Source organism: Barbus barbus (genome assembly GCF_936440315.1).
Source record: "Barbus barbus genome assembly, chromosome: 16".
Lineage (NCBI taxonomy): Eukaryota > Metazoa > Chordata > Actinopteri > Cypriniformes > Cyprinidae > Barbus > Barbus barbus.
In genome coordinates this window covers 20,335,674-20,407,762 of record NC_136744.1, presented here as the reverse complement: position 1 = coordinate 20,407,762, position 72,089 = coordinate 20,335,674, and the positions used below count along the sequence as shown (strand labels likewise).

General features: G+C 36.8%; 2 protein-coding genes across 2 annotated transcripts; both read right to left on the bottom strand.

Moving 5' to 3' along the window:
* Positions 1-43,354: 43,354 nt before the first annotated feature.
* rdh14a (retinol dehydrogenase 14a) lies at positions 43,355-46,685 on the bottom strand. The gene is made up of 2 exons (XM_079437825.1): positions 46,313-46,685; positions 43,355-45,340 (listed from the first exon to the last, which is right to left on the bottom strand). The coding sequence occupies exons 1-2, from the start codon at positions 46,553-46,555 to the stop codon at positions 44,723-44,725; spliced, it is 861 nt and encodes a 286-aa protein (XP_079293951.1). The 5' UTR covers positions 46,556-46,685; the 3' UTR covers positions 43,355-44,722.
* Positions 46,686-47,113: 428 nt separating this feature from the next.
* LOC306882857 (cytosolic 5'-nucleotidase 1A-like) lies at positions 47,114-51,779 on the bottom strand. Its single transcript, XM_079437824.1, has 6 exons — positions 51,562-51,779; positions 51,144-51,311; positions 49,752-49,881; positions 49,355-49,477; positions 48,489-48,673; positions 47,114-48,353 (listed from the first exon to the last, which is right to left on the bottom strand). The coding sequence occupies exons 1-6, from the start codon at positions 51,682-51,684 to the stop codon at positions 47,976-47,978; spliced, it is 1,107 nt and encodes a 368-aa protein (XP_079293950.1). The 5' UTR covers positions 51,685-51,779; the 3' UTR covers positions 47,114-47,975.
* Positions 51,780-72,089: the final 20,310 nt, after the last annotated feature.

The window sequence follows — 72,089 nt, the reverse complement described above, 5'->3', positions numbered from 1 at the left end:
GGACTTTAGGTCTTACGCATGCATACATTACACACTCAAGCAAAGTGGATATACTGTACGTCTCTAACCAACCCGGACGTGAAGCTAAATGACCTCCTGCCTGACTGATGCTTTCTGGTGGTCCAGCAGCTTTATATAACCTTCAGGAGCAAATTAATGCTGACGGCACACAAAACAGCTGCTCTGCACTTGCTCTCTGCATGCTATCTGCATAAAGCAGCCCTGATAGAGATACGTGTGCTATTTGTTCATTAGATGTGAAGTATTCTGATCAATAATTCTGAATATTGGAGGCTGCTGAAGCTGGCGGATGTAGTCATAAATAGTTAGCAGATATTAATTAGACAGTCTACTAATATTCTAATGAGAGTTTGTTGACGTGTAGTTGCAAAGTTACTTATTGTAGAAAGAATGTTTAAAAGAGACCATCAAAATAAAGTGTTACAAATAATTATTTTCATTATTATTATTAGGTATATATATTTTTATAGAGTGCTCTGGAGAAGCACTATAGTCTATAAGGCAAGCATTATTATTATTATTATTATTATTATTATCATTAGTAGTAGTAGTAGTACAACCCAAATTCCGGAAATGTTGGGACGTTTTTTAAATTTGAATAAAATGAAAACTAAACGACTTTCAAATCACATCAGCCAATATTTTATTCACAATAGATCATAGATAACATAAATGTTTAAACAGAGAAATTTGACACTTGTATCCACTAAATGAGCTCATTTCAAATTTGTTGCCTGCTACAGGTCTCAAAATAGTTGGGATGGGGGCATGTTTACCATGGTGTAGCATCTCCTCTTCTTTTCAAAACAATTTGAAGACGTCTGGGCATCGAGGTTATGAGTTTCTGGAGTTTTGGTGTTGGAATTTGCATTATCTTACATTATACAATGTTACTTATACCAATATATACTGTACTACTAGTACCATTTTTTTAATTATTTTTTACTATTATTATTACTATTATTAGCAATAGTAGTGGTAACTGGATAATAATGTAACGTATTAATACTAGTTGCAGTACCAGTTGTAACTTTGTAACATTTGGCAAGAACATTTTATAATCATATTTAATTTGTCCATTTTCTTTGTGTATAATATTTTTAATTACAAAAAATTGCTTTGTGCTTTTAAAATTGAGGTTTGCTTTGAATGTGTTCAGGGAAGAGTAGTGTTGGGTTTACTGGATGGCTAGAGCGTGTATTGTAATCTGTTGTCTGTCATGTGTGATGTTCAGATAAAACAGAATCTCTCTCACGCACTCTTTCTTACGTGAGGGTGACTGATGTAATTAGTATTTGCTGTTCTGTTGTGTTTGTTCTGATGAGCACGGGTGAGATGGTCATCAGGAATTCAATTCTAAATCCTTAAGAGATACGAAAACACACTCAGAAATTAGCATTTTCTGTCTTACACACTAACACAGCACTCACTCAATGCCATTAGGATTCTGTCTCTGAAACACTCTCCGTCAAACTGTCAACCTCATTACCACACTGCATGTGCATTCGCTGCCTGACAAATATAGACTTACATGCGCATACCATCTAAAACATGACCGGACTTTAAGGGACTGGATTACCACTGGATACAATAGGAGTGAACCAACAACAGGAAGGGATCAGGCTCATCTGTGTAAATAGTTTCTTCTCAGGCTTCAGATTAAGGCCTCAGTAATAGAGTGAATGTGGGTGAAGATGAATTGGCAGGACTATTACACACACACACAGATTTCTTGTTTAAGCTATTGCCTAGAATTTAAGAGAAGTTTGTTTCAAAATATATGAATGCCTGAGTTGATCAAAATCGAGTGTTTTGATGGTTAGCCAGTGAGCGATGTCAAAGATGTGCCGTAAGGACAGAGTAACCGATTTCTGCTTTATCAGCTGAATTAAGGTCCTGCCAAATCATTCTGCAGCAAATCTAGTCAGTTTCCTATGAATCTTCCTCAAGGGGGTGCGGTTTTTCTTTTGGCTGCAATTTTTTTTTGTGCTTGTTTTAATCTATTTATTCAAATTACTGAAACTTGAGAAACAACTGGAAATTTGCCTCTCAAGAAAATTATTAAATAAAATGCTGTATCCTGTAATCACAAACAAAAGTGATTGCTTCATTCCCTCTAAACCAATTATACAGCTGAAAAGGGAAAAGGCCCATTGTCCATCTCTCTCTCTCCCCAAGTATACTGTATATTGATATAATGCCTTTGGCCAGGAGCCATGTGTCTCATCAGCGCTTTATACACACATTAGTGTCACTTCCTCTCACTGCTGTAAATCAGCGTCATAACTCTAGTGCTGATTCCATATAGATCTAAATACTGTTTTATATTTCAAATATTTGTTCGTTTTGCTTGTAGCAGGGACATCACATACAGCTCGAAAGTTTGTGAGTAAGATTTTTTTCATACTCACCATAGCTGCATTTAATTGATCAATAATATAAAACTGAAATATTTACATTTAAAATATAATTAATTATCCCACATTATGAATTGTAAAATGTTATTCCTGTGATGGCAAAGCTGAATTGTCAGCAGCCATTACTCCAGTCTTCAGTGTCACAAAATCCTTCAGAACTCATTCTAATTTAATTTCTTATAATCAGTTGAAAACAGTTGTGCTGCCTTATACTTCTATGGAAACGTTTTAAAAATATTTAATTTTAATTTTTTTTTTGTTTTGTTTTTGTAACAATTTTTTGTCTTTACTGTCACTTTTAATCAATTTAATATGTCCTTGCTGAATAAAAGTATTGATTTCTTTCAAAAAATCTTACTGATCCAAAACATGCCATATCAATAGTTCTTAACTATTAGATTTTAAGTTAAGAACTACTGATAGAGTTTCATTTTTGATTGAATAATAGATCTATCATATCTGATAGGTTGGTCACAAGTTGAAAATGTTCAGCAGAATTGATTTGATTATTTCATGTCTGTCATGCCTCCCAGTTCTGCACAGACTGGTGATTGGATAGTGAATTCACTTCATTGTGACACAGTTTCTGTTTAGATTGAAATGTAATACAAAGGGCGTCATCACTCAGAAAAAATAATTTGTGCTTAATATTTAGCATGCCAGCGTTTGCAAAGCGTCACACAGTATGCAGTATAGCTGAGTGCTATACGTTTCAAGATGCATTGCATTTCATTTGGCATGAATTTAGCACTGGATTGTATAAAAGCAAAACCTGCACATTGTTTGTCATTGACAAGATATTATTTTTTAATGCCGTTTATGAAAGCTTTGCTTTTTATTGTGATGTCCACACAGGTTTACAGTGATCATTTAATCGTCGCACAAATTCTGTTCCATGCTGGTCAGGTCGGGTCACAGAAGTGCAGAATCGCACAGACTGTAAAAGTTACTATGTTTAGTTAATGGTGTTAGTAGAAAATGGCTTGCTGAATAAACTGATCTCGGATCAGCAATCAGTGCTGAAATATGGTTATTTGCCCGTTGGGAAATGAGCCTGGTTCTGAGTCAGCGAGGCGGTAGAGAGACACTGCCCAGTGTAATGAGCAGCCCCTCGTGTAATGTACTCCCATGAAGTTTAATGAAGTTACTCAGTGTTTCAGCTGTACAGATGGGCTGCATTTTCTCAGTAAAAGCTTTAGATCGTGATTGGTCATTCGGATGCAGGCATTGCTGCAATGCAGTAGTAGTAACAGCAAACACACACACATACGCTCACTATTCCCTCAGAGTGATCACTTTTATGTTCATAGGTGTCTCTGAGCCTCTGGCTGCTTTGTAATGATGAAATAATCCATTCTGAAGCCACAGATAACTTTTAGATGTGGTTTAGTGGTTTCATAATAGATTATTGGATTTTTCCATAATGCATTGTCCTAAAAGTTGCTGTATTCAATTAAGAGCAATGTTATTGCATTTTAGCAAAGTAGAAATGTTGTAAGCTATCATAATGCAGCACTAAAGGAAGCTTCTAATGTCTTAAAACAATTGCAGTCCCTAATTTATAACCATTTCTTCTTCATTTGACCAAGAATGTCCAAGTCAGTTCTTAACCATGAAGCACCAGCCACATAACTGAACATCGGTGACCTTCTACTTGATATAGAGTGTTTAAATTAAGATTGTGAATTTTGAATTAGGACATTCATAAATTGGTCTCTGCTTTAATCTGACCAGTATTCTCCTATAATTGTGTTTGCTCTTGGTTGACTGTGTAATGAGCTGAGAACAAGAGTATGTGTAAAACTGATGTAAAAACCAGGACCTTGTATTTCACTACTGAACAATATTATAGCACTATACTCAGACAGGATTTGTTTTCTAAAATTACATTTTATGTTTTTTTTTGTTTTTTTTTAATTTGACTTAGTCATTAATAGAGAATCTGTGTGACCTAAGTGTGGACTTAAGGTGTGGTCTTGGTGGGATTTAAGTCAAAAAGTATATCTGCGACCTCCTCAGTGAAAACTAGTCCTGTCCCAATAGGCCTTATGGCTTATTTTTGGGAATGATGTTAGTTCTTAATTTTCAGTGTGTCCTCCTTTTGCTTTTAATGACAACAGCACTTAAGATGCATGAACTCCACAAATTCACGACTTCGTTGACTTGGCCATATGATCCAAAATCATCCATCTTGTGCTTCAGTAGAATCAAAAACATTGGAGGTCTGTACTGTATGACAATTATTTGATTACTGGCCTTAAATAATGTAGAATATTGAATTAATTTTATGTCATAATATTTCCTTGCTTTATTTTTTAATCCTAAATAATAATATAAATACATTTTAATAAAATGTATTTTCAGTTTTGAAAGTGAAAGTGACATGTGGCCAAGTATGGTTACCCATACTAGGATTTTGTGCTCTGCATTTAACCCATCATTAGTGCACACACACCCGGAGCAGTGGGCAGTCATTTATGCTGCAGTTCGGTGCCTTGCTCAAGGGCACCTCAGTCGCGGTATTGAAGGTGGAAAAGAGCACTGTATATTCACTCCCCCCACCTACAATTCGTGCCGGACCTGAGACTCGAACTTGCAACCTTTGGATTACGAGTCCGACTTTCTAACCATTAGGCCACGACTTCACGACTTTGTTGTATTTACATAAAAAATAAATTAATAAATAAATTAAATACTTTTTTTCAGGTTTTTAATAAAAAAAATCCCAGACTTCTAGACCCTTAAGGTAAATGCTTGCATAGTAACATATTATGCTTATTTAGGAGATAATTTTATGTGCCATGGTTTCTGTTAAAAGCCTGATGTGTGTCTGTTGTGAATTTAAAGTGACTCTCTCCTCACTGGAATACAGAACGGCAGGACCATATAAAGAAATGAGAGCCTGGGGCGGTGGGATTGATCAGATGGAGCAGTGGCGTGCACAGGCATCCGGAGGGGCAGGAGCGAAATGGCGTTACAAGGGCACAATCGCGCACGCGGGGTGTGTGTGTGTGTGGATAGATTGGGCTGGGTGATGGGTTTGGTCCCTCTATAGAGGTGGGCGGTATGGTAAAAAATATAATATCACGATTTTATTTTTATTTTTTTTACAAATATGATTCACTATTTTATCACGATTCTTTATCATGTTGGTTTTTCTATTTTGCAAGTTGTTTGAGCATTACAGCCAAACTAATTTGACGTCTTCAAACTGTTTTGAAAAGAAGAGGAGATGCTACACCATGGTAAACATGTCCCCGTCCCAACTATTTTGAGATCTGTAGCAGGTATCAAATTTGAAATGAGCTCATTTAGTGGATAAAAGTGTAAAATTTCTCAGTTTAAACATTTGTTATGTTATCTATGATCTATTGTGAATAAAATATTGTCTCATGTGATGTGAAAGTCTTTTAATTTTCAGTTTATTCAAATTTAAAAAACATCCCAACATTTCCGGAATTCTGGTTGTAAAAAGCCTCTATTAAAACCTCTTTTCTGGCTCGCTGATCATGATGAGCAAGAGAGAAAGAGAGATTGCAGTTGTCTGTAATGATTAATCTTACACAGGTGTGCACTGATGAAGAGCTACGGTGAACAATTGTTTGAAATTGAGATAGAATTGTTAAAAATCTGAGAGAGAGAGAGAGAGACAGAAAGAGAGATTAGTTAGCTACTGCCATATTCTGAAAGGTTTGTGTTTTTCTGCCTCTGCAGAATGAGTTCATAAATATAAGCACAGTAATGGCTTTTGTGTCATGTCCAAATGTGTGCTCTAGCCTGTTTCACACTGTATGTATAAACTTGGCATTTTTACATTTATTCAAGATTTATGTGCCTAATACTAAAGTAGTTTTGGAGAGCCAGACTTTGTGAATTCCGATGCACATCAGCATATTTTGGTCAGGACATTTATGGGCAGGTAAATATGAAATCGATGATGCCATAATAAAAGATCAGCATATAAGACAATAGTTCATCCACATAATGGTGCAACAGTCTAAATGAAAGGTTATACTGACAACATATTGGAAATTGAGTGTAATATCTATTATACTCTTCTCAGAATGTGGCTACAGTATTGAAACCTGTGTTTTAAAAATGCTTATTTAGTAAGAGCAGTGTTATATCAATTTGTACAATGAGCATCATATTTATAAACCTCTGCAGTTTAATGATACTTGACCCAGAGGCCAACAATTAAAGCAGATCTCACAGAAACATCAGCCTGTTCTGTCTGTAAACCTGAAACTGAAAACTGTAACCTGATTTGACCGTCTGGATGAGGCTGCAACTTTACTGGAAAACATATTGTGAAAGAAAAGGCATTCATACACATTTACAGGCTGTAAATGTCAGTCAAGTCAGTCAATGGCTTAACATAGAGTAATTTTTTTATGAAGGCACTTTGAAAACTGTTTTCAAAAAGGCTTTCAAGGCCTGATCCTAGCTGACAAAATTATGTTCCTTTTTTAACTTTTTGCTACAATTCCTACTTATGAAAATGTCTTTTTTTAAATGTTTTAAAAACATTATACGAATGTAATGGGAACATTCCATTTGATCATTTTGCATAAATTATGGAATGTTACTTTTGAATATCGTCTGAATGTTCTGAAAAAAAACATTAAAAAAATTTCAAATGAAGATCCAACTAAATCGAATGATGTAGAAATAATTTAATATATTGAGAACATTATTAAGGACCAATTCTACTACCAATAACTAATGTTCCGTTGACGTTACTAGAGCTATTGTTTGCCAAATGTTAGCCAAAGTTCTGATAACATTCCCTGATAGTTTGTGTAGAATTTAAGAGTACTTAAAAAATTTTTTTGAATGGCCATTCACATTAGACTTTATCAAACTTTAAGGGTACGTTTACACAAAAAAGATGTACTGAAAACAAAAATGTTTTTCAAATTCAAGTTTTGCTCTTTTTACGATACAAATCGCAAAGCAGCTCTACAGGAAATTTAGTTTCCACAATATATTTATATATTGCAGAACCTTAATATATTTAACTTATGGCAAAATTTGGTAATTCTGTATGTTGTCTGAGCGTTGGCATCCTCTGAGGTCCTCTGAGGGGTTGGCATTATCTTTTCTCAGGTGTTCAGTCATCTCAGATCATTTAAGGGTTGGATCCAGACTGAAGCTTCTGTAATTCCTAGTTACCACGGGATGTTAATCACGGGCAGAAACAGAGAAACAAATAGAGACATAATTAGCGTAGCTGCTGTTCCATCTAAGCAAAAATGATTTGTTCAACCCAAGCTAAAGAATAATAATAATGTACATTTGATCAGATATAACTGCAGTACAAGATTACCCCGAACGTTATCAGGAAGGCTATTCCAGAGTTTGGGAGCCAAATGTGAAAAAGCTCTACCTCCTTTAGTGGACTTTGCTATCCTAGGTACTACCAAAAGTCCAGAGTTTTGTGACCTTAGGGAGCGGGTTGGATTGTAACGTGGTAGAAGACAAGTTAAGTACGCAGGAGCTAAACCATTTAAGGCCTTATAGGCAAGTAATAATATTTTGTAAATGATACGGAACTTAATAGGTAGCCAGTGCAGAGACTGTAAAATTGGGGTAATATGATCATATTTTCTTGACCTGGTAAGAACTCTAGCCGCTGCATTTTGGACCATCTGTAGCTTGTTTATTGAAGATGCAGGACAACCACCTAGCAGTGCATTACAATAGTCCAGTCTAGTGGTCATGAATGCATGAACTAGCTTTTCTGCATCAGAAACAGGTAGCATGTTTCGACGCTCTGCAATGTTTCTAAGATGGAAGAATGCTGTTTTTGTAACATGGGAAATATGATTTTCAAAGGACAAGTTGCTGTCTAATATAACACCCAGATTTTTGACTTTAGAGGACGTAACAGTGCATCTGATTCTGTGATTCTGTGTAATGTTTTTTGGCCCAATAAGTAATATTTCTGTTTTATATGAATTTAATAGGAGGAAATTATTGGTCATCCAATCTTTTAAATTTTTTACACAATCTATTATCTTAGATAGTTTAGAAGTTTCATCTGGTCTTGTTGAGATATATAGTTGAGTATCATCAGCATAACAATGAAAACTAATCCCGTATTTTCTAATAATATTACCAAGAGGCAACATGTATATTGAAAATAGCAGAGGACCTAGGACAGATCCTTGTGGTACTCCATACTTTACTGGTGATAATTGAGATGACTCCCCATTTAAATGAACAAAGTGGTAGCGATCGGACAGGTAGGATCTAAACCATCTTAAAGCCTGCCCTTGAATACCAGTATAGTTTTGTAATCGATCTATGAGTATGTCATGGTCTATAGTGTCGAACGCAGCACTAAGATCAAGTAATACTAGCAATGAGATGCAGCCTTGGTCTGAAGCAAGAAGCAAGTCATTTGTAATTTTAACAAGTGCAGTTTCTGTACTATGGTGAGGCCTGAAACCTGACTGAAATTCTTCATAGAGATAATTTTTTTTGCAAGAAGGAGCACAATTGAGCAGACACAACTTTTTCTAAAATTTTAGACATAAACGGAAGATTTGAAATGGGTCTGTAATTTGCCAGTTCATTAGAATCTAGTTGTGGTTTCTTAATAAGAGGCTTAATAACCACCAGCTTGAATGGTTTTGGGATGTGACCTAAAGATAATGATGAGTTAATAATATTGAGAAGCGGTTCTTCTGCTACAGGTAACAACTCTTTCAGTAGTTTAGTGGGTACAGGATCTAATAAACACGTTGTTGGTTTAGATGCACTGATAAGTTTATTTAGCTCTTCCTGTCTTATAGTTGTAAAGCACTGTAGTTTTTCTTTGGGTGCGATGAATGAAGCTGAAATACTAGACGCAGTAGAATATACATTTGATATTGTATTTCTGATGTTATCTATTTTATCAGTAAAGAAATTCATTACTATTAAACTGTGAGGGAATATTTAGATCGGGTGGCGTCTGTTTATTTGTTAATCTAGCCACTAAATAAGAACCTTGGATTGTTTTGGTTATTATCTATGAGTTTGCGGATATGCTCTACCCTGGCGGCTTTTAGAGCCGGTCTATAGCTGGACATACTGTTTTTCCACGCAATTCTAAAAACTTCCAAGTTAGTTTTTCACCATTTGCGCTCAAGAGTTTCTTTCTTGAGAGAATGGGTAGAACTGTTGTACCATGGCGCAGTATGTTTTTCTGTAACCTTTTTCAATTTGAGGGGGGCAACAGCTTCTAATGTATTAGAGAAGATAGTGCCCATGTTGCTAGTCATTTCGTCTAGTTCATGTGTATTTATGGTTACACAGAGCAGTTGAGATAAATCAGGCAGGTTATTTGTGATTCTGTCTTTGGTGGCTGGAACAATAGTTCTGCCCGGACGATAACGCGGAGCCATATAATTAATATCAGTAATACGCAGCATGCACGATACAAGGAAATGATCAGTAACATCATCACTTTGAGGTACGATATCTATATCGGTAAGATCAATTCCATGTGATATTATTAAATCTAGCATATGATTAAAACGATGAGTGGGCCCGGTGTCGTTTTGCTTGACTCCAAAAGAGTTTATTAGGTCAGTAAACGCAAGTCCTAACGCATCATTTGTATTATCAACGTGAATGTTAAAATCTCCGACAATTAGCACTTTATCAACATTAACTAATAAATCTGAGAGGAAATCTGCTAATTATTTTAGGAAATCTGTATATGGCCCTGGCGGTCTATACACAGTAGCCAGAGCAAGAGATAGGAGAGATTTATTTTGCATATCTAACAGTGTAACATTAAGCAGAAGTATTTCGAAGGAGTTAAACCTCCTGTATCCTGTTTTCTGAGTAACATTGAGAATATCACTATATATTGTTGCCACGCCGCCACCACGACCAGTCTGACGGGGCTCATGCTTATAACAGTAGCTTGGTGGAGTAGACTCACTCACCTTTTCCTTTGTGTTTTTGAAAAGTTTTGCATACAGACAACATTGTCAAAATTATTCCAGCTAAAACTACTAAAAATGCTATATAATGCAGGCCAGTAGCTGCAGTGTCACTTTGTAAAGAAACACAGCGTGCCTGTGCGCACCTACAGACTGAACACATTATACGCATTTGTATGACGTCACCTTTTTCACAAATTCACATTTTTGTAGTTTACATGGAGAAAATAACGGTATGGTTTTCAAAAACTTATTTTCGGGTCTCTAAAACACTATTGTCATGTAAATGAATGGCCAAAATGCAAAAAGGTATTACGTTTTTAGTTGAAAACGTTGCTGTGTAAAGTGGGCTGCACTTAAACCTGCTTTCATATTAAGGTACTACCTGTCCAGAAAAGTTGCTTAAATTCACTATTGCTTTATTTGTGTTATGTTATTCTCTCTCTCTTTCATTCTATATTGAGACAGCTGTTCTGGTCGGTTCATTCTAAAGTCACAGCTGCTGTGCTGCTCTGTGTTGCAGTGCATCTCAGGTCAGGTCCCTAGCAGGCAATGTATCGACCAGTCAAAAAGCCCTGTCAGAGCTTTGAGGATGTTTGAGGGTAACCTCATCTGACCTCTGATGGCTAAATATTGTGATTCCAGCCACAGTGTCATATCATAAAAATGGTGCAATTTAACTTCTCTGTTCTCTAGTTGGATTCACTCACAAGCTTTACTGGACTCTTAGTTTGGAGCTACACTATCTTGTTCTAAGGTGTGTTAGGAGTCACAGAATGGTTCAGATGTGCTCTCAATAGTGCTTGTAATTCTTAAGTGTAAAACACTCCAGACGGTCGGTTGGTGGACAGGTGTCCAGAGAGGCATTTAATGGGATGGCACATTTCTTCACTCTCCAGCAGGTTTACTCTTGGATGGGGGGTCATATTAAGAATTTATAGCTTTAATCTGACTCCTCTGGTTTTTTCTGGGGGGAGTAATAAGAATTTAATTTCTGAATGATGGAAAACAAGGGTTGGTTTCATTTGTTCGTTAAATTATCAGAAACCGTTTTATCAATGTATGCAAATCCATATTTCTCATATAGCCTAAATGTACAGCTGATAAGCTAAGCAAATATATTATACTTCAAAGGGTTTAAAAATATTAAAATCTGTTACTGTGTGACTTTCTCTCTTTCTGATTCTTTCTCCTTTTACATAACTTTCATTAAGGGAATTCCTGCCCTTTGATTTGGAGTGCAAATGAACACCGATGTTGTTTCCCCCCTTTCTCTTGCCCTAAAGGGAAATGCTCTGACAGGTTATTACCTTTATTTTCATGGAAAACAAATGTTCATAGCACTGTGTAGGTCACATTGTTTTAGAGGGCATTTGCTTTGGCTCAGAGCATAAAGTGATTGTCCGACAAGTTTTACAGAAAAGTGCTGAACTAATGTAATCAATGACAGATAATTTCTCCTTAGTAAACCATCAAGTTCAATTGGCCATTTGTCTTTGTAGACATGTATGTTTGTTCTATTATTTGCCTCATTAGTTGAACACCATTTCCAATATCTGCTTTGTTAATCTACAAATAGTCTGACTCCTGCCAATTCTAAGAACTGTGTGCCCTTTGCCACAACAGACAATTTTTGATGTGTATTATTGTATTACTTATTTGTGATGGCAGAGATTAATTTTCAGCAGCCATTACTTCATTGTTCAGAGTCACATGATTCTTCAGAAATCCCTATAATATTCTGATTTGCTGATCAGGAAACTTTTTTTTAATTATAATCAATGTTGAAAACAGTTGTGCTATTTAACATTTGGGCAGAAACTGCACTGCATTTTCTACATTTTATGAAGAACATAATTTATTTATTATATATTTTCACTATTATTTTCAATGTTTTGTGTGAGCTATTGCTACTTAAAGTTGCTATGAAACAGAACAGTTTTGTAAAAATTACAATCAGATCTATAACATGCATTATGAAAATAGACAGGAATTTTTGTTTCATGATGACTTTAAGTAATATGTAAGTGTATTGTCTGTTTTGCATGTAAGTGAGATTGGATTTGACTTATATGGAGAATAATATATATATTTTATATCTGTTTCTGCTGAGGACTCACTATTCAGGCTTTTCTCTGTAATTTTCCTCATTTGTTGCCTTTCACTTCTGAATACTTTCTGATACTGTCACATTTGCCTGAGGCGCTCTCTCTTTATCTCAATATCTCACCCCTTCTCTCTCCCGCTCTCTCTATCTGTCTCTCTGTGTGTGTGATGGAGTGTAAGCTGTAAGACTTATGAGGTGGAGATAATGGCAGGTGAATCTGATGTGTGAAGGTCTCTGGGTCGTTGCTTTGAGAGAGGTGTAAGCTCTTGCATATTGATACGAATCGAGCTTTTAAACACACGCATGTGCACACATTTCCTCCAGTATTGCTCTTTTGCTGTATTCCAATGCATATTCTTTTGTATTCACATGACAGAACATTACAGCAATGACAGAAGCCATAAAGAGAAATGAGATAGTCCCAATGGACCAGAATGAGACAGAAATTCTTGTTTTATTGTGGCTGTTTGACTCCGTGGCCATTTCAGGTGTGAAAGCAGAGTGTAAATAGTGCATGATATTCCAGTGTGGAGGAAAAAGGGGCATTAACATTCTATATACAACCTCTCCATCCTGTTGTTATTGGAAGCAGTGGTCCAGGAAATTCCCCTCAGCCTATTAAACTATACACGTATATCAAAGAATATTACTACTACAGCACACAACGCTTCAGCTTCTCCCCATGCACACATAACTGTTTGAAAATGGTGTAAAATCACCTGCGCGAGACACTAAATTCACTCATGCTAGCTTTCAAGTCCCTAATATCTCTTTTCTTTTCTGAAATTTTCATCAGAGATAAAAAGGAGCTGTTGTTTTCTTTAAAAAGCTGCACAGCTTAAAAATACCCAGTGGTTTTTAATAGTTTTTAAGAGGCAGTCTGGGAATGTCAGTATGTTTGAGTCTGTGTATGTATGAACTGATTTTAGGCCAGAGATACTTAAGATTTTGCCTGTTACAGTCCACATTAAACATACTTGTTCATCCTGGACTAGGCTTTGCATTGGGAAATCTATTTATATATCTTCCGTCCATCCGTCCTATAGATCCATCTGTCTGTCTATCAGTTCATCTAACTATCCATCATTCTGCCATTCTCTCCATCCATCATCCTTCTATCCATCCATCCATCCATCCTGCACCTAAATGACACGTAAAAGCAAAACTAACTGTGGTTGGTCACTTTGGTGAAAAGTCAGCAACTGCAGTAAGAAGCAGACTAAGTTTTTGGCATCAGAATTCCCTCTCTCTCTCTCCTTGAATTATAGTTTGCTGAATTTGTGCTATATGCTAAACCGAACCTATTTTTTAAGCTGAGTAAGTGTCAGGTCCCCCTCTGTGTCTTTACCTCTGCCTGAGCTGATGTGCTGTTTCATTGTTCTCTTAGAAGCAATATCTTGTCCCCATTTTACACATATCCCCATCCACACATTATAGCTGCATTTATCTTCAGTGTAATTGTCTATGCAGTCTGAAAACACAACCGTTTGTCATTTGGATGGTGTTTTTAAACAGGCTGGGAATGAGAGGTATGGGAGGGTAATTTGGGTCAGAAAGGTGATTTAGAGTTGCAATTACATAAACTCCTTGAAATCTGCTTTATTTGTTTTCTACGGCCAGATATAATTAACACTGAGTTTTATGTAGTTCTGGCCAAGTGGAGAAGTATCTTCTGTGAAAGTGAATCATTATGTTATGGATCTGATAAAATCAGTGGCTTTGTTATTGGGTTTTTTTTTCTGTGTGTGTGTTAGTGTATTGAATGATAGATGTATTGAAATGCTCTCTTCATCAGCTCTGAACAAAAACTTATTTCTGTACAGTGTGTAGATAAGCTGTCAATCACCCTGCATGTGGGAATAAGTCTCAGTCAGCACAAAGCAAAATCTTCATCCTTATTCAAGCTGAACAGCCTCCCTGTTGGTGAAAACCGCCAGATGTAGATTGATTCAGTGCTAATTGCTTGTTTGATAAAGAACATTTTGAGTTATTAATTGAACAAATGTTTTGTTTTTCTTTTAGGAACACACACAAGTGTACATCCTCTCTGTACTGTCCTGTGACACAAGCTTTCTGCAGGAGATCATTTTATGGGACACTGCTGAGGACTTACCTGTGTTGGTAAAAAGATATTGTGAGGGAAAAGCCATTTCTATTGAATTCAGGGTGGATAATGAAAAGCTGTTTGCACAATCTAATTACAAGAGTAAAACAATGTGGCCTAAAACCACATTACACAAAGAACACAAGTCCTTCTGAATCAAGCTAGTGATAAATCTGCTTGCCCAGCTCCTCTTGTTCAAAGTAAAGATTTATCCAACATTTATACAACTACCCGTTGTCCTTGAAGGCTTTAAATACATCAACATATTTGACATACTAAAACGATTTCTGTTGGATCATGTGACACTGAAGACTGGCATAAAATATTTAAATAGAAAATATTATTTTAAATTGTAATAATATTTCACAATATATCTGGTTTTACTGTTTTTTTGATCAAATCAATTCAGCATAAGATAAACAAAAAAATTACAAAAATATTTTAATTCCGAACTTTTGAAAGCAATGGACAAGATATTGTTATATACATGTTGTATATAAATGATAACAATGAACATATGAATCTGACAACTGCAAAAATGTAATGTGGTTGATTGTATTTTTTCTTTCCTTTTATTTTATTATTCTATTGCTTCTTCCATTATAAAATTATAATTGTTGTTTTTTTCCCCAAGCATTAAGCATTAATTTGGGTTGGCCTCAAATGCATTTTGCTGAATAGTTATAGAGATACATTTCCAAGGGGAGTTTCTTTCATTATCATTGCCTATTCTCAGGCCTTTTTAGTATTTATTTCAATGCAGAGTTAAACATAAAAAGTTTTTAGTGTTATAATTGCTATAATATCTCAGGACCATAGACAATGGCTCCATTCAACAAGATCAGATATAGAGAAAGTCCATTTTACTCACAGAACATTTTGAATTGGAACAATACTTTTTTAATGACTTTTGAACAAGCAGGTATTTCCCTGAATTTTTAACCATGTAAAAACAAACCAGATTTTATTTTAAATTTTTTGTTTGTAGAGAGAGAATAAGCCATCATATAACACAGAAGTGTATGTAACAGCTCCTTTTGTGACTTACATACAGCGGAATCTATCCTGTCACATAGATAAAGTATAAAGATGTGACCTTCATGACAATCTGCCAAATATCCACAGCCAAGATTTGAAATAAGGAAAAATAATGCCGGTGCTTCTCATATTTTGCATATGTATCTAGAATACATGATTGCACAGTCTTTGTCTTGTCGAGCGGATAGTCAGCAGTTTAGAAGAGTTGCTGATACTGAAAAATCATTCCTGTCCTGTGGAAAACTGTGCAGAATTGCTTTTACCAGTAAGTACCAGCCTTCTTTGAGGACTGATTTAACCTATGGCCTGTTTTAAGAACAAACGTCATAGAAGAAGCTTAGAAATCTGCAGAACCATGCGCCTGCAAAGTGTATTAAGCCTAATTAAGTCATTAACTTAAGTACAGATATGTTCTGAGATAATTCCAGAGAAATTTGTATAGTTGTTATAAGGCCATCGGCCCCACAATGGGTGCCACGTGATTATTAGATCAGATTTAACAGCATTTCTGAGCTCTTCAGTCCTGCAGGGTCAATTAGAATGGCTTTTAGTGGCGCAAGTGAACATTGGAGGCAGTAAATGTGACAGATATGGCGCCTCTGTGCTACACAATATTTGGAGAGAGAAAGAGAAGGTACGGTATTTGCTACCCTCATTAAGATTAGAGATGTAATACGTGACCGAAGAGATAAATCTGTGGGAAGCAGTCACACACTCTGACCCATGAGCTTAATCACAGTCTTCCTCATAAATTAAAAATTCATTTTGTCAGCATACCAACTATTAAAAGTCATAGATTTCAGCTTTCCACACCAATTTTTGTGATGTGATTAAATAAGTTTTCCTAGTACTTTTAATGCTAAAAAATTCTTCTAAATAGATATTTAATATATGTGTGATATTGTGCAAATTAGATTTTAGTGGACACATTTGCATTTTGCACGTACTTAATTAGGATAATTCCTTTAGTGAATTGACCACTAAAACAGTACACATAGTGCATGCAAATAAATAATGCAATTCATACTTGGTGAATTCCCCCATGAGTCTCCAGCTAAGGTTACCCAGAGGTGACCATTATTCTTAGCCTGGTTTTAAATGGATGAATTCCTTTATACTAACAATTTGACCTGTTTGTGCAACAAGCTTGCATAAAGATTTGCTGATTCAGCTCTGTCAGAAGGGGCTTGTGGAGTATCTGATGTGGTGGGTTTATAGTTAAAGAATTATTCGCAAAAACTCTTGGATGCAGAGCAGCAGGGTGGATTGATTTGCTCTGCACTGCTGTTAATGAAACATTATAGATTTTCAATGGTCCGTTTGAAAAGCGCTCAGAGAACAATGTTCAGAATTAAAAGCCAGTCTCATTATAGCTAAATATCCTTTATTCTGGTGGTGTGCATCAACTGAGTAGTGCAATCTGCTAAGCCACTGGCTCCGAAGCCTGTCGTGTTGTGGGTTTGAGTACTGTGTGGTGCACCATCTCCACCCTCAATACCACGACTGAGGTGAGACTCTTGAGCAAGGCATCGAACCCCCAGGTGCTGCAGCATAAATGGCTGCCCACTGCTCTGGGTGTGTTCACGGTGTGTGTGTGTTTGTTCACTACTCACTGCTGTGTGTGCACTTGGATGGGTTAAATGCAGAGCACGAATTCCGAGTATGGGTCACCATACTTAGCCACACATCACGTCCTTTCCTTTCCTTTTTTTTTTATTACAGTAGCACTATTTGTAGAACTAATGTCAGATGACCAATATACTCTGTACAATATGTATGTGCATATGTATAATTTATAACAAAAATGAAAACTTTCTTGATGTTTTTGATTCTTCTTTAGCTATTTTACAAAAGTAAGCGAACTGACCAAATTTGGTCACGAGTTACTTAATATTAAATGTTATAAAAGTAATACTTGTGGCGGAATCACATCTGCAATTCTCATTACAACAGCACTGGTGCAATGTGATATTGCTTAATTGGGTGATACCTGTCAGAGAAGGTGCTTTGAATTATTCAGAGTTTCATTTTGTGATTTATGACATGCTTTATGGATCCTCAACAAGCTAAGAAACTGAAGTCTAGTCTGCATCTGCCTAAAGCAGCTGTTTCCTCCTCCTTGTCATTGTTTGGTAACCAAGGTAACAGAGCATGTGAAGATGCCCTCATTGTTTTCTGTTTGGAAGAGCTTCAAGTGTGCGAAAGTAGAATGAACACAATCCGCTCTCCTTCCAGTAAACAACCCAACTTTTTTTTTGAAGTTGACTAAAGTTTGAATTGTAGTTTCATTAGTAATATCCCAAAAAGGAACTGTATGGCATGGAACTAATGTAACGAGTGTGTACTGATCCAATATGTGCCCTCTTGACATCATCCAGCATGCGTCAACCAGTCAACTGGCAATGTTTAAAAATCAGCTCAACCATCAATTATTATGTCTATAATTTAAACAGTTATTTGATGAGTGAAGTTTCTTTCGTTTGATGTATTTCCTAATAAAATGTTTGGTTTGGAGTGATTGTCCCCCAAATATCCAACAGGATAGAATTATGTCACAGATTTGCTATTTGCTAGTATGACAGGTGGTATTATGGAGAGGCATTCAAAGCATTTGATTGGACAAAAATGTTTGTAGTGCTAATCAATATTTTGATTAGTTTTCTGTATAAATGTAAAACTTTTAGAAGAGCGCTAACATTTACATAATCTCAATGCTAATAGACCTGAACTAATAGCCACAAATCTGCAATTCAGTCTTTCAGAGCAGAAAATTCTCTGTTATTGTGAACTAAAAATACAGTTTAGTTCTGCTTTGGTCAAAGTTTTGTCTTTGTTCTGTCCTTTTTGCCCTTTCCTGTCACTTTATTCACTGTCTTTCAAAAAGCAAATTCATGTACATTCTTTGTACAAGCCATCAACTGTGACTTGATTGATTTTTCATGCACATCAAAGGACAGTTGAACTGAGCTGCTAATGTACTCTATGGACACAGTGCAGCATTCACAAACCCAAATGGCATCTGAAAAACGTTTATGGAGTACAAAGGAGTTATGGAGTTTTGTAGTCCAAAGTTTTTCAATCAATGTAAGTTCACACACATAGTCTCAAGAGAAAAATATATAAATCTACCCATCACTTAAAAGCAGATCTAGATTAAAGCTGATCGGATATATATATATATATATATATATATATATATATATATATATATATATATATATAAAGAAAAAAGCTATCTTGTTAGAATTATCTCAAAATCATGTTAAAAAAACCTAAGTGCATTATATACAACTTAAGCAGTGTTTTCTCCTTGTTTTCACAGTTTATCAGAGAAAAGGTTTGGAGCACCTTGAGGGTGAATAATGACAGAACTGTCATGTTTGGGTGAACTATTCCTTTAATACAGTTTCCCATAATGTTATGGGAAAACCCAGTCCCTGTATGCTTTTTCTGAGCATTTAATTTAATTTCCCTGGGGTGACATGAGATGACATGTAAAGCTATTTAAGACATTCATGGCATATCTGTGAAGGTCTTTTCCATGGTTGGGGGGCATATTGGGGGAATGTTCAAGTGACAACACTAATTCAACTGTTAATGGTGTATTTTATTATGCTTTTGGCAAAATTATGAATTTTTACCTGTAATATAAGCTAAGGGGGAGGGGAGGATTAGGGCACAATGTCCCTGAGTTTGATAAATTGATGGATGGATCGAGAGTAGTACTGGAATTTTAAACAAAAGGGCACAGTAACCCTCATCTGTCTTTTACAATCACTGTCATCTCACAGCAAAAATGTCTATTCCATCCGTATCCAGTTCTTAGGATGCCTCAGGCTTCAGTCGTATGTCATAGTAGCAGCTCTCTGCCTCCTTGGCACCAGCAACAGGACAGGCAAAGGGAACAAAAAACAAATCTCCTTGTTTGATTGCTTTTGACAGGAATGGTGTCCAGTTTCGTAACAAATCAAAGTTCACTGTGATGTCCATCCAACAAGAACACAATAGATTCCAGAAACTAATATATATATATATATATATATACTTATATTGAAACTAATATATGTGTATATATATATATATAGAATTATATTGTTCAAATGGTTCTTTGTTTTCTTCTTTCATACTGTACATAAGTGTTCAGATATTGTTCAGGAGAGAGTGAGTTGTCTTTCATTAGATAGCTGAGTGGTTTTGACAGCTGCTGGGTTCCTCTTCTTCCTCTCATACCTTTATTAGTATACTTTACAGAGCTCTTCGGCCCTTACTGATGCCTCATGGGGGTTTAAGCGTCCTTAGAAATTTCAAAAGAACAGTGGGCTCTGTGAGAGCGATTTCTTATCTTTGTTTCTCTTTCCAGTGCTTTTTCTTCACTCAAATGGCCATTAAATGGCCACTAAAGGGAAAAAGGTGCATCTGACATGGTCTATGACATCAATCAACTTTAGCTTTACTAGCAACAACAAATTATGATGCACTTAAATTGTATTCTCCTCTCCAATGTATTGTGTGGAAACTGTCTGTACTGAATGCTTGTTCTTTGGTTTGGATGATGTACATGCAGATTTTCAATAAGGAGTGAATTATATCACCAGTCCAATTGTTTTTTCCAATCAGAACTAATGTAAAGTAAAATGGTGGTAAATTAAGCCTTGACCGCTATAGGGTTCCTGTTAGAGAACTGATGAGTCATGCATGTGATGTTGAACTCTTAATGATTACTCATCAGACAAGTGCAAAACTTGCATTACATTTACATTTGGTCATTTAGGAGAACCTTATAGGGTGACTTACAAATGACAAACTGTTTACACTTTTAAAGAGTAAAGTTCAATTCATACTTCATGTTTTTTATGCGTAGCCTACACTAGGGTATAGGTACAGTGCATGTGACAAGAATTTTGTCTTCAGCATAGAACGCATGCAACCCAAATTTTCTAAAGCCCAAAGTATACTTGGCATTCTGTGCCAGTCTGCACACTGTCCGTGCGATTTAATTTTTGTAATTTCGTCACATGGTCCATGGATGTCCACGTACATCCAAATTTTTGTGTCTGTGCAGATAGTACGCATACAACAGTGCATGTGGAATGGAGTGAAATGCAGAAAATGAAGTAGGCTATAGGTTACCCAGGCCTTCACTCCTACATACTGTGACATTTTTTTTTTCACTAATATATTCACAAGGTGGCAACACTGAACTGGCCAGTTGTTTTGCTGTCAGAAAAGAAACAGAGATAAAGAAAACAATAGCAAACACAATAGCTATCCACATTGACAAGTGTTTGTGAGAGGAGATCAAAAGATAGGCTACCCATAACTCTAGTTTATGCAAGTACAAAAACATTTAATTGCTCATAGCTTTTTGGAGAGAAAAAACACAGACACTAGACAAGGATGAATCTTTCTAGTGCGCATGTCGAAGTCGTGGCCTAATGGTTAGAGAGTCGGACTTGTAATCCGAAGGTTGCGGGTTCGAGTCTCCGGCCGGCAGGAATTGTAGGTGGGGGGAGTGAATGTCCAGCGCCCTCTCCACCCTCAATACCACGACTGAGGTGCCCTTGAGCAAGGCACCGAACCCCCAACTGCTCCCCGGGCGCCGCAGCATAAAATGGCTGCCCACTGCTTCGGGTGTGTGTTCACGGTGTGTGTGTTCACTGCTGTGTGTGTGCACGTTGGATGGGTTAAATGCAGAGCACGAATTCCGAGTATGGGTCACCATACTTGGCTGAATGTCACTTCACTTCACTTCACTTCACTTCACTTCACTTCATGTGTCGAGAGGCTGTGTTCACACACACTTTTGAATGGAGTATAGCCTACTTTGAAAAGCTGTGCGTTCGATTGCGCAAGTACGCTTTAACCAACCGAGCTTTAGCTAGAGCGATTTTGATGCACAACCTTTGTGCTACAGGTGAAACTTTTTTCAAACTTTTTTCAAACGGGTGCAAAAACATTTATCAGAACATTAAAATATGCAGTCAAGCCATACTCTAACAAGATACATGAACACCTTTGACTTTAAAAAATATATTACAAAAAAAGATGTCACGTCGTGATATTTGTCACGGAAACGATATTTCCGCTATGGTAATGACCTAGAGAAAGAGAGAGAGGAGGGAGAGAGGGGAGGTGTATATGCCCGTGAAAGAGTGATGACTTGATACATTCTTGCAGATCTCAGCAAAAAGTCACTGAGATGGTATAGATCTCTAAAAATAATGGCAGTGCATTATTCATGTGGAAACCTGCACGATCATCAAAACGCGCGCGCGCTGTGTTGATTTTACCTCCTATATAAAAGACAGTCAGGGTCCCCAGCTCTCTGATCTCTTCTACTATCCCTATATGAGAAGATGTAAAGATGATCTTAATTTCCTCGTGTAGATCACGCGCAACAGCCCGCAGTAGTAAATCTACACGCAAGCGGAGAGAAAATAACAGCGCGTGTTAGTTCCGACTCAATCAGCAACTCAATCAGCAAACGACGATCGCTGTCACGACTCCATCGACCTCCCCGCGCAAACGAGTCCCCGCTTGTCGCATCCGTTTAGTGCACTTAGACAGCACTTACAATGAAGTTTGTCTGAAGTGTCGCGGCGTATTTCATCATCTTAACATAAAAGACCTCTTCCCCTTGCTCAAGCTATAAACTCTTATTTATGTCTCGAGAAAGGCAAGTGCGGTGGTGCTCACTGGCAGGAGACTCGAACCCACTCATGCTAAAAAACAATAACATTTATGACCAAACGATGATTCATGGAAAGATAGTTTAATGGTGTTATTAGGGTGAGTTATAGTAGCCTATTTGTTTAAAAGAACTGTATTTCTTCTTTAAGTTACATTGTGCATTGAACTTTGACACATTCAGGCCTACTTGCCATTAGTTTCAGATATTAACATTGTCATTCTGAAAATAATAAGAGACTGTTAAGAAATATTAAGGCTTAAGTATATATATATATATATATATATATATATATATATATATATATATATATATATATATATATATATATATATATATATATATATATATTATGTAACAAATGTAAGTGACTTCTTTTTCACCACAGAAAGCAGCAACATCTGATGAATGACAGAGCCACTCTATCACTCAACCTGACATATCTCAACCTTCCTCCCACAGTACAAACCTCTCTCACTTTTAAAAAGAAAGTAACCCACAGTAATATTTTCTCTGTGTTTGTGCGTGTGTGTTGAAGTGTTACAGGATAAATGCAATTCAGCAGAACTGACTAATGGGCTGCCTTCTTCAGATCTACTGGCTAGGTAAGCAACATAACTATTTCTTTCTCGCATTCTCTCTCTTCATGTGCTTGTAAAGTATAAGTATCTAGTAATATATACACATACATCTGTAATATGGTATATCATGTTTTTTTTAGATATCGCCACCTTATAGGAAAATTTATTCATATCAAGGCTCTCATTCTTTTCCCATCACTCCTCAAAGCTGAGAAACCAATATCAAACTTACTTGTAGGCAATATTTCATAATTGATATGCTTTTGTCCCACATGACAGATATCACTGAAATAAGTGTTGCTCCTGTGACAACCTAAAAAGAGCAGCCCACACTTCTCATCAGAAACGCCTTCTATCTGTCAGTCATTTTGCCTGTCAAACGAATAGTTCACCCAAAAATGAATATTTGCTGGCAATTTGCTCACCCTGAGGCTATCTAGGAGTTTCTTCATCGAAACAGATTCAGAGAGATTTAGCATTGCATCACTTGCTCACAAATGGATCCTCTGCAGTGAATGGGTGTCCTTAGAATGTGAGGTCAGGCACCTGATAAAAAGTGTCACAATAATTCACAAGTAATTCACAAGTTGTTCACAAACCCTCAGCTGAGGGTTTACCTGAGTTTGAGTACATTTTCAGCAAATTTCAGGAAGATTTTAGGTATGGTGATGGATATGACAATGTTAATGAATTTGGTCTTGGCGGAATAGATCTGCTACGCTGCTGCTGAATTGTTGCTGCTGTTGGTTATTGCTGTAGTTGTAGATTATTGCTGCTGCTGCAAGCAAGTACAGGAACTACTGCTACTGCCAATGCATATGGCGATATGGTGTCGTGAGTATTTAAGACATACTGCTGCTGCTGAACAAATAGCATATAAAATAACCCGTAGCAGATCTATACAGGTGGAGCTGGGGAAGGTGGAGGGTTTCAGAGAAACTCTGAAAGCGTGCTGCAGGAATCTCAAGTGAATGCTTAGCCATCCATATGCAAGGCAGTAAGCTCATTGGCTGCATATGCAGCATGAACCAATCAGCTTGTGCCAAGTCGTTTAACTCTCTGAAAATCATCAGTTACGTTAACAACCCGTCAGCCTGCATGATCTAGAGTTTCATTACTGAACTATATAGATATATTTGACACCCCAAATAATATCTCAAAAAGAAAACCAACAATTATACATTTTGTGACTCTTTGTGTCACCAAATAATTCCACTGCTATGACATCACTCTCAAAGACTATTATTATAATTGTGATGGTGAATAGTCTTCAGTCTTTCTGTGTTAATATCGAAGAATATACGAATGTCCTGCATACTAGGTCAGTAGATTACTAATTAATATCAAAGCAGATTCTCCTGGGTGTATGTGTGTGATTATGTCATGCCGGTATATTAAAATGGAAATGTAATATTACACCAGAGAGGATCTTGGACAATGACACAAAGGTGTATTAGTAATGAGATAATGGCCATATTAAAGGTGTGTGGGATGGTTTAATACATCTTTGCTTTGATTGATCAGAGTGTCCTTGACCTTCACAGCCCACAGAGTAACTGCTTAAGAGACTATGGGTATGTGCGTGTGCATGTGTGTTTGCAGGACACACAAGTCCGTGCACATTACTATAGCACCCTAAAAATGAATATTTCCGCTCTACCACACTCTATGATCACCTGTCAAGTAAAAGTGTTGCACATTGACCGAGGGTGACAGTACTGCCTTCATGGGCAATATCATGGCTGTCATTATAGAGTTCTTGAAAGATATCCTTAAACAGGGACTGAGCTGTGTGAGTGCAGTTGTGCATACAAATCACTCTTTAAATATAACAGCAGATATGCAGTAGAAATTAAATTACATTTTTTAAAATCAGTGCTATATGATAACAGAGAAAAAGGACTGTGGTGGTCCCTTTTACCAAAAATGTAAACACCCATAATGTACTTTTGATTTTACCACCAATTATATCAGTGTATCAAAAAGGGAACCAGAATCAGTATATTCTTTCTATCCTTAATCGTTTATCTTGGGATAGACCTTAATCGGTATAAGTGGACCATCACTGATATCCTGAATGCTTTCCATTATGGCTTACTTTCTTATCATAGCAGTGCCCTCAGGATCTTGGTTTAAGGAATGGGAAGGACGGTGAGGAATAGAGGGAGAGGTGAAGGAAAAAAATGAAAAAAGAGAGTTAAAAAGCATCATGGAAGAAGGTAGTTTCTCTTTCTCCATCACTTGTACTCAAGATTCAAGATTTTTATTTGTCACATACACAATTATACAGAGTATAACCAGCAGTGAAATGTAGGTCAGGTCCGCTCCCAGGACAGTGCAATTATATAGAATACAAATATTAAGAAAAAGAAAAGTAGAAAAAAATAAAAGAATAAAATAAAATAAAATAAAATAAAAAGATAAAAAATATAAATGTAAATATAAATGTGCAGGTCAGTATGTTGTTGACTTAAATAGTAATATAAGAGGAATGTGAAAAAAAGTTGTACAGGGTATGTAAATAGCAACAATATGAGGTAGAGAAAAATTATGAATAGCTTATTGATATGGTGATATTTACATGGAGTCAAGTGATGTTATGACACAGAGTTAGAGTTTAGGAGCCTGATGGCCTGGGGGAAGAAGCTCCTCCTAAGTCTCTCAGTTTTTGCCATCAGGCTACGGAAGCGCTTACCAGATGGAAGCAAAGTGAATAGTCGGTTACCAGGGTGATTTGAGTCCTTGATGATTTTGACAGCTCTATTTTTGCAGCGTTTGAGGTAGATGTCCTGCAGAGAGGGGAGAGCAGACCCTGAGATTCGCTCAGCTAAGCGCACAACTCTCTGTAGTGCTTTGCAGTCCTGATTGGAGCTGTTTCCATACCACACTGAGATGCACTGAGTCAATACACTTTCTATGGTCCCTGAATAGAAAGTTTTCAGGATTGCTGGTGAGACCCTGAATTTCCTCATCTGTCGCAGATGGTACAGTCTTTGCCTGGCTTTCTTAACCTGTGTTTGGATGTGTGTATCAGGGATGGAGGAGCAGATGTGGCTCTTTACAAGTCTTTCAAAAACCTTCATGACTATAGATGTGAGGGCAACTGGGCGATAGTCATTCAGGCAAGAGGGTTTATTGTTCTTTGGCACAGGGATAATGATGGATTTTTTAAATGAGGTGGGAACCACGGAGGTAGCAAGGGACTCATTAAAGATAGAAGTGAACAAACCAGGTCTGGCGCTGGACGGCAGAGACGCGCCGCCGCCTTTGCAATTGAAGCGGCCATAGAAGGTGTTTAACTCGTCAGCCAGCAACGGATCTGCTCTCACCTCAGCGGAGGATTTGTTTCCGAAGGCACAGATGGTCCTCAGTCCCTGCCACATCCGTCGAAGATAAATAACAGCTCACATGATGAACACACACTCAGCATTTGAAAAAATGCTGTGCCTCAGTGCATGTTTAATGTACAGAGCCCGGGAAGTCACCTGTAGGGAAAAAAATAGCAATCCGTGGCAATGGTTTTGCAATTCGTCCCCTCAGTTTATAAACCGTTCTCACAAATTCTTAAAATGTTCCTTCGGTTTAACAAATCTTGCCCACGGATTAATAAACTATACTGTATTTCCAATCCGTGCGCTCAGATTTTGGAAACCATACCTTCGGTTTTTTAATCCGTACCCACAAATTCATAATCCGTGCGCATGCTTTCGCAGTCTGTTCCCACGGGTATGTAAACTGTACTCACGGGACTAGAAGAACAAATTTTATTGTATATTGTTTGTGTATTATTAAGTGGAATACATGAAGTTGTCTTAACTGCATGCTTAAAGTGATTATCAATTGTAGTCGGGTGGAATACAACGATTTAATAAGAATGATGTGCGTCAAAAATCTTGTTTATTTTTGATAGTCTTAGTACATTAATACATCATTAATTTATAACTATAAATGAGGGCACACAAGACAGTAATATGTTTAACATAAAATTATTAATGAATGCTTTATTTTTAAAGAACCTTTTACAGTTTTGGTAATGTGTTTGTGCACTAGCCTATTCATTCTTAACATGAATAACTTGTTTTGGTGATTTTATTGACTAACCCCCCCCCCCCCCCCCCCCCCCAAATTGTTGGACTTTAAAAGTAAATTAGATCATTCAATGTACTACAGTTTAAATACATTGTACAGAATACTTCCCAATGCATATTGACTACATCCAACTCTCTGTCGTTTTTTTTTTAGAAAATTCAAGAAATTCTCCATTTTGAAAAATAAAGTTTAAACACAATACAATGCATCCTACACCTAAACAAGTGGCCTGGTTGAATCTGCCGGTGTAGTGCCTGAATCCTGACCCCCGCCAGATTATTACCCCCCTAGTATTGGTAGGTTAGGTGTGGGGGAAGGGTTAGGATTAGGGGTGGAGTTAGGATTAGGCAATCAGGTAGCGATTTCAAGAGGGGTGTAATAATTTGGCAGGGAGTCGAAAATGGGCCCAACACTGGCAAAGACTGGGGGTGGGGTCACAAATCCGTGAGTACAGTTTACAAACCCGTGGGAATGGATTGCGAAAGCGTGCACACAGATTATGAATTTGTGGGTACGGATTAAATAACCGAAGGTACGGTTTACAAAATCTGAGCGCACCGATTGGAAATTCGTACGGTTTATTAATCCATGGACACGATTTGTTAAACCGAGGGAACAGTTTAAGAATTTGTGAATATAGTTTATAAACTGAGGGGACAAATTGCAATACCATCGCCACTGATTGTTTTTTTTTTTTTCTTACAGGTGACTTCCCGGGCTCCGTAATACTGTAATCCTTAAATTGCATTTGATTATCTTAATTGTTGGTCTCCTATACAGTAGATACATATTTGCCTCTGAGTATAATATATTCATGCTGTATGAGCCCTGGAGATACTTTAATGGGATGAGTTGATCTCTGTGGTGTGTTTTCATTCAGAATAAATTTATTACATGCTGAGTCCACAGTTCATGCTGTAGTGCAGGTGACTGACTCTGGAAGCCTTTAGAGAGCCGTTTAACATACTAACAACCAGAAAAAAAGATCAGCAGCGGAGACAGATAGAAAGGAAAAATAAATTGACTAATTAAATCCTAGAGAGACAGAAAAGTGAAGAAGAAGAAAAAACCCAGCACTTGCAAGAGAACACTGTAAGCACTTGTGTAAACTAATAAGAATACTAAAGAAGAATAATGTGTTTACTTAAGTTACTTGGAAGTGAAAAACTGAGTTACTTGAACATATACAGTATAAAATATATTATACATATATCTATAAACTATTTTAATTAGACAATTTAACAGTTTTACTAGTTTGCAAGGGTTGAGCTGCCGTGGATCAAACTTGTTGGTCCAGCACATTTCTGGAAGTAACCCACAAGCCTTGCCGTTTCAGAGATACTCTGACACATTTGCCGTGCCGTAACAATTTTGCCCTTGTCAAACTTCTTTATTCCTGCCCATTTCTCCTGGAGCCAACACACTGATCACGAGAACTGATTGTTTGTTTCCATCTAATCTACCCAAACCTTAATGTGTGGCCTTGTTATATAGAAGATAATCAACGATATTTGCTTCACCTATGACTGGTATAAGAGAGAGAGAGAGAGAGAGATAGAGAGAGACAGAGAGTTGTTTAAAACCACCAAAATATAAAATTACTGATAAAAGTGCATGTAATGGCTGAGTTTTGTGTTTTAGCTGACTGGACGAATACTGCGTTGTAGAGACCAGATTTATGCTTAATTGTTCATCAGTTCATTTTTCCTGCTTCATTACCATTAAATCTCATGTGGCTGCATGTCTGAATTCTCATAAGCAGTAAATGTCAAAAATGGTAATAGTTTATTATAACTTAACTGCATCATTAATCTCAGGGGTTTTCCCTCTGTCCTTCTGTCTAGTTTCTTCAGAGATGATGTTGTAACACAGCATTGAAACATGTTGAAAATCAATAGCACACTTAAAACTAAAATATTTGATATGATCTATTAATGTCTATACAGTATGATCTATGTCAATAACTACACTACTGTGTGGCCCACATCCAGATCTTTAAATCATGAAACAGTTTGCATTAGAACTGCTTTATCAGGAGCAGACTTTATCTTTCAATGTCCTACACAGTTTGAAAGCCTCAGCTGTGGTGCAATGACCTCAAGATCCCAAATACGGATTTAATTGAAAATGGTTCATTCATCCTGCATTAGGAATCACTGTTTCTTGAACAAAAATGGGTGGGCATTGTGCCATGGTGAGAATAATAATGCTGAGTGCTTGGCAAGGCATGGGAAGGCACACAAACTTTGCCAAACCCAAGAATATGCAAGTGATCATCAAAGTGATTAAATTATACAAATGGAATCATTTGTGTAATGCATTGAGCAAAAAAATAAAAATGTAAAATTCTTACCGTGCCTTTCCATCTTTTCTGTGCATGTAACCAGTGCCGGAAAGATGTTCCTCTCAGCAAAGAGATCAGAAACCCCTGGATGAAACCTGAGCAATATGCTTAAGGTAATATAATATTCGGTCAGTCAAACATATCAACAATATCCTCTTGCCCTCACATTGTGTTACTTCTATCATGTACGTCCACTAGATGACAGTACAGCGCTGTGAAACACAGACAGACTGCAGTGGCACTGTCAGATAAAGCATCAGAAGCTTCCTAGACCTCCATCAATTTGAAGCTAATGTACTGCTCTGAACTCTTTATCTGTCATTGTCTCTTTGTTGCCTTTCCTGACTCATCATTTTACTGTTACCTTCAAGCTCTGCCTGTCCTGTTGAAATTGAGTAAAGAAGGAAATGTGCAAAATTCATAGTATTTATAAGAGCCATCAATTCAGTTGAGACGTTCAAGGCACCAGCATTTTGTAAAAACAAACTCAAGTCAGCTTTAGCGATAAACTACAAATATTTATAAATATTAAATAAAACATCATAATTAAACATTTTACTAATAAATCGTAAATACTTAATTTTAATAAATATTTGAGATTTTTTGATATCTATCACAATCATAATTAATCAGCACAATAATAAACACTCGCTTATTATAAAATCAAATACAGAAAATGACTAAAAAAGTAATACAAAATTCTCTTTAGAAAAATAAGTTGATAAAAATAAATAAGACATAAATGTAAAAGCCAGTAAAATACTGGCTTATTATGAAATCATATTTAGAAAATCACAGAAAAGTGATACAAAAATGCTGCTTCAGGAAAAATAAGTTGATTGAAAATGAGAAAAACAGATCCAGACTGTGTAAATATTATATACAATTTAAATAATAAATATTTTAGAATTGTTTAAATCTCTCACAATTATAATTAATCGGTACAATAATAAATAATGGCTTATTATGAAATCATGTACAGACAATGTGTCACAAAATCTTGTTTTTTTGTTTTGTTTTTACACTTTTCAGAAAGTATGTGTGTGTGTGTATGTGTTCATGTGTGAGCGTTTATATCTCAAGGAATGTGTGTTTGTGCAGAGTTCATAGTTGAGTATTTACGTGCAGGCCTGAATTAGTGTGTGTTGTACAGTAAAGGGAAGAGTGCTATTTAGCTGCATATGTTGTGAATTTAAATGTTTGGCAGCAGAAGAGTGTAACAACTGATGGTCCAGATTTTATGCTTATGAAAACAGAAAATAAATCAGACACGGAAAGGGAGAGAGAACGATACTGATAGACGACCAATTGTGGTGTGAAACCATTTTTCAGAGCAATAAAACTGTACAACACACTTTTTTTTTTTTTTTTTGCTGACAGGACACTGCTCAAAAACCAATAAATGTGTCATTGACATTGGCATGAATGGTAGCGCTGTTGCAACATTACAAGGAAAACAACACACATGCTACTCCTACCTCAGCCTAACAGACCATGCCTCAAAGGGCGTTTGCAGGTTTAATGTGTTTAATTATATATAAGTGTCTTTGTCAGTGTTTTATGCTCAGTTTTGCAGGTGCACTGGGCCAAATCCAAGTAATTAGACTAGCATGTTCTTTTACAGCCACTTTAATGCTAATACTATTGGCCTGGAGCCCATCCCAACCTGTTAGGAGAGACAGAAACCATGCTTACACTGGTCTAGGACCAGTTTCTCCTGCTGAAGTCTGAGTATTTACCCTCATATCACACAGTTAAACTGGTGACAGACCAGCAGACATGCCACTCACATTCAAGAGTCATTCTGTTCTTTATTAGACCACATATTTACTCAACAACATGCCAAGACCCTTTTTTTGGGGGGTCTTGTTCTTGTTCATGTCATAAACAAATAATCAGAATTCTCTGGCACGTACGTGAGTGATGATTTCATGGAAAAAATTAGGTGTTTCTTTCCATCTGCACGATCTGATTTTCATTCCTTAGGCAGAACAGAGACAGAGGTTGTTCTTATGATACCTCAGGGTCTGGTTAAGAGGTAAGATGTGCTCGGTTTTTATTGTCAGCTGTGCGTGTGAACAGAATTGTCTGTATTAATAAGTCTATTCTCAGTATTTTAGACATAAATAGACCCAGATGGTCTCTGACTCTGACTTTTTTTCTGTGCTGATTGTGTGGGGAAATTCTGTGTAATATTACATTAAATCTCTGTAATATCTGTGAACTAAAGTCTGTTGCATACAGGCTAATGTCTCTTATAATATTAATCTTGATGAATTGCCTGATTAAATTTCTTTCATTCAATTTTTTAGTAAAAACAAATAAAATAATAATAATAAAATGCATGTTTGTAAAAATGGCTTTGAATATATTTAAAAACACTTCTCTTAAAAATGTTAGGCTATTGTTATTTTCTTTCCAAAAATAATACAAATCACCTTCTCATGTCATATTTCATATTTTTCATATTCCCCTTACAAATGAATGGGTCACTACAGTAAACAAGATTTGATTCCACCCATTTTAAACAGTGTGTGTAATTTATATGTAATTCTATCTGTCTGTCTGCCCCTCCCTGATATACTCATGACTCGTACTGCATTACTCTTTAAAAAAATAAAACAAAATAAAAAATATATATATTTATAAATATATATTACGACTGCACTCATTTGAACTTAATTAATTTGTTCTCTCCATCAATACTTTTCTCCAATGTGTTCACTCAGGTTAATTCAAATATTATAGTTTAAATGTTACATCCATTTTCTCCACCTTAGTTTGCATTTTAGATTCACATTGTTTCTCTTACCTGCAGGGGGAGCCACATGCCCAGATTTGCACAGATGAGCTCTGAGTGTGTGTGTGTGTGTGTGTGTGTGTACAGTAAATGTTCTCAGACATCAAATCGACTTCAGCTGCTCCCTCCAGCTTCTACTTCAATCATGATGTCACACTGCTAGCAAAAAGGTCGGGTCATCAGGTGTTCTGGCTTGCAAAGGGCAAAGGTCAAAGCCACAGGTGGGAGGTCAGTCTGCTGCCCGACACAATGCCCACCCTCTGCTCCATAAACTGGAAACATCTGCAGGAGTCAAATTAGAAGGAGAAAAAGAAAAAAACCCGATATAAATCTTCAAAGATAAGCAAAACGAGAGAAGAGGTTCCTCTCATCGCCATGCCTCTCCAACTTGTTTTGTAAGTGGTTAGTGACCTCGTTTACTTTGGCTGCAACCGGATCTTATGTGTTTGTAGAGGAAAGGTGCTTGCCTTGAACTGAGGTATCTGTGATTTAAGATACACAGCTGTCAATAAGAGTGATTTGGAGGATTAAACATGGTGATTGCAGGTGAATAATCGCTGTAGAATTTGATTGCAGCAATTTATTCATTCAGATCTTGACAACCTATGGAAATAAATTAACCTTGAACTTTAGGTAGGTTCTACACTGAAACATTAATCAGATTCTCAATATAATCAGGGTTTGATGCAGTTGACATTTATTCAAGCTTTTAATTGCTTTGGATTTTTTTTTTTTTTTTGCTCATGTGTTTTTATACTCTTTGTGTGTGCAAAATTATTCAGTGAATAAAGGATTTAGAAAGCTAAGAGTGAAGTTAGCCTTTTACATGCTGTAGCCAAAGGTTTATTAGCTGCTTGTTTATGTTTCCACAGCGAAACCACAGTGTGCGACTCTCAGACTTAGCCATATATCGTGGTATATGTACCGTGAGTAACAAACACATCTCAACTCAGTTTGGCGAGACTGAAATTGTTGATGTTTGAAGGTCTTCTGAAAAACTCTGTGAAAACCTTTTTAACCTTTTCAACCCCCGTCTCAGTGCGGCAAGTGCAGCGACAGCAGAGAAAGCAACCACAGTCTGACATTTCAAATAGAGCAGCCATTGTTTCTTTAAGTGAATCTATATTTTATAAAATATGGAATTATAAAATCATGTATAAAGTTATAAGTCTATACGTTGGAGTGTACACAGTTTATATCACTAAATATAATGGGTTCTCTTTGATTCGGATGTGTTCAGTTAGTGTCTTGTGTATCTACATATGGTATGACAGTCAAACTTTTTTTGCTTATTAGGATCTTCAACAGACTGTCTAATCTAATGCAGTGACCTTCAGACTTTTTAAGAGTTAGTTTACCCAGTAATATAAAATCTGTCGTCATTTACTCACCCTCATCTTCACGATGCCATAGAAGAAGAACCTTTTTGTCTAAATGGTTCCATAAAGAACCTTTAACATCTGAAGAAACTTTCAGTTTCACAAAAGTTTCTTTGTGGCAATAGCAAGCACAATTTGTTTTAAGAGTGTTGTTCTGAATTTGCATTTGCATATTTCTTCCGTGGAACACAAAATAAGATATTTTGAAAAGTGTTGGTAATCAAAAAGTTTGGATTACAGTTGACTTTCATTAAAAGCATTTCTCAAGATATCATATTTAATTTTCTTTAGAGGAAAGAAAGTCACACAGATTTGGAACAACATTGCGGGTAAATGATGACAGAATTTTCATTTTTGATAACTCCTTTTAGTTGTGGCTTAGGTGTCGAAATACATTTTGAGGGCTGTGTATTTAGAAATATCAGCATTTAAAAATCAAATGGAAGCCAAAGAAAGCACATCCAGATGCACATTTACTATTAGTTAAACATTTAAAGAGAGCACTCCCTCTCCGCTCATCTGTCTTCTGTGATGTATGGAGCTCTGGCTCCACTGTGCAGTGTTCTGGGGACAGAGACACTAAGCAGGCTGCCGTGGTTTAGTGAAGTCAGGCCCCCTGACAGACCGAATCTAACTGTGACTAATAATAAATACAGTTCAGTGACGCTCAGTGTGACACAGAGGATGAAGCTTGAGTATTATTGATAAATAAGCAGTGAGTGCGGCTCAGTTTGATACAGTGAGACCTGCAGCTAACAGCTGTGTCCTGCTCCCTAAGGGGCAAAACAAGCAGTTTATCCTGTGGATTTCGTGTACAGAGACACTGACAGACTCGTACTGCAGTGTTCCAGTGTTTGAAGCTGCTGATGTCAGGGATCAAAGACTCCCGCCTCCCTCTTCAAACATTCACACACAAACACACACACACACATACATATTCTCGCATCCTGCTGCTCTGAGTCCCATCATAAGTGACTCTGATGGCATCTGGTCTGTTGTTCTGTTCCCAGAGGCTCTCTCTGTGTTTTCTGCTTTCTGTTTCCTCATGCTGATTAATTCCAGTGATCTGCGAATGAGACTCGGTCTTTCCTCTGTTTCCTTTTAAACATTAGGCCTGTTTCAGTGAATCAGGACGCCGAGGAGACCTTTCAGCAGGCAGACGAAGATTAATGCTTGTGTGTGTTTCTGGAGAGTGCAAAAGAGACAGCAGTGTAATATATGTGTAAGTGTGTGTTTCAGGATGAATGCATGCATATATATATTTATCCCATTTCGAAAAGGAAAAAAAGAAAGATCAGAAAAAAGAATGAAAGGTGAGATTTTTTTTTAAACGTGGAATAGATAAAAAGGAAAAAAGAGATAAATACCTGGTATTTAAATATTATTTTGATTCATTTAAAATACTAAAATTGTAGTAAGTTCTAAGTGAGTTTGTTGAAATTTTGCTGGACATTTACTCTCAGGCTATTCAAGATGTAGATAAGTTTGTTTAATTGGCACAGATTTGGAGAAATTTTGAAAGACAGCTCTCAGCTCCAGGCAGTTATGTGCCAGGAGAGGAACTCTCCTGTCCAAACTCCGCATGCCGGCCTGCCCTTGAAGACCGCACCCCAGCCTGTCAGGGATGTGCCCGTCGTGACCATTTGCCGACGGTGAATCGCCCCTATTCTGACTCCACTCTGGAGAAAAAGGGGGTCCCGCCATATTAAAAGGGTGCGAAAGTAACTGCGCAACACCCTTACTAGGCGAGTGGCTGATCCTGTGGAGCGGACCCTTGAAAGTTTCATCCACCAAAGGAACGGACTCATGTGAAGCAACCCAAGGGGCAACACAGGGGAGACTGCGGCCATGAGGCCGAAGAGCCTGCGACAAGTGCTCACGGAGACATGATGGTCTAGCTTGAAGCGGGCCAAACATGTATTGAGGCTGGAAATCCGGGCAGGAGCCAGATGGGCCTGCATTTGAACGGAATCCAAGTGAACTCCCAAAAACACAGTTTGTTGAGAAGGGGAGAGAACACTCTTCTTGGTGTTCATTCTGATGCCAAAGGCACGAATGTGGCGGAGGACGACATCTATGTGACTCCCTGGAGTGGGCCAGAATGAGCCAATCGTCCAGGTAGTTGAGTACACGAATGCCCTGCTGCCTCAAAGGGGCCAGAGCAGCATCCATGCACTTTGTGAACATCCTCGGTGCCAAAGCCAGGCCAAAGGGAAGAAGCTTGTATTGGTAAGCCTTCCCTCCAAAAGCGAACCGAAGGAACTTCCTGTGCTGCCGAACAACCTGAATATGAAAATAGGCATCTTTCAGGTCTCCCTCTCGAATGTGAGACATAATAGTCTTCAATGTCAGCATCTTGAACTTCCCTTTGTAAAGGAAGAGGTTCAGACGAAGCAGGTCTAGAATAGGTCGTAGACCGCCGTCCCTCTTTGGCACAATAAAATAGCGACTGAAAAAGCCTTGTTCCAGGTCCGATTGAGGGACTTCCTCTATTGCCCCCTTGAGGAGGAGGGAGGACAGTTCCTGCTGTAGCACAGAAGGGGGGGGGGTTGCGGCCAAACTGAAGTGTGTAGCCAGACTGAACTGAAAAGCGGCCGGTACGGGGCCTGTAGGCTGTGGGGGAAAACCGAACTTGTCTCCTATCACGCGAGCCACAGGCGATGAAAGAACAGGTAGTAGGGGGAGAAAGCCTGATGCGTCTCCCGACTGCCACACTGGAAGAGATTGAAGATGGCCATTTGCTGCACACCGAAACCTGCTGGGCGGATGTAACAGATTTGAGTGAGGAGAGTATGTTAGAGGCGGGCAGAAACGTTTGAACGGTCTGGCCCTGTAGCAGTGTGTTTAGTGGCTCTCAGGGCCAAATCCGTGGCTTTACGGAGCTCTTTGACTGCCTCTGGAGTCAGGCTGCCACCCTCATCCTTCTCTTTGAGGACATCCGCCTGGTAGGCTTGGAGGATGGCCATAGTATGGAGGGCCATGCCTGCCTGACCAGCTGCAATGTAGGACTTCCCAATAAAAGCGGTATAGCCCTGCTCCACAGACCCCACTAGGTTGGTGAAATTTGCATTTCGAGATGCCGTAAACCGCCTTGCGTGCGTGCGAGAAACACATACATTTAACACACTTACTGTGCGAGTCGTCGCTCGCAATGAAGCGAGAACACGGCTGCTGACAGCGACGATAATCCATGGCACTTCATTTGATTCAGACGTGACAACTTTTCCTTGGAGAAAGCATTATTTTAGAGGACTTTTATTTTAGATGAAAGCAATGGATTGAAGTAAAAAATGTATTGATGGATTTGTTATTTATTACAAACAGCTTTTCTGGACTGAGTCGTGTGGACTACTTGTGTATTTTTGTGATGTTTTTTTTCAGCTGTTTGGACTCTCATTCTGACGGCACCCATTCACTGCACAGGTTCCACTGGTGAGCAAGAGATGTAATACACAATTTCTCCAAATCTGTTCTGATGAAGAAACAAACTCATCTACATCTTGAATGACCTGAGGGTGAGTAAATTTCTTTTTCAAAATGTGATTGTCTTGCATCATATAAATAACTCTCAGGCCACATCTTTAAACCGCATAAGGTCCACATTTCATTCTTGTCAAAAACCGCTTACAGTAAAAGGAAGTTTGACTGACATTTGAAGTGACCAATCATAGTTAATTTTGTTTTGTATTAACAAATTGAATGCATATGAACTGCACCATAATGTTGTAATTCAGGATGGAAAATTCTGAATTTTCTTTCGGTTTTCTGAGTTTGGGGGCATGTCAATGGATGTCGGTTACTATGTATTACTATTTATTTTATTTACAATAAAACAAGCTAAATTGCATGTACTAAATACAATAGTATTGTACAATTATGATAAGAGTACATAACAATTCAGTTTACAGCACCTTCATAAATAAAAGCCTAAAAGAGCAAATCATACCGAATGTGCATTCTTTTTTAGTAGAAAAAACTTTTTAGTTTAATGAATTTTTGTAGAAAAACATCTCAATCTTAAGCTGACCATTGTAATTTTCATGCAGCTGACACAGTAATTACGACTTTCTAACTTGTAAATAAGAACTTCCCAGGTAAAAATAAATAAATAAATAAAAACATGCTTGTCTCTGCCAATGTTTGTTGTAACATTGGTACTCTAAGACTTTGTTCAAAACTATCAGTCAATTAAGCATTCAATTTAGCCAAATTCAGGCAAGCGTGTCAGTTTTGACTAAAACTAAATGCAAAGCTCACTTTTCTGTGACATGCGTTTGATTTCTCTGGGATCGTTGTGTGCATCTTATCTGTGTGAGCGGGAAGCGCGTGTGTGTCCGCGTTCATCTGTAGGATGAGGAGTACTCCTCTTCGAGCTGATCTGAGCTTTAGCGCTCCTATCACTCAGCGAGAGGTCCACTTTAACCCTCTCTTTTATTAATGGCCACCCAACACTGAGCTGCAATAAGGACATGAGAAACGGCAGAGAGGGGTAATTTGTCGTGAACACGGCCAAAGGTCGAGGAGTTCAGACGGGAGAATCTTCTGGGTGCTTCGGAGAGAGATGGTGGACGAGAGGAGGACATGGGGCCAAACCAAACATGCTTGGCTGTCTCTAACTCTCTCATTCTGCTCGAGGTGGATCTGGCTTACAGCCAGGACACACTAAGAGAGATGATGACAGACAGAGATAAATAACCAGAACATTAATCATAGAATGAGAGAAAGGCCAAATGAGTCAGTGGAGAAAGGAAAGTAAGAAAAGGTGTGAATGAGGCAGTTGACAGAGATTCTTCTACAGAATGATGGAGATCTACTACATCCAAGACAACAGAAGCTGAAACAACAACAAAGTTCTTTTTAAGGCAATATTTGACAGTTTTGAACACTAAACGGTTCACATTGTAATGCAAGGAATTCGAGGTAGTGCAGCGAAACTCGACAGAGAAACACAAGACCACCCACAGCTGGTGTTTGGGAGCTTTTCCTCAAACCTGCTACCAATTTTGCTCCTAATCTGCAGCCCTGACCACCTCTGGCTTTTCTGATGGTGTAATTCATGATTTCAGCGGAACGTGGATTCTGTCTGGCAGGACGCAGCGGCTCGCAGTGTGATAAGCCGCACGCATTTAGCTGCTCTCAGATATTGTGGTTTTTAGAGGAGCCTGTTGGTCTATGAGTCTATTTCATGGAGTTATTTTGAGATACTAAACTACAATATTGTGATTCCAAACTTTGGTTCCAAACTGTTTTCCACAAAAAGGGGAATCCTGGCCACATTGACGACTGTGAATGCAAAAATCTTACCTGGACAAAAATAAATAATTCATGAATCATTTGCTATTCTGGGTTGGCTGCACCTTCTGCACTGTATTGGTGCAATTTAGAAGTAAAATATGACAATAATTGCAAATACATATCTCTCTTAGTCTTTCTTTCTTTCTATACTGTATATTTTACCCATCATATGCTATATGTGTGTGTGTGTGTATAGCATAATGTCGAAGTTAAAATAAAACTCTTAGTACACAGTGGAATTGTGATCATTGTGGTGGAAATGACAGCACAACTGAGATACAATTACCATAATATACAGTATACATTAATATGCAATCTTCACTATAGATAATGAATAATTTGTTAATTTCATAGTTTTGAAATTCATATTTTTATTTTGATAGTTTAGATTTTATAGTCTGTCATTAGACTATAATTACATTAAACTCTTAAGTCTAAATAAGATTCTATAGTCTAAATGAGTCATTAGAAAATAAAATAATTTATGAAGCCATAATAAAAAGTTCCAAAGACTGTTTTAATGTGACTCTAACAAACAAATGCATATTTTAAAACGTATTTATTTTTAAATGTAATATGCAAATTTTAATAAAAAATCATGACACAAGAAGTGCTCAAAGTTCTCTTTCCTTGTTGCAGACGTGCGACTCTTCTCAGGTCTGCTTTCATGTGTTGTTCTTTAAATCTTTGCAATAGGTAGCATTCCATTTTCATCCTTTTCATCGCTGTCTGTAATTATCCCATGTCAGAGCTCATTCCCACAGCAACTGCGGCCATGTCCAGGATCCCGCTTGGGTTTGAAGTGCCTCTGTTTTATGTCCTGTTGAGAGACGGTTTGCATCGCCACGCACAGGATGAGTAAAGTTTTCTGCAGTCACATTGAATGCCTTCAGAAGGATGTCATCTGCCGCTTTGACACAAAATGCCACAGCCACTCTAGCACTGAGGTATGGAAAGTGACAAGGTAGGGGCCTTGTTTTGTTTCAGTACCCCATAGCACTGATGGGGGAACTGCAGTCCATTTACGTGATGGAAAAATCACATTATAATGTGTTTGGCCTTGAGCTTACGGCCCAGTCACAGCTGTAATATTTGGAAAAACAGCACATTTGTTATATTGCATTTATGAAACAATAATTAGAATAAATAATAATTAGAATATTTAGTAACGTACATTTTAGACTCAACATTGTCACTTACATTGTTTTTGCTGTGCCTACAAAAACTAAATATTTTTAAAAAGTATATATGCAACAAAACAGTTTAAATATTTATTTTTTGGTAAACTAAATAGCAAGGTGCCTGTAATTACCTTGCTTAACTTGACCTGTATGAATCCTGACTCTGAGCCACCCCATCTCCAAGACCCACAACTGCACAAAAGTTTTCTCCCTTTAAAATTTTGTATATTTGCATTATATAAATTTGGTTTCGGCAGCCTGCCCATGCGTTGACTGGGCCACCCTGAAAAGTCCTGAGGCTCCCTATAAATATGACCAGTCCATCCCTTTTCTTATCTACAAACATCTTGGTCATGCACTCAACCAAAACCACATAGAGAATCCGAAATCCATTCTTTCATTCTCATGTACTGCTCGAACCATTCAGAGTGAGATTTAAAACTTAAGTTGTGCTTGTTTTGGAGGCTTCGTATGTTTTTACTCTTACAAGCACTTGGACAGAAAACACCCCTCCCGTCTTCCACATTTCTATCTTCAGCAATGTTGAGCATTTGTAAATCATGACAAAATGGAGCCCCAGAGTTTACATTAATGGCTCGGACCTCACTTTAGAGCACTTGATCGAGCGATATTAAGAGTTTCCTGTAAAATGATTTTTGGATCCTTGACTATTTTTTTCCCCACACACTCTCAGCTCAGAGGTCTGTGTGAAGGTTCATCTCTACTGTACCATGCTGGATCATAATGATCTCCCAGCTGGTCTGATAAGAGGTTTGGATGCCAATAAGCATCCATTTAGAAAGTAGGGTCTCTCAGTGGTCATATATAATCCATGATTTGCTATATTTTTTTTATTAGATTGAATTTCTGCATTGAAAGTCCATCATTGACTCACATCACTTACACTGTCAGTGGTAACTTCCTCTTAAGGTCAGGTTAGTTGCAAAGTCAGAATCAGAACCTATAATTTAGCTTCTGATTTTCAAGGTGATCTGTTAAAACAACAAATACGGATTAGCTGAGTGAATTTCGGTATATCATACAAAAGTCAAATAGATGGCATTATTCAGGAGCTGCATTTTAAATAATGTTGTGTAATTCCAGCTTCTTCCCCAAAAGGGAGCATTTGAACCTTACATTGTTCTTTTGTCAAGAATCTCTTGGATTTACCAGTCTGGTCAGCATCCACACTCAGGCCCCAGGAAACCATCCAAAATTCACTACTAGTGCAATCTGTGAAATGTCTTGAGTTATTAGTTTAAGTTTGGCTTCAGGAAATCTACACATTTCCCATGAAGAGATTTACACCTCAGGAATCACTTCCATGTGTGAATAATGTGATCGAATAATGCTGAAAAATGCTGAAATGTTTTCCTTATACTGCTGCATACCAAAATATTTCTCCAAACCCGGAGAAAAACTATTTCTGTTTTGAAGAGTGTGTCAAAACACAGGGCTCCACCTCAGGGGAAAGACTTTACCATACGTCTGTACACACAGAACCCATGGCCAGGTCACTGCTCCAGAAGACCAAGCAATCAATCAAATTACCTGCTAAAATAAAGAATAATAAATAATTTGAAAAGATGTTTTTGTTCACTGCTCACTAAGCTTCTGTGCCAGCAGATCTGTATTCATTCCATAGAAAGTGTTTTCTCTCAAGTTTTAAAAAGCTCTTATGAAGTCACTCGCAGGAACTGTTCAGGCTGGGCTGAAAACACAAAGGTCACAGGTTTGATCTGAGGTAGGGAGGCGTCACAGGCCCTCTGTTATCATTGTGCCCTTTAGCAAAACACTTAATCGCAGCCTTCTATTGCATTTAATTACATGGTGACAAAACGTTTAATAAGTTGTTTTTGTCTGCTTAAGCTTTCTAGCAGCATTTGTCAACGTTAAAGTGATTGGCCAATCAAATAAAACAAAAAGCGTCAAAACCGAAACGCCGCGCCAAAGTTTGTTCGACTTCTTGTGAACAATAGGTCGCCTAGATGTAAGTAGCCAAACATTTCATATTTTACAACTGTTTACAATAAAATGTCAAACAACCAACAGTAATATGAAATGATACAAACCACTTGACTTTGTGTCACATTTCGAATTGAAAACATACATTTTTTACATGGCTAAATTTATGTGATTTTAAACTGACCCATAAAAAGAACCGGTTCATAAGAGTCATATGATGAAGAAGTCTCATGCTGTTTTATTGACATTACTGTTTGTTAACAAATATCAAAGGTATGTTCTGTAATGCATATTTTATATGTTTGTGTTTAATGAACGTTCTTACGTGTATATTCAGTTCACAATTGTTTTGAATGTTTGAGACATTCTGGTGCCATCAGCCTGGCAGTGCTTTCAGTTGCTCAACCACTCACGAGGCTGGAAACTCTCTTTACTGTGAAAAATAACATGCATTTGTATCTCCCTTCCTTCCCTCTATCACAGAAAACAAACACGCAGGATAATAAACGAGAGAGGAGTTCTGTGTTTAAGTTGGATGGGATGTCTAGCACAAAACGGTGGGAAAGGATGCTGGCTGCAGGTTTGTACTCGGAGCAGAGCTGAGGTGAGCAAAGCAGCACAACCGGAGAAATGCTTTACCTAAAGCCAAACCACGAGATAAGATACAAGGGCTTTGCCATGAATTTCTATATGCCTTCGGGTGTTTGTTGAGTGATAGTTTGTCTTCAGGAGGAGGAAAAAGAGGACGAAATAGAAAACAATTAGGTGAATTAGAGGTGAAACAGCTTTATGTGATTTTAATCAAAGCATCACTTTGTTTAGCAACTTGGCATTCTGTCGCTGATGTGGCACCACTTCGAAACACATCATTAAAGCCATTAACTTTCATAATTTCCCCAATTTTCTTTATTTCAAATAAAAAACAGTCCCCAGCTTCTACAGCCAAGCGCTCCGAGACCTCCCATTTCACAGGGAGCTATCAGATGAATGCTGGGATATCTTAGGAGCTTTCTGGCTGATCGGAACATACTCTAAATGATCCTGAAAAAGTCCTAATGGCAAACACAGGTGGGAAAAGCATTACGAGCCCATCAGAGCTGCTACCATTGTCACAAAGACAGCTAATGCTGCTAAGAGAAAACATTCAAGGCAATCATGATGAAGTGGGAGAGAGACGCAGTGTGAGAGGTGTGTGTACTTTCTTTGTGAAAGCAAGTAGTTGAATTGTACAGGAACAACTCCTAGAACGGTTAATTAGACGATAAGTGAACTATGAAAGCAAAGCAGGCTATTGCCCTAATTCCAAAATCGTTCTGCTAATGAGCCTCGCAAAAACAACCATCAGACTATTTTTCAATTACGTGAACCTCATTGAGCTGTAGATAAAATCTGAACAATGTCATTTGTACGGCGTGATATTTATTTATTAGACCAGGAAAGCTCACCCGAGCATTTCCTTTTTAAAAGAAAAAACACAAAAACAAAAGGTACTGCAAGATTACAGTGATAAACACCCAGAATTTAGAATGTTTGTTTATAATTAGTAGTACCCCACATATAGTTAGATAAATGAGGAATACTGTCAAAATGCATTAGTATTTCACAGACTTACTATTAAAATAAAATAAATGGTTAAATGTTCAATCGGAGTAAAAAAAATAAAATATATATATATTAGTGCTGCCAAACGATTAATTGCATCCAAAATAAAAGCTTTTGTTTACATGTGTGTACTGTGTATATTTATTATGTATATATAAATACACACACATGCATATATTTAAGAAAAAATGTGTTACGTTTATATATAAATATTTTCAAAAGATATGCTGTATGTGTGTGTCTTTTATATATACATAATAAATATACACAGTACACACATTATGTAAACAAAAGCTTTTATTTTGGATTTGATTAATCGTTTGACAGCTCTAATATATATATATATATTTACAATCCTTTATTTCCAGTGAGTAAAACACACAACAACGTAAACTAAATTTTTTTTTTTTAAATATAGGCCTGAGCTTAAAATATTTTTCTCTGTGCAGTTACACTTAAAAAGTGTGTATAGTATACTATCACAATATCACAGATCAGCATTTCGCCATTGCAAATGCATAGTATACAATGTAATGTATAATCAGAACAGAGATACTACTGTACTTCTGTTTAATGCATCTTTATTAAGTACTCTGAGAATGTCTGTCCACTGATCTTCGGTATGGGACGTGCAAATCAAATGCAGTGTTAACTGTTTCACTCCCAACAGCAGAAAACTGTAACAACAGAGCAGAATTTAGACACAATATTCCGATCAGGAATTCTTAGTACTATTTGCACACATTTTCAGTCAATGAAAGGGTTTAGTCTTTGTAAACTATATTATTTGTGGTGATTCTCCAGTTAATAACCCATTTAGTCTTAATTAACACATGTGAACACACACAGTTTTGAAATCTATGAACCTGACTAGCATGGGAACAGGATAACTGAAGATGACTCTGGATTAATTTAAAATATATAAACACACACACACACACACACACATTGTTACTGTTGCAGCAGAACTAACAATCTGCTAGTTGCAACTATACAGTTAGCATTTCACAAGTGAACAAGAATGGCCAAAACAGCTCCCTCCTGTGGATGCATACATTTTGCATGTTTTCTTTCCAAGAGAAAATACTTGTTGGTAATTTATTTTCTTATAGAGTTGTTGATTTTGAAATAATAAAGGACAGGCGACTTAAATTCTTAAATCTTTGAGATTTCAGGTTGTGATGCCCACCATCACCTCACTGATGTCCCACAGTTTCTTGGCCACTTCTTCATCTATGGCCTTAGCTAATAGCTGCTCTTCATGACAGTTAGCAAAGCACTTTCCCTGAACACCCTCTACATCCGGAGAGCAGGCCAGATAGATAGAAGTCTGCGCACCTTCCTCAGGGGACTTGAAGAAGGCCTGTGAAGCCAGGTTAAATAGTGGCTTCATCAGCAGTGGGATGTGGACATGCCTGCCCAGGTTAGTCCGCACAATCCCTGGGGTGAGAGCATTTACTGTCACTCCGGTCTCCTCGAGTCGGTGCGAGAGCTCCAGAGTGAATAGAAGATTGGCTAGTTTACTCCGTGCATAGGCGAAAGCTTTATCATAGCTCTGCTCGCTGTTCAGGTCATCAAAGTTTATTTCACCATACTTGTAGAGCTTGGAGGACACCACAATGATCCGGCTAGGAGCAGAGCGTTTGAGAAGGTCCAGCAGGAGGTTAGTGAGCAGGAAGTGACCCAGATGATTGACAGCGAACTGCATCTCGAATCCATCTTCTGATTTGGTGTATGGACACTGGTAGATTCCAGCATTGTTGATCAGGATGTCAATCCTTGACTCTTCCTGTTTGAGAAACAACAGACATAGCAAATTGTAAAGTTATTTCTGAACACGAATGAGAAGATAAAATAATCTCAACCCTAGAAATTGTTGAAACTTTATTCTACGCTAATTTAGATACATTTCTCTTCTTTTGATTGTCTATTCTTTACTTTATACACAAGATTTTAAAGAATTGGCCATATATATATATATATATATATATATATATATATATATATATATATATATATATATATATATATATATATATATATATATATATATTAGTTAATTCAAGATAATTGGGACATTTTTCCAGTCATCCCATTGGCAAAAAGTGGTCCAGTTTACCTAAATTCAGACTATATTTTATTTTGTTTCAATAATTAATGCAATTATCTGTTGGCCAACACAATGCTGTGGCAATTTTATACAAAACGTTTTTATATATTTGGTGTTTAATTATTATTATTCATTTTTGTTCTATAATTGTTTTACTCTTCTCACACTCTACTGGGACATGCTGTCACAAATGTTAAACTGTGTTCAGTGAACTGTATCTTTTCCCCCTGAACAATAGTGAAAACGTTTAAGTTTTAGATATGTAAAATAAAAACAATACATACACAATAGTACAATGTTTATATGCTGATTATAAAATATATCTACATCAAAAAATTAACTATGCCCGGTTTCCCCCATAGTATTATTTAGATACACAATTTTGCAAAAGGATTTTTTTTTTTAGTCTGTAAATGAATTCCACTCGAAAAAGGTTTCATGCGCGCGCAGCCACGTGCTCTTCCAAAACTTCTCGAGCGTGACGTGGGTATAAAACCACGTGACGTTCACACACAATTGTTTGGTACTGTGCACTTGTTCTTAGTTGAAAACAATTCGACCAAAGCGTGCTATGATTGCCCTATATTTACTAGAGTGTTGTAAATATCTGAAAAGAGAAACAAACGCTCTGTGCTTGGTTTGGTACAGTACCTTCATTATCTCTTCGCAAAAAATACGGACAGATTTAAGCGACGCCAGGTCCAAGAGTTTGATCACTAGTTCCCCTTGCTCTGGTCCGGCCTCCTGCTGGATCTCCTGGGCTGCTTTCTCCGCCCGTTCTCGGTCCCTACATGCCATGATCACTCGGCCCTGACGCCGCAGCAGCTCCGCGGCCGTGGCTTTTCCAATGCCACTGTTTGCCCCGGTCACGATAATAGTTTTGCCCCGCAGCATATCGACGTCTTCATCCAAATGTTTAGAATGGAGAATAGCTTGACTGCTGATCCTTCTGGGGCTATCAACAATGTCCAGTTCATGAGCAGGTTTGTAGGCGTAAACAATCACGCATGTGGGAAGTAAATGGAATGCTATTTTGAACTACATTACCCAGAAGTCATAGCGGGTTAAAACGCAACGCATGTGTATTGCTTTTTGGTTATTTATAAGCAATCATATCACAAATCACATGTATCCGCAGTAATAGATGAACAGGGATTACAGTTTGAGAAATTAATAACTTGAAACATCTAAAAAAACTTTGAAATTACCTTTTCATTAACATTAAAATACAGCCTTTAGTAAAGAGCAATATGTTTAAAGAGAGAATAACCACTTGTGTATGACACACACACATTTATTATTATTATTATTATTGTTTTGCTAAAAAGTTGCCACATAAGGACTAAAACATTTGTGTAATTTGGCAAGTACATGTTTGTAGTCAAATCTGTGTTTTAGGACTACAAACTAAATGGCTCTATTAAGGTGCAAAACATAAACCACAAACCAAATAAGATCATAATTTAATTTATCATCATAATGAATAAACCCAGTGTTTAACAGTCAACAATACATTTTTGTTTTGTGGACAAGACAAAATTAAACGCACATACACCTTATGATAAACATTCAGGGGCAATACATTGTAAATACAATATATCAGTTTCTTCACACTCTTATCCTTATTTCAGTGGTTTAGTTAATTTTTTATTGTGGTAAGGTCTGTCAGGATCACTGGTAGAGGACAACACACACACACACATAAGTGAAGGAAACTGCCTGAGGATTGAGTCTGAATATCTAAGTACAGCTACAGCAGTGAAGAAGTTACAACAAAACATCTAAATGTTGATTAAAAATAGTTAAATTTACCTTGAAGAATAACATCTTGCACTATAAATAAAATACAGATAGTTGCAATGTATGTTCCCTGAGATAGAATGAAGTATTCTTAATCAAACTCTTGATTAAACGTCTTAAAAAATCATAGTGATCAAGGCATAAAGATGGGTAAATGCGTTGTTCTCTTTAAAAAAAGAAAAAGAAAGGGCTGCAGCATGTAGTTTAACCTCACAGTGCTGATGCATTAGTACGGTACATAATATACTAGGTCAATTTGTATTTATATTTCCAGCAATCCATTTAACTTAAACTATCTGTATCGAAGGCTCTCTCTGATGCAACCAAATAAATAAATACAATTACCTATAACTTGCAGAGACTTTCATGCATGTGCTTCACTTCCCTGCTCATTATTATTATTATTATTATTATAAGTAAACATTTATATTTTAGCTGTTGTATAGATCAAATGTAAGACACTGAATAGGTGTTGAGGTACCTAAAGAATTGGGATGTTTGCATTTGATAATCATCAAATCTTTTCATTTTTTTCTGCATCACTTGTATCTATGCGTTTCCCCTTATGATACTTCTGTCCAATCCCATAGGGTACATGAGCGGCGATTGTACCGAGCTCCTGGGCACCCTCGATGTGAAACATCTGATCATCAAAGAAGATGTGAGGCCTGATCTTATGTAGGAGAGGCCCCTTAGGAGCCCCAGCCAAAAAGAGGGCCTCGTCTACCTCCAACCCCCAGCTCCGTAGGGTCTTCAGAACACGGGCCCCAGCGCTGGCAGCACTTCGAGCTGTGACGAGGTAAGTGCGAATAGGGCAGCTGATTCGTTGGTTTTTTGCATAGAACTTGCGCTGGAGTTTACCCAGTGCTTCCAGGAAACATTTCAGGGGGCCCTAAGAGAGGATGATGTAACGCCAAATCAAGGATAAAAGGGACATTGCATGCTCCAAACACAACATGGAGAAAATATTAGCAACAGTATTAATAATGAACATTAGTAGTAGCTATGTTACTCAGTCTTAGTTTACCTGAGCAAGAGGCTTGTTCTCAAACTCTTTCTCATGCCTAAAGAAAGTGTCCAATCCGTGTTCCTTTACAATAATCTCAGACTCGTCGGAAAACAAAACCGCATCTCCGTCGAAGGCAACACGCAATTGCGTGTCACTGAGCTCATTCTCACTGTCGCAGGCAAACATTGTGGCTGCTGCTATTCCTGTGAAAATGGCCATTTAAAGCAAATTTAGCTTCATGTTCAGCTAATTTTAAGAATTTAAAGTTTTTCTTCATCAGTGAAATAAATCCCATTTAGGCAAGGCAAGTTTATTTATATAGCACATTTCATGCACAATGGTAATTCAAAGGGCTTTACATAAAAGGAAGTAAAATAATAATAAAATAAAATAATGATCACAACAATTAAACAGGGAATCTAAAAACTTTTAAAATGATTTAAAAATGATTTAAAATGAATTTAAAACAGTTAAAAATAGAAAATGAATATACATAAAATACAGTGCAATCAGTTCGGACGTAGCACAGTGCTCATTCAATAAATGCACAGCTAAACAGATGAGTTTTGAGTCTGGATTTAAATGTGGCTAATGTTTTAGCACATCTGATCTCTTCTGGAAGCTGATTTCAACTGCGGGCGGCATAATAGCTAAAAGCGGACTCCCCTTGTTTTATGTGAACCCTTGGTATTTCTAACTGACTTCATTCTAATGATCTGAGTGGTCTGTTAGGTTCATATTCAGTGAGCATATCTGCAATGTATTTAGGTCCTAGGATATTGAGTGATTTATAAACGAGTAAAAGTACTTTAAAATCAATCCTAAATGTAACTGGAAGCCAGTGTAAGGATTTTGCTCACAATACATCATTTTTTTTAAAATACCTTCTTCGATAGCTTCTTGTACCTTCTTTGAATCTTTGGACAGGTAGAGGTTGGTCATGTAGGCCTTTAGGTAACCAATTGGACTCTCTCCACCCGTCATGCAAAATCTCTCTATAGTTAGATCTGCAGAGAAAGAATTTATGTAATTATTGTTTGTGTAGTATGTAGAGTGCAGTACATATACATTTGTGTGCTGCAAACCTTATGAAAAAATTATGAAAATCATTGTAGCGGTCTTTAGCCAAATTTTGGTCTGTGTGCCTGCACTGACTGTTTTTCTATATATTTTTTTCCCTTGGTGCATGTTGCTATATGTCTGTGTAGAATAAATATCTTTCAAAGAATGTAATGATGATCGCTATCAAAGGCTAAATTGTAGGCTATTAAATGTTATTACCATAGTAATTGATGCTGTTGATGAGGCGAACTCCGACCTGGGCGTGATTATTAGTCATCAACACAATATCAAACAGCTCCTCGCTGTCTGGGTATAGTTCTCTCAAACGAGCATTTACATTCATCAGGGCCTGTCGATTAGAAAAGCATAGTAAATACTAAAGGCATGGCCCTGGATATCTAAGGATATCCACGTTGCGCAATACTGCTGTGATTAATGATAGATTAGTGTAACAATATATGATATTTAACCATAAACAGTGGGCAGGACACAAAAATGCTATTATGTTTGAGTCTTGTTTGTTAGTGTTTGAGTCCTGCCCTGCAATAAAAAGGACTAAAGTCCATCCATGAACAAAAGTGAAAGGACACATTTGTTTTCCATGTTGCTATACTGATTTTCCCATAGATTTGCATCAGTGCAAATTTAATTGTCCTGAATTGGCCCAACCAGCTTATTTGACGTGTGTCAGTTTCATACTGGAGTACCTGTGCTAGGGGTTGTCAGTATTGATTGGTTGGTTCGTTCATTCATTCTTTCATTCATCCTTTCTTTTTATTTGTGCCAAAATTAAGAGCTGTCAGTCCTAATAAACAATTTCTGTACATATGCACTATTCTTGTGACACCAAATAAAGGAATTAGATCAAAGGTAATCAAATTATATTACCTAAACGGTTTTATCTACAAGGTTATATTACTGAATACAGTTTTTAGTCATGTCATTTGTAATCAATACCAGTGGAGATTTCAGGAGTAATATACCTAGATGATGTGAACCGAGGTGTGTTGCGAGGTGCTGCTATAGAGTGCATCAGTCGGGTTCTGAACATAAAAAAAATCCTATTCATTTTTGTTCCACAGGGGAATTGATTTTGAATGATAATCTAAAAAGCCTGACCTACTGAGAGCTACGATGGTAGATGTATGCATAACTTTAATAACAGTATTATTCCTGCATGGTAAAAAGCTATATCATTCATGATTCTGCAAAAAAATCTACCCAATTCAGAGTAAAGAAACAAACAAATCATGACACAAGAATTATTCAGAGTAAAAAGTTTTTGTTATATTTCTCAAACGTTTTTCATTTGATTGTCCTTCACAATGCGGGATTGAAGCGATAAAGCTGTACACTTCAAACCAAAGTCTTCAAATAACAACTTAAAATAAAAAAATAATGGGAAAAATACTGAAACAGGATAATAGGTGGCCACTGTTGCACTCTATATACAGGTCCAGTTGCATTACCTGTGGCATCAAGTTCCTGACAGGTGCTGATGGAGGTAGGGTCAGTGTTATGATCAAACAGCGTTCAGATCGTTTTGGAATGTAGTATCATTATTTTACATATTGTTTAAAATCATTTTGTAGTGCTTAAACCTGTTGTTACCTTAACGAAAGGAAACGAGACCCCTGGGCTAAAAGGCTGGTCCTCGAGCTCCAGCTGGTGCGCGACGTACCTCTCCAGCCCCTCCTCTTCAAACACCTTCCTCTCCTTCACCATGTTAAACAGCGTTCGCGAAGACACCGCAATGGTTACGGCGTTGCTGGGTTTGGGCTGCAAGTTAAAAGCAAGCAAATGTTTACAACAGCAGTAGACTACAGTCAAGCTGCTCTATGTGGTCAGTTACCTGTATGTAATAACGCACCATTGATACTTCAAGCGAACGCAACGCGTTCTATCAGCTATTTTTGGTATAATATATATTTTTTTCTAGCATTGTCGCTAGCATTGTAGATTGGGTATCGGATGCAGGACACGCTGCTGTCATTCAGTTTGTATGTAATTTACACAAGCAATCTCTTACCGGACGGGGCTTCTTCGTTGTTTTCGCGTTGTCAAATAATGCTTTGACAACCGCCCAGTCTTTTTCTTCGCTGTCGTCGGAGTTGGACTGTCCTCCTCTCCCAGTCCCTTCAGGCTTGCTCATATTGTTATGGTGGCAGGGAGACTGAATTGTTGTGTCCTGCGTCCTTTGCTGCGGTAGCTGAGTTCCTCACAGCATCAACACGACCACGTGACGTCACAAGCCCTGGGCAAGTGTCAGACTTATCGATTTAAAACGATACATATAAATAACCAATTCATTAAGTATTTACATCGATCAAATTTCTCATAATTCTCTAAAAGTGTCATTGTAAATGTATTTTACTTGTAACATTTATTTTGTCTGGAGACCGATGTAGCCTACTTTTAGTTAGCTTACCATGTGTTGGCATATCACAAATAGTCTAAATATAAAATAAAATAAAGGTTTGATGCTCATTAATCTGGAGCTAAACTTGTGTACAATTAATTTATAATTACAGTATAGAGAACAATAGCCTGCCTTATTTACATCTACTATTTGTCCCAATTAAATGACATCTTGGTTTAAAAAAAAAAAAAAAAAACCTTGTCCTGAGAACAAAGGTTAAAAATACCTTCTTTATATGATTAAAAGAGAGAGAGAGAGAGAGAAAATATAGTGTCTTCATAGTCTCTGTTCATTAATAGAAAGAATCCAGGACAAAGAAAAAGCCATAGGTAATGATTTATTGATTCATTTCACCATTAAAATATAATCACCAGCTCAACAATACCTTAAAATCAGCATTTCCCTCAATTTTATTTACACTTTAAGTCTTAACAAAATTGGAAATAATTACCGAATTATTGGCATGGACCCTTTCAAAAGTTGGGTCACCATACTTGGCAGTATGTCACAAAAAAAAAAAAAATGTTGCAGAAGAAAGTATGATGCTGTATTGTCACCCCATTACAAATAATATTAGGCTTTATTCTCACTCATTCATCACACCATAAGGTACATGGGCACCAATAACTCCATTTTTAAGGGCTCCATCAAAATGTGGCGTCTGGTCATCAAAGAATATATGAGGTTAGAATATATGTGCTTTCAGCACAGGCCCTTTATGGGCACCACTCAGAAAGAATGCCTCATTTATCTCCAGATTGTTCTCCCGAAGAGTCTCTGATTCCAGGACTACTTGTGCCACGTGATGTTACCAAGTAGGTACGGACTGGACTATTTAGCTTTTTTTTATTGAACAGCTCCTGGAGAAGTGCCAATGTTTTGAAGAATTCTCCTAGAGGGCCCTACTGTGACAAACATGTTATTGTATTTTGTTTTATTTTATTTTTTTTAGAGAGAGAGAGATATTTATTGCAGTTAAAACGTATAACAATTTATTTTTTACCTAATATCTGTGTATAACATGTGGCATGCTTTTGATTACCACAGACAATTTCAACTCGCAATGTGTGTAGAGTAGAACCACTTTTATGGTTAAACTCTCAGTAGAAGCTTCCTTTATATATCCCCTTAAATAACGAAGTGTAATGGGCAGCTTCTCACTGCAGCACTGGATTTATGTAGTGAGTTTAACTTTTTTTTTTTGCTTCATTCCACAGATTGTTCTCAAAATTAGCTTAGAAGATGTAGAAAATTGTGCAGTTCAGTCTTATTCTGGTTAAAAGTACTTGCACAAATGGCTAAGAAAAGTGAACTTTGTTTTGAGAATTCTTTCATAATGCAGCAGTATTGGCAATACAGTATATGCTGTAGTGAGTAGGTAGTAATATAAATGCAAACAGGGCTATATACCGTTGAAATTGCTCTGTGACAAAGTAAATGTTGAAGAAAATAATTGAAAAAAAAAAATACAGATTTGATCAATGTTCAGATCTGCACAGACAGCATTACAACACTGTGTTCAGCAAAATAACATGACATCTTATTTTATTCACGTTTCTGTTGAAATAAAAGAATTATTCTTCTTCAACAGTGGTTTGAAGGGATAGTTCACCAAAAATAAATAAATAAATAAATATATATATATATATATATATATATATAATTTTTTTTTTTTTTTTTTTTGCATGGACTGCAAGAGAAAGTTTTGCATGTTATAGTGTTATAAGTAGCCATGAGATATCCTAATGTGAATAACAGGCTGAAATGTTGTCTCGGACAGCCCATGGTCGCTGCATGCATTTATATGGGAAAGAACACAGTTATTCTTCTTCAGAAGAGTTTTTTTTTTTTTTTTTTTTTTTTTTTTAAATACTTTGCATGAACCTTGATTTCTTTAAGGATAGGTAGCGGATGTTCCGAAAAGTAAAGGACTGGAAAATAAGAAAACTGAAAGTGTTCAAAATAAAAAAATAAATAAATGTGGATAATGCTGCCAGATTTTTATATATTTGGCATTCCATTTAAATACCTTTTGGATTGTTGAATTAATTTAGATATTACTATTAACATATCAAAGCTTGGCAATTCAACACATCATCACAGTTCAGCTAGTCATGGCCATCTAGGTCAGCCAGGATCTTTGGCGTATTGATGGTCAGATCTTAACTTTACAGATCTCATCATTATAATGCAGACAAATAAACTATTATTCAAGGAAAGGACAGAGCAAACTATTGATATCGATATCTAGATCTATAACAAACCTATGGCCAATGTTTGCGTTTTTTTAAATGTTACCATTGTATAGCACTGTATGTTACCTTTTTATTATTTTTCAAATTGAAAGTGGCAAATGTCATGAGGCATATTTTATTTATTTTATTTTATTTTTTTATTTATTTGTAATTTTAATTATTGCAGTTGCCTGCTTTTGTGATGAATTAGTAATGCCTCATACTTTTACTTTCTTCTTATTGCCCATGTGTTTATTTAACAACACTTTCTGCCCCTATTCTTACATTATCAAGTGATTGCACACTCCATGACTGAATTGATGTTGTTTGGCAGCCAGTCAGATGCAACTGATATGACCATTAGCTTTGTCTGTCAATGGAAGAACAAGATCCTCAGCAGGATTTACTGGTTAATTAGAATTAAGGATTACAGTCAATAGTGAACAGTGCATTAAAGAGATTACTATGTTTGATCACGAGGAAGCTCAGAACAAAGCTATTGGGTCTGTCCCAGAAAATCCATCTCACTCTGTCCTTGTTTCATTCTCCATATATTATTCAGTTCAAACAGTCCTGCTTTCTCTTTCTTTTTTAACATGTCCCTTTTTCTACTTTAGCTGTAGTTAGCCTGAAATAAACAAACACTTTATAAGCCATACCAGTTTCTGTGTATGTGTGTGCATTTATTATATAGTGTTGGTGAACTTAATGTGCCAGTAAGCGTACATCTGGTTAATATCGTCAGAACATGTGAAGAGACTGTATTGCATCTTGGATTTTTTTTGAGTGTGTATGTGAGTGTATTTAAGTGTGTTTCCACGCAAAATACGTACTCTTAGAGTGAACGCTTTACTCTCTGTTAAAAATGAGAGCTCTCACTTCACTGCTTTCTCAGACTTGGAGCAGTGATGTAATTACCCATAATCCTGTGGGGGTATCTCTCACTTCACACACACTAACACACACACTTACACACAAAGGCACACCTGGGAATTTCTTACACATAAATGGAGGCCGATTTCTGTCATCAGTCCTGATTCTGTTTCCCGCTACATAACACCCTCTGTGGTACGGCCAGCAGCTGCCGTTTATTTAACTTGTGACTAAGGCCACAGAAATGAGGGTTTATAGTGTATGCAGAGAGAGAAAGGCTGTTCTACAAGTTGACCTGAGATTGAGGTTGAGAATGGTTTTTGATTTTATTTTGATAAGATTATTATGAGCAAACATGATTGTCACAGAGTAGTGGGAATATTGTAATATTTTCTATGATCTTGTGACAAAACACTATTTGCATGCTTAAATGCATGAAATAAGTCTACTGTACAAGATCATTTCTTAATATTTCTAAGATCAGGGGTTTTTAAAATGGGGTCTGGGAACCCCCAGGGAGTCTGCATCAGAGTTCTATTAGGTCTGTGGAAAATTTGAAAGTCTGCCAAAGTTCGAAAATTGTGACTTTAAATTGAAAATGTCTAACCGGTCTAACAGTTTTATTAAAGTTAACTAAAACTGTTCAAATCATTTTTATCATTTAAAAAAAATCACTTAATCATTATTTTTGTTAAATAAAGATGAAATAAAATACAGTATAAATATTCAATAAAAAAACTTGAAAACAAAAAACAAAACAAAAAAATGAGAAATGCTGCCTTGGCACCTAACTGTAATAAATTAAAGCACTACAATTAGTAATAACAAATCTGAAATGCATTTGTATTACTATTATTTTTTAATAAGCCTATTTAGTTTAAATTGTAAACTAAATATAAATATAAAAAACAAACATAATGACAAAAATATTAATCAAAATATGAATAAATACTATAAAATAATGCTAAAATAGTACTGCACTCTAATAGTGTGGAGAATAGAAGATACTGAAAAAAAACAGTCTATTTTTATGCAAGATATTTGAATGTAATTTGCTTTGGCTTTGACACAATAACAAAAGCCTCCTTTATTTCATTTTGTGAACATTTTTCTCATGCTGTTTTTTCTCGCACATCATAAATGTTTATTTATACAGGACTCATGTAGTCATCTTTAAATTTTAGGTAAAGTCATCATTTTGGCCATCCTTGGCATCAACCATATTAAAAACCACTAGTCTGAAGTAAACAGTAGGAAAGCAGGTCCAATTTCTGAGTAATTTCTAGAATGGTCAAAGGTCATATTAAATTTAGACTCTGACCTTCTCCGAATAAGTGTAGTTGACAGCTTATTGTAAACATCTGCCAATAGAAGTTGATATATCAGCCAAAATCACTAACGTCTTTACTCTTTTACAGTGTGTAAGATTTTAAAGTCCCATCCAAGTCACAAGCGGCTGCCTTTGAGATCACATTTAGAGCATGTAGCTAGTCTTCATCAGAAGTTGGGAAAACCTTTGTAGTGTTTTCACCCTTCGTTGCAATAGAACTAAATTATGATCGGTTTGATCAACTCAACTGAACATTCATCGCATTTAAAGAACCAGTTTGAAATCTGCATGATTCCCACGATCCACCCAATGTTCCCTCATAGGACCAAGAACCCAAATACGCAAAACAGTTAGAAGTCGGTTTGTCATGTAGCTAATAAAAACCAGCTTTAGCCGAGTTAACAAATGGGCTGGCTGACTGAAGTGGTCATGGACTGTCAGTGACTCTGGCCGGAGTTGAGCTGTGATTAATGATGGTGTTTGGTGGTTTGCTAACCCTCTCCTCACTTCTTGTGCTCCCATTTAACTTCTCAGGGTGAAGAGTGCTGGTCTGGCATCAGTGTTTTTTCAGTTTGTGTTCTGACAAACATAATCCTATAGACAACTGGGAGCTGATTCTTGATCCAGAGGGGACGCTTGACAGATATGAGCCCAGTACTGATGAGGATCAACAGTGACCCTGTTAGCACTCTGTCCTATGTTGTCTTTAATGTCCACTGGAGACTGTAGGCTTGGTGTTGAATAGTTTATAGTACTGGTGAAATGCAGCCTTACAAAATCAACCTTTAGAAGGCCTGAATTTAGTAAGCTAGTTCCGGAGTAAAAGCTAGTTCTTAACGTTGTGAAATTATGTTGTTACATCTGGAATGTTGGAATATGTGCACCTAAAAATAATAAATACTGACCAGGGATTGACGCTCCTCTCAGCGATATATTTTGTGATAATATAAGACTTAAAATGTTTCTTAAAATTAATTCTAATAATAATAATAATGTCATTGTATTAAAGCCATATTCTTAAAATATTATATAATTAAGTAATAAAAATATTATAATATTTTATAATAATAATAATAATAATAATAGTTGCATTAAAGCCAAATTCTTAAAATGTTATGTAATGAAGTATTATATATTTTATAATATCTAATACTTCTATATTATATTTCTATGTTATATTATATTAAATAATAATAGCTCTTTTCACAGTAATTACTAATCTAAAAAAGTTAAAGAAAATTGCATGTTACTAGACCTTTCAGCAACTTTGTTTCGAAAGCATAATGAAAGAGTAATAATATTTGATAAATGTGTTAAGTTGTTGCATTACATGTTTAATTAATCTCTGAAATTAACATGTTAAATTTGTCTCTTAGAAAATCCTCATCCAATACCAGCCAGTAAATGAGCTCATGAACTTGCGTATGTGTCAGTGAATGTGTGTGGGGGGCCTCAGGAATCTCCGCTCTGTGTTTCATGGTCTGCTCTGCTGATTACCCCTTGGCTTCTGTACTGAGAAGATGCTGCCAGGAGCTCATCAGCTTCCTTGGGAGTCAGAAGCCATAGCAACTACTTACAGTGTGTGTGTTTACATCATTGGAAGATGATCATATCTGCAGATGGAATGTATACAGGTGACCATGCAGAACTGCACTGCTTTTCCTGAAAGCAGGGAGGTCTGGAGTAAAGAAGTGGGAGGAATGTTCTTCTAGTGGTCTGTGTTTTATAGGTGAACCTATGCAGTAAGATCGTGTTCCTGTTCATTTCATGATTGAACTCATATTTACAGGAAAAGGTCAAGACACTGCTTCACACTGTAGTGATTCTAGAGATGGTTCCAGACCACATCAGGTGGGACACTATCCAAATGAGACTAATGTGGCACCATGTTTATTAGATTTTAGATGCTGGCATCTTCATCAGCCTTTTTAACTACGGTAGCACAACTGTTCTAAACAGTTTCATCAGGGAAGCAGTACAGGGCTCTAGAAGTGACCAAGAGCATGAATCTAGAGGCAGAATTTCCAGTACTAAGGCTTTGAAAAACAAGTTTGGTGAAGTTTACATACCCAACTGTACAAAAGGCAAATTTTTCATGAACTTATGGTGCACTCTAAAGGTTTGTGGATACTTGGCAAAGGTTTCTTTTGGACAATATATGCGTAAATCCTTTGCACTGCAAAGCATTGATGAGACAACAAAAACTATGAAAACATTTTAGAATTAATTATTGGTCTGTTTTGTATAAACTTTGACAATCAATCTATAACGGTCTACAATAAGCCGCCAAAGCTGCTGTGCATGACTTGTAAATGTTGCTATTATTATGCAATCAGAATGAAAATCATTGTTTTTTTTTTTTCAAATGAATTGCACTTTAGATTTAATGCACTTACACTTACAAAATTATGAAGATTAATACTAATATTGTCTATAACCTCACTATAAGTCCTAGTGTGTTTCCAAATGTTTGGAGGGTAGTTACATTTCTTGAAACTCACAACAGTGGAAGGATCCTATTTGACAGTAAAAAATTGAGGGATTCTGGTGTGTGTGTAAGTCAAATGTGGAAAAGGAGTGTATGTGTGTGTGTTTGACTTTGAGAATGTGTGAATGAGTAATTGTGGGAAAAAGAATCTCATCTCAATCACATGCTTCTGCTTCCCTCATTTTTCTGTATTTCTGACATAATGCTACACCTGCACACTCTGCTCTCTTCCTCGCTCTCCAACATCAACATCTCTCTATTTTTCCAGCTTTAGTGGGTTTAATAGATGATCCAAGCGGAGCAGCGCTGGGGAACTTGACGTAGCAGCACTGAATCTGATTCTCGCTCATCTTATTTCAGTCCAAACAGTCCCTATTTTGTCTGTTTATATCCCCTCTCTGGCAACAGGGCTTGAGGTAACGAGTGTGGTGTGCTTTACTCTAACTGTTTGTGTTGAAGAATGAGCGAGAGAAAGAGAGATGGATTTAAGCAGGCATGATGTAGCCACATTCTCACCATCCCATGATCCCCTGCTGTGCAAGCTACAGCCAAAACAGTGATGTAAGCAATCTGAGCAGCTAAGCAAGTTAGAGGGGAAACATTCATGCCCCTATAACCCTACATCCAAAATGCTTTCTGGCAAAACTAGTTGGTAAATCTAGTATGTTTATCCTCAGACCTTGCTGGAAAATGTTGTATTTATATTCGCTGCGTTATGCCAATCAGGATAAACTTGACTAGCTGGTCTCACCTTATCAAAGACGTTTAAAAAACACAAAGAATCTGTGCCAGTTTGTTGTACACAAACCTTCTGCTAGCTGGTAATTGTGATTTTTGGCCACATAGGGGCGACAGACTCTACATGTGTGTTAATGTGCACTAAGAAGCAGGAGAATGAGGGGAAAAACACAGTAACAACTCCACTGAGAAGACCATGCTAGGCCAGAATGAATTTAGGTTTATGCTAGTTTGGTACTGGTGTACATGTTGTTAACCAATAAAATCTAATTGTCAAAGTCTGTCAACCAGCATGTTCTTTCATGTTTAACCAAAGCATGATGGAGACCTCAAGGATGCAAAACACACCAGAAAGCAGGAAAACAAACTGGGTATCATGATTTAATTGAAAAGTGAGGGTTTAATTGAAGTCTGGGTCTGCTGTAGGAAATCTGGTAGTTGTTAGAAGGTCTATCAACTTTAGAGCGTCATTTCCTCTGTACGCACTTGCTCAGTGGCCTGTTGATCAAGATTAACCTGTACGTCATCACTGTGCTATTTGGTTATGGAGAGAGATTAATTAGTTTTTATTATTGTTCGAGCATGTGTAAAGATGCATGTGCACCTTGAAAGATCACAGATCTACTGAGGTCAAAAGCTCAATTGAGTACAGGAGTGTTATACGGGATTCACGTCAGTAGGTACAGCAGAGGCTTAGGGGTCAGAGGTCAGAAATAAGACATTGTTTTACACCATCTGTCTCTCAACAGACACTTCACAGATTGTTTGCTTCTTTTCATTTCTTTTTCCAGATTGGTCTCTCTCTCTCTCTCTCTCTCACACACACACACACACACACACACACACACACACACACACACAGATATATATATATACAGTGGGGTCCAAAGTCTGAGACCACATTGAACATCTGGGAATAAAAATCTAATTTAGACCTGAAAATAAACACAATTTTGAAACGTTTTACATTTTGAGTTTGAATTGATTTTGATTGAGTTTTGGTTTTGAAAAATTGTAAACAAAGTGACCATGACCATGTGAACTCCACTTTCTCAAATCATGCTGCATTGCGTGATCATCAGGTTGTATACAAACGGCACGTAGCTTCATGCTGTTGTGAAGGCAACCAAATTTAAATATTAAATTAATCTTTTAATATACACTTGCAGTCAAAAGTTTTTTTTTTTTAAATTAGTCTATTACGCTCACAAATGCTGCATTTATTTAATCAATACAGTAAAAAAATCAATATTGTAAAATGTTGTAAATTTAAAATAACTGTTTTCTATTTGAATATATTTTAAAATGTCATTTATTGCAAAGCTGAATATTCAGCAGCCATTACTCTGTCTTCAGTGTCACACGATCCTTCAGAAATCATTCTAATATGCCGATTTGCTGCTCAAGAAACATTTCTTATTATAAATGCTGAAAACAGTTGAAGCGTCCAGTTTAGTGGTTGAAAATGGCTTCATAGTTTTGTGGAAATCATGAAATAAAAAAAGAATGCATTTTTTCAGGATTCTTTGATGAATAGAAACTTTAAAAGCACAGCATTTATTTGAAATATAAATCTTTTCTAACATTATAATCTTACTGCCACGTTTGAATTGATTGCATCTTTGCTGAAAATTAAGTTCTTTATTTTAAATGTACTTAATCCAAACTTTTGATCACAGTGTAAATGATTTATTAATACAATTTTTATGATACTTTATAGTTTTTAAATACATTTTTACATTTCAATAAAACTTGTAATCAAATTGTAATGATGAATTTGTTAAAAATCTTTTAATATCTAATAATAAATCTGTTTAAAATACAAATTAAAAGCACTTTCAGTGATTCCAGACTTTGGGTCACTACTGTATATTTATGTCTTTTTCACCTTTGCTCATTCACTATAATGTTCTATTACTGCAAACTGAGTGTTTTCTCTTCTGCTGTCAGTCCTTACATCTTTTATCTTGCCCTCTCCTCTTTTCCCTCTCTCCCGCTCTCCATCTCTCTTCTCATAATAAACACTAAATGTTTTATCTTCGTGCTTCCACCCCCTGCCCCATCTGCAGCTGTGTGTGTGAGTGTGTGTGTCTGTGAGGAGGTTGTAATGTTGCTGAACGAGTGCAGGGTTGTTGTGCTCTCCTGGTCTGGCACTGCACCTGGATTATATTTGAGACGGGAAACACTGAAATAGATGTTTCGAGGATGTGTATGAACCAAACTAAACATTCAGCCATACAGGAGACACGTGGAGGCCTGTCAGCCAGTGAACACAAACTTCTGTACACCCACGAAAGAAATGACATGCATACCTCACGTTTAACAAGTCATGGCACTTTCATCCCCCACAGAAGACAGACAAACACAAACAATACAGACAAATAATAGATGAGATACTGCACAGTAGATGATGTGGACAGAAAGATCTCTTTGTATAGGGAGCTAGTTTACCCTATGGAAGTTGGGTAAAATGTGTGTTTCACAATCACAGATGTATTTTATGATTTAACGTAACAATAAGGTTACAAGCATTAACGTTGCATTAAAGTCAGAAAAAAACATTGTTTTAAATGGAGATGAGCCATTCACAATTTGTTTTTATTTTTAATTTTTTAGATATTTATTTGTTTTACCTCCCACCTGCCTTAATTACTGTTACTATGTCCAACAAGCCATGGCAGTGAAAAATACATCGCAGAGCACAGAGAAAACTGACAATGCACGGACAGACAAGAGCAGGTTACTTTTGGTATGAAACAATGTCTCAGCTTTCAAATTTTGTCTTTTTTTTTTTTAGAAATTCAAACAATAAATCCATTTTGTGGCTCTTTAATGGGTCATGACAGATCATTGTACCACCTTAGTTTAGGAATAGGCTAGTTATAGCATGAAATAAACATGAATGAACATCCAAAGATATCTTGTCAACTGCAGACAATACACACCATTTTTCAAATTCAAATTCAACAATGTTAATCTAATCTCTTGTCTGGATTGTTTGTCGGGCAAAATGGTAGAGTCTGTGTTAAGATTGGTCAGATCGTCTGTCAATCAATCTCCCCGTGATGGGTCAATTGGGCATTAAGCAGTCAGATATTTCATAATACTCACTGTTGTCCATGGTAATGCTAAATATTAGACCTACCACACTTCCGACTAGCTCTCTGTAGTTCCAGTCAAACACAGGTAAAATGATAAAATAATTGAAACTCTAAAATCAATATTGTATGTCCATTTATTTATTTTATTTTAGTCAGTAGTCCTATAATACGGGAGATTGTATCCTGTTCATCTAAGGCTATTGTAACTAAAGCTCACTACGTAAAATTACTGTCGTCTTATGTTTATAGTTCTAATTTGAAACTTGATGTCAAACTTGATGTGGACATCAAATTGCACTGAATATAACAAAATACTCTTTTGTTTTGTTTGGTTTTGTTTGAGATTTGATGACTTTTTCCCATATAAAAATTTACAGGAAAAATATTACTGCAGTTTTTCCTTTTTTTATATACTGTTTTCTGTTAGGTATACATAAAGTCAACCTACATATACAAATATCATACCAGTAATGAAATATTTCATAACAGCGCGTAGAGCTGGACAAACAGAAGTAACCCCTTTCCTCTACACAGTTCCGTGATTCATCCATGTCAAAAACAGCTGCCATGCACTAGCATTTCCTGTTTAACACCGACCACCTCCTCAGAGAGCACTCTCCCTGTCAGCTTCACAAAACTGCAGCTGAAACATTACAAATACACAGAAAACAGCTCAGACTGAGCGGTACATATTTATTCATCCAGCGTATACAGTATGCTCAGTTACTTGGCATTCCAGTGATTGAAAGTGTGGCACGAACTACATCTGCGACGGTTTCGCTCAAGATGAGGCGGGGAAAAGTACTGGCGGTCAAGCCCGGGGAACTCTGTAGTAATGTGTCAGATTAGCAAATGGAAATTCCAACGGAAAGTGTGAGATCAAGTAGAAGAGGGAGAATTGACAAGGTTAGTTGATGAAATGGGAAAGACGAGCCAAAGAGTAACCAAACCTTCCATAATCCTGTCCTGCCGCTGGCAGGCCACAAGATTTGGGGTTTTCCTGTTGGGTTTTGCTTCTTTTAACCCCATGGCCTTCGACAGGCCCTGAGCACCTATCACTGCCTTTTATGAGACCTAATTGATTACATGTGACCACACCATTAATTTTTATGCCTGACTTCTGACCATTGAGTCACTTTTTCAAAGAAAACGGTATTTGTTAAACGACTTGTGGATGGAGCAAATACGATGTTGGTGGTGGTTTCTGTGGTTAAATTATGTAATTGACAGTATGATGTAGTGCAGTACAGCTTACCTCAGAATTTCATTAAAGGATTTTCCTTTGGAAAGCCCGGATCGGATACATGCCATTGGGCTCCGTTGGGTTATATTGTATTTGCATATATAAGGGCTCAGTTACCGTATTCCGGAAAACCATTTTTAAATTGATATTAGTCTTCATATTTAATATTTGGTCAAGAATGACTGCACAATAAATCAGAATGGATGTATTAAATAACAGTTTTAAGCTCTTATGATGGACGGATGGTCGTGTTAGTGCCCGACCCCTGTATAGAGTTAGTTTGTGCCATGTATTCATGAGAATTTTGGGTAGACGCCCAGGCTCAGAGGATTTCTGAGGTGAAATATGCAGACACGGATATTTCCCCTCCTCAGTAATGCTGTGAGTAGATTCACCTTGCTGTGCATTTGTTTTCTTTGGAGCTGGACCTGTGCATTTAACCCTGACAAATGCTCATTCACTTTCCGTGTCATTCTGCTTGCCTAACTTTTAGAGGAATTAAGTACATGCTTTAATGGTGCAAAGTCTAAAACAACCATTTTGGGACTGTTTATTCAGAGCTGTTGTACAGGTGTTACGATGATGTGTTGGTCAACCGGAGACATACAGAAACAGTACAAAACCACCTTGTTCAGCACATAGCTTGGTAGCTTTATTACGGAAAGGATAGTTGGAAGTAGATTATTGGGCAGCAGATAATTTGTTCCAGAATTTACGTTCGTGCAGGACGGAGGTGGATTCTGTTTGGGTAAAAGCCAGTGGTTCTCAGTTTTTTTTCATCCTCTTAATCAGTATCAAATGTTAAATGAACAATGAACAATGAAAAAAAAAAAAACATTTACATATATTTTTTTTTATTATTAGCAGATGCCTTTGTTAAATTGCTTGTTTTTTTTGCTTTAGACAAAGTATCAGTATATTAAATTAAGTATTTTATATTAAAACATTTTTTTTTATATCAATAAAGGAGTTACAAAGTGTTGTTGAAACTGCATATCTTCCAAAGTTTTTACTGTTTTGCTCAATGTTTTCATTACCAGTGTTCGGAAGGTTACTTTGGTAATGTAATAGGTTACAGATTACAAGTTACCCTACTTAAAATGTAATAAGTAGTGTAACTTTTCAATTACTTTATTAATGTAACTGATTACTTTTTGATTGCTAAATTCCTAATGTTTTCAACTGTTAATCACTTTTAAACATGTAAAGCAGGCAGGGTTAACCTGACAGTAGTACTCAACACTGATTACTGTCAGACTTTCGAAATCCTTCATCACTTGAATTAAGATTATAATTTAAATTTTAAAGGAGACTTTGGAGGCCAAATATCTTCATTTGCATATAAATGTGTCTTGGCAGTGTGTGGACAACCACCCTACAATGATAAAAAATTAAAATTATAAAAATCCCTTTTTTTAATCCCCCAAAAACCTAAACAGTCTCAATTATCAAGCCATTTTGATTTTGGAGTGAATAACCAGCGTTCTCTTCCACCTTCAATACCACGACTGAGTTGAGACCCTTGAGCAAGGCACCAAACCCTCAACTGCTCCCCGGGCGCCGCAGCAATATGGCTGCCCACTGCTCCGGGTGTGTGTTCACTGGTGTGTGTGTGTGCACTTGGATGGGTTAAATGCAGAACACAAATTCCGAGTATGGGTCACCACACTTGGTCACACGTCACTTCAGTTTCACTAAATTTGTTAATGTCTGGCTGCGCAAATCATTTTACTCCAGACTGTTTTCTGAATGAGGGACCATTCAAGGCAGGTTTTGTTAAAAAGTTCAAACTCAAGGATGAATCAGTACCCACTGTTCATGATCCAGCTGCACCTCCAGAAGAAGTAAGTCTCACACTTTATATTTTTTGATTATTTGCGAATCGCCTTTCACAGAAGAGAGGGGCAGGGTGAGCAGAGCTCATTAGCATGTAAAGAGATATGCAGCGAAGCAAGTTGCTGTGAACAGCTGTTTTTGACAAGGTAAAAAGGGTGTTGTTTTTCATGACCACTGAGACCATTTCAAGAAGACCCTAAATCATGCAAACTTGTGGAAGATGGGCGTCCGATGTCCCTTTGAAGCACAGCCACCACAATATCAGACTTACTTTAAACTCATTCTGAGGTTAAATACAGATTTAAAATCACAAGATATAGTTTAATAGCTATGATAATGTTTTTGAAATCAAATCTTTTCATAGCTATGACGGGGAACCACTGGAATCTAACATTGCCTTAAAAAAAAAAAACTGTTAATCTTAAAAAAAGCAAATACATAAACCCATATAGGAAATAGAAGAGTTATCGTTATCAGATAAGCATGTTACAGTATAAACTTCTGAAACATTGGTGTTTCATATTTTAGAGCAGTCACTGCAGAAATGAATCAAATCTGTATGTGGGAGTGTGTGAGGAAAAAAAATCAGATGTAACCCCCTTTGTAATCGTTAACATTTTCATAAGTAACTAATTTAATTACACATTTTTTCTTAGTAACTGTAACTAATTACAATTTTATTTTGTAATTAAATTGCGTAATTCCGTAACATGTAACTAGTTACTCCCCAACACTGTTCATTACGCTGTAATGATAATATAATTAAAATATACCACACACTATCATGAAAATCTGTAGCAATTTTACGTTTGGCAATTGGTTAAGTGGGTTTAGCTGTGGACCTTCATGCTCATGTTTTTTCTCTCTCTCTCTTTCTAAATATAATACATGTTTCCTTACAAATCACATGATTTAAATTCATTTGAATTTGCCACCTCATAAAAATAAAACCGTTTCTCATGAGAGTAGGTTGGAATAAATATTTAGTTTTTATTGTTCTTCAATGAGAGAACCTGAATGAAACTATGTGAGCTGAAAAAAGTTTAGTTTTTAATGATAGAAAATGCTATTTAACTCTTTCCCCACCACTGACAGTTTTCTGGCTTTTCGTGTTGTCACTGGTCTACGGTAGGAGACGCTTTTACGCATCTTCTGAAAGAGTATTGAATGTCTGAAACAAAGCAAAGCAGAAACAATTGATCGTGTATGTAAGCAGATGCAAATGTAAAACAGCATGATCAAAAAGCATTAAACAGCATACAAATCAAAACTTCCTGTAACGTTACCGAATTAGAGTAAATGTCGGTCCAGGAAGTAAAGGACAGTGCAAGCTTTGGATGTGTCGATAGAAGCAATCTATTCCAATCCATCAATGTTTTGATTATCGTTCTGAATATGATCCAGATGTAGGGTTTTACAAAAATTTGATTTTCTCAGCTTTTTGTTCAAAATATTGGTTTTTCATGAAACTTACCCAACATTCAATTGCTAAAAAAGATTGTATGAAGCTAGAATAAAACTTTTTTTCTTTGAAGCAGAGGCACTGTTCTTTGTTTTGCCATATTGCATGTTCAGATATTCATACAACAAAATATTCTGGGGGCCATTAAACTTGTGTAAATGATCAAAAGTGCTTGTGGGGGCTGGCAACAACAACAAAAAAATGTAGCGGGGAAATAAAATATTCAAAAATGAATGCATAAATAAGGTGCATCATCAATAAGGCAAATTTGAATAAGAATAAAAGAACATATGAACTATGTTGTCCAACACTTTGAGAACCACTGCCTCATTTGGGTCATTACCCATCATGCTTTGCTCTGTCCCTATTGCATGTAGAAATGACTATGTATAAACAGTGTCATGAACCTGGAATTGAATTGCACTGAATTAATTCTTTGCTTTCCTCTTCTCTGCTGGACAGAATCATGGGATATGAAAAATTGAGCTGTGGCATCAAAGTTTTTCTTGTCTGGACTTTATTTAAAAGATGAAGGGGAAAAGATTTCAAGAGGACCCTACAGCGAGAGAAGTTAAATGAGATTTTACATCACTGCCCCCTAGAGGGGACAGTGTCAAAGATGCAGAATGAAGTGTTTTTTTTTCTAAAGCATATCAATTCTGTGGGGTCTCCCTGTAGCCATTAACTACAACTCATACATTGCACAATCATTCCTGCAGTGGGTGCTTTGTGAACCGTACCTTTAATCTAAACTGGATAAAAATGTACCATGAACAGCTCTGGCGTCTGCCGTTTCCTCATAACCAGCTTTCACATTATTACTGCTGCAGTTTAAAGAAATTTTATGATTAGTCATGGATTAATGCTTGCTGCTTCTCAATGAAAAGAAATCCCACCCGGCAGTCTATGAAATGTACTCTGAAAAGCAGTGGATAGATCTTTATCTGCTCACCCTTGTGGTTGCCACCCTGAAATTATCAGAGCAGATCTTAGTTTCCATAGTTTCCTCAGCCTGGTGTGGTGGAAAGTTAATTAAACTGAAAAACTCACTGTTCTGAGTAAAAAATGTGTTTATACAACCTCTTTTAGTTTATGCTTCTGCATCACCTAGAAGTTTTTGTGTATGTGTGTTAGAGTTGGAGAGGCAGTGACTAATAGGAGTTGTACTATAAATTTCAGCCTAATAAAAAAGAAATATAATCATTAAAGTGATTTATAATCATTTAATTACTTTTTGGTCAGTTTATTCTAAGGTCCAATTCTCGCTATTAACAAACCATTAACTACGACTTTTGCCTCAAACTCCTAATTTGCTGCTTATTAATAGTTAGAAAGGTAGTTGTTAAATTTAGGTATTGTGTTAAGATTAGAGGAGTAGAATATGGTCATGCAGGATATTTGTTTACTAATAAACAGTACTAATAAACAGCCAATATGTTAATAATAGGCCTTCCAATAAGCAACTAGTTAATAGTGAGAATTGGTCCCTTAAGTGTTACCACTTCTTGTACTGTCTTTATACATCAGTCAAAGTGCTTCATGAGATTGTAGTTTTTTTTCGTAAAAGACATCTGGTACCTTTGTCTTTTTCATATGTTTTTGCTTCAAATAAAAGTTTTTATTGTTATGATTCATCTCAGATTTGGCTGGTTTGGTTCATAACTCTTTGAGGATAAAAGTCCTTAGGAGAAAATTAATAGGGAAAATTAGTTCCAGTAATTTATGAGTTAGCAACGAATTGGTATTTTTGGACGGTTGTTGTATATCAACCCGTTCAAAAAATGTTTCTTTGATTAACACCGAGTCCCTGAGGCATTTGGCATCATCATTTTGTAGCTTTGGGCCTAAATGCTACTTTTCAAAAATCTTTTCAACCCTTAAATTGAAAGTTTTTCTTTTTTTAATTATTATTCTTTTTAATTCTGTCATTCTAAATGATATCCTCATTGTTTTTATCTCAGATAAATGCTGCTTTCAATATTTAATTTGATATTTATATAGTTCATTTAAAAGATAACACTCTTTTACATTATGGCAATTACAGCAGCCTTTCTTAACTTTCACCTACTTTCTGTTTTTTTTTTTGTTGGCAATGATGTTGGTTAGTGAGTGCTCTGCTAACTGATAGAGATGTCCAAATACAGAATAGTGAGGAAGCTCTTTGTTTGATAGAGCCGGACATTACACAGCTCTGTTTGGTGGAGCGTGCAGCCCGTCTTAATCAAAGCCTGTCTCGCTTGTGAAAGTGTGCTGTAAACGGTCGAAACACAGACCATCCATCCACTGGTTGAAGCACACACCTGCTTACCGAGTCTCTCTCATAAACCTCCAACCGCAGGCATACTTTACCACTCCAGTCCTCTTCTGCTTTATCCTCTTTTCCGGTGTCCCTACAAACACGCATCTCTGTTATCCAATCCCCACTGCATGGTTCAAAAAGCGCCTGTGTCCGTCTGGTGGTTGGTGTGTGTGTGTGTGTGTGTGTGCCAGGTTTAGGGAAACAGTGGAGAAGAACACACAGGATCTGGCTTTGATCTGCTGCAGATGGTCCTTCTGGCCCACTGCAGAGGAGTTTTACAGCTCAGACATCTCACACACACTCAGTGTTTCCTTCCTGCATTTCCGGAGCTATTGCTTTTCTTCGAGTGATGAGCAAAGATGTGACATGTCCTCACTGCTGTGGCCAAGGTGACTGAGGCATCCACAAGGGCAACCTGCTCGAAAAATGGAAACATTTTAAAATGATAAATCACACTTGTTTAAGGAACAACGGGGTCGATTTGGACTGTTTGCTTGTGGTGGGGGCCAAAGTTCTGGAAAGTCCTTCTGAAGCACTCAGATTTTCTGTGAACTTGGTAATACAACTCAACAAAATGGCATTTGAACAAACCCGGCTGAAAGCATATAATGTGTTTTCCTTTTCCCCCACCTAAATAGCTTGAGAACCTGTAAAGATGTTTGTTCTGAAAACACAGAGGTGGAACGCACCATTAAAACAACAGCATTCGCGAGCCTTTGACTCACTTTTGGTATTTGGTTTTCAGCTTAACATGACAGAGGGTTGTTATCGAGTCTGTAAATCCCTTTGAAATATGTTTGGGAGTCGTAGGGTCCTGCAGGGGGGCTAAACACCGTACACACAGACAGCGGGAGTCACTGCCAAATAAGCATTGCTACCTCACACTGATATATGGCCCTCCATTTCAAATCTGTCCCAAAATAGACTTAAGAAAGAGAGATTGTTGCACATTAAGGCTCGCACGACCGCAAGAGTCGGAGGCAAAATTGAGCAAATGATGAAAATACACTGCATTCCATTCTTTCACAAACCTATTGGTCTGTTTGAACGGTTTCACACAATTACAGACATATTAGAGATATTTCGGAGCCGAGAGCCATGTAATGGTTTTCCCTGCGGTTGTGATTAAAGGTAAAGAGGCCAGGCAGAGGTCGGCCATTTTGAGACGGTAATGTGGGGTTGAAAGTTGACCTTTGACAGCGATGGCGTAGTTTATGTTTGGTTCAGCCGCTCTCTGATTGAGACCCAGTTCAGAGAGAGTGCACCAGTTTTTGTTGTCGCAGTTCGTTTGATGAACGATAACGGAGAGAGAGAACGAAAAGAGGAGTGAATATTATAAGTTGAAAAAAGCATAAGCAAAATGCCACATGAAGGGGAAAATGTAATATTTTACCTCACAACCTATTTATTTACATAATATCTTTTTAAATTCAGTAGTAATAGGTGTTAGGTATGTGTAAAGTCTGTGTCTGCATCAAAAGGAACAAATATAAAGGTAATTGTGACTTCTGTCTCGCACTGTGACTACTTCTTATTTTAAACTTTAGTACAATTACTTGCTTTATATCTTTTTGTTGTGAGTTACATCTCACAATGTGAATAAATCTCACAGTTTCACCTGAAAAGTGTTTTAAAAATTTAGCAATTTTTAGCGTTTTATTTTTGTATTTATTTCTGATGATTGTTACCTTTTCGTTTTATTGTGATTTGTCACAATGTGACGTTTTTAAATGTCTAATTTCCTGTCTAATTTTTACATTTATTTTTAATACTTTATTTATCCAATAAACTTTTTCACAATTGCCCGTTTTATTTGTTAATCTGAGGTAGAAACACTGCAAGTTTTGTAGAAAATTGAGATTTACTTATTTATGTTTGTTTGTTTCGTCCCTTAGCAATATATTTTTGAATAATGCATTGTACACTCCCATTCAAAAGTATGGGGTCAGTAAGGTTTTTATTTATTTATGTTTCATTCAAAAAGGCTGCATTTAATCAAAAGTGACAGTAAACATTTATAATGTTACAAAAGATTTATATTTCAAACAAATGCTGTTCCTTTGAACTTTCTCTTAATCAGAGAATGAATAAAAAATGTGTCAGTTTCCACAAAACTATTATGCAACACGACCATGACCACGACCACAAAATTGGTAATAAGAATAAATATTTCTTATGCACAAAATCAGCATATTATAATGCTTTCTAAAGGATGACAAGATACTTGAAACAAGAGTAATGGCTGCTTAAAATTCAACTTTGCCTCAAGGGAATAAATTGCATTTTACAATATGTTAAAATAATAAAGTTAGGCCTATTTTAAATGGAAATATTTCACAGTATTACAGTTTTTGCTGTGTATGCCGATCAAAGCTGCATTTATTTGAGTAAAAGACACTACTTTCAACATTTTTTTCTTTTTTTTTTTTGCTGTCCACAAGCATTTGAATGGTACAGTAAGTTGCTCTTAAACAAAACGTCTGTAAAATGAAGTAAAAATATTTTTTCACACCCACTTCGGTTTAATAATGCGC

Excerpts from the sequence above, each read along its gene's own strand:
- LOC306882857 (XM_079437824.1), bottom strand. The coding sequence starts at position 51,684 with ATGAGCAAGCCTGAAGGGACTGGGAGAGGAGGACAGTCCAACTCCGAC. Across the intron at positions 48,674-49,354 it reads ACAAGAAGCTATCGAAGAAG|GAATAGCAGCAGCCACAATG; the intron begins GTATTTTAAAAA and ends CCATTTTCACAG. Across the intron at positions 48,354-48,488 it reads AGAACAAGCCTCTTGCTCAG|GGCCCCCTGAAATGTTTCCT; the intron begins GTAAACTAAGAC and ends ATCCTCTCTTAG.
- rdh14a (XM_079437825.1), bottom strand. The coding sequence starts at position 46,555 with ATGCTGCGGGGCAAAACTATTATCGTGACCGGGGCAAACAGTGGCATT. Across the intron at positions 45,341-46,312 it reads TTTGCGAAGAGATAATGAAG|GAAGAGTCAAGGATTGACAT; the intron begins GTACTGTACCAA and ends TTTCTCAAACAG.